The 72,089-nt window shown below is 40.7% G+C and overlaps 1 protein-coding gene across 1 annotated transcript; it reads left to right on the top strand.

Moving 5' to 3' along the window:
- The first annotated feature begins 23,688 nt into the window (after nucleotides 1-23,688).
- On the top strand, nucleotides 23,689-62,892 carry TNIP3 (TNFAIP3 interacting protein 3). The gene is given in 13 exon segments (XM_034063319.1): nucleotides 23,689-23,735; nucleotides 24,492-24,598; nucleotides 24,601-24,626; nucleotides 41,172-41,258; nucleotides 42,781-42,868; nucleotides 43,998-44,065; nucleotides 45,231-45,362; nucleotides 52,146-52,262; nucleotides 55,137-55,278; nucleotides 55,515-55,538; nucleotides 57,849-57,973; nucleotides 60,952-61,009; nucleotides 62,858-62,892. Coding segments are annotated over 13 exon segments (1,056 nt in total).
- Nucleotides 62,893-72,089: the final 9,197 nt, after the last annotated feature.

Raw genomic sequence — 72,089 nt, 5'->3', positions numbered from 1 at the left:
TCTTGTGGAGGAAACTCTCTGTACTATTTGGTAGTAGTTTAAGGTGTGTAAGTCCTCTGGACTCTGTGCCTGATCTTGTTGTTGTAGCTCAGTCAAGAGAAAGCAAAAGCAGAAAAGTGTCTGCAACTCACAGTTTTTAGCAGTCCCTGAATTTGGGTGAAAATCCTTAGCCTCATCTGAAAATACCCTTTCTCCATGCAGTAAAGGTCACATTTGTGTCAAACCATTAGATGTTGCTTTAACATTTCACTGATGTATAGAGTAGGAAACTTAACATGGCTTCAGAATTGACTTTTCTCCCTTGTTTATTGGTGAGCAGGCTAAGCTATGTATAGATAGGAAAGAAACCTTTCTAAAGCTTATGCAGATAAAGAAATCATTTTTATGGAGTATTGACACATTGCCTAAAATTAATTTAATTCCAGTTTGGACCAGATCTGGAACACTGCAGTATTTCATGAGAAAAAATAAAAGTGGTAGAAACCAATGGATGGGCAACCAGCTGGAGAGCAAGGTGACCTTATTGTCCAGAAAAAAGATTTGTAGTCACTTCTTGACACTATCTGTGTGCTTAAGATTTTGACCTTCTCAAATGTGATGGAAGTGACACGCTGCTGGAACCAGCTGCTGGCATGCTGTAAAACCTGGTTTTATGCTTGCTATAGTGTTAACTTCATTAATATCTTCAAGAAAATATAGTGAAAAATCTAGCAAGAGAATGTATTTGAGTAATAATAAGGAATTGATTGAACTACCATCTAAAGCATCATAAAGGGACTGTGGCATTTCCAATTTTTCTGTAAGGAAGGGAGAATTTGTTGTGGGTGGTCTTTAATTTGTGGCTGAGCAGTTAGCTACACAGGGAACAGCAACAAGATGGGTGGGAAATGCCTTGAGGTTTAGTATGTCTCAGGCAAACACTGAGTCCAAACTAAAATCAAAGCAGCTCATTAAAACTTAGGGTACAACTGGGTAGCAGTATTTTCTTCCCTGGGAAAGTGTCATGGGTTGAGCAGTAGCAGTCATTTTTTCTCCTTGTAGCTGGTGCAGTGCTGTGTTTTGAGTTCTGGGCTGGGAACAGTTGCTTGATAGCGAGCATGTTTGAGGGTGTTTTAGTTCAAGGCCTTTTCTGAGCACTTGCTCTGCTGGGGAGGAGGGGAGGCCGGGAGGAAGGAGAGACAGGACACCTGACCCAGGCTAGCCAATGAGGTATTCCATACCATAGCACGTGATGCCCAGTATGCAACTGGGAGAGAGAGCTGGAAGGGTGGAGCTCTGGAGGAAAATGGAGGAGGGAGCACGCGGTGCTCAGCCGGGCAGGGTGGAGTGAGTTATGGGTCGGTGGCTGGTGAGGTGTTGTATTCTTTTTGCTTGTTATTGGCTTTATCATTATTATTTGTAGTAGTAATGGCAGTAGTGATTTGTGTTATGCCTTAGCAATTAAACCGTTCTTGTCTCAAGCCGTGGGGGCCACATTCTTTGTATTCTCCTTCCTAACTCTCCGGGAGTTGGGGGAGCAAGGGGGGGAGTGAGTGAACTGGGTGGATTTTGGTTTAAACCACGACAGAAAGTCACTGCTGTGAGCACAAAAATGTATTTCAGTTCTCTATCAAATGTGAATAAGAGGTACCATCACCTTTAACTCTTTGGTTTACCCCAAAAATTTGACAGCTGTGACTGACTCTCATATTGCTATTTCTTGAGCTGGGGCATGTGAACCTGTTTAAGAAACACATTCAAAAAAGAGGATAGCAATCAACCTATTTCTGACAGAAGCAGAAAGAGAGTATTTTAGCTTGACAAAAATACAAATACGTGGGAGCAGTTCTCATTCATGCACCTAAAAGAGGGGGACAGCTGCAGACAGCTAGTCAGTAGTGCTTGTGTTGAGAACAGCAAGCCATCTTGTTTCAGGAGGATGAATTCCAAATGCCAAAGCATAGTATCAAAGTATAAACTTAAAACTAAATCTCAGTAACTTCCTGAACAGCAAATCTGTTTTCAGCTTCCTCCACAGGATACTGCAGCCCCAAAAGTTTTGAGCACTTGGAATTTGCTTTTTTTCCTGTCTCCTTTCTTCCTTGTAGATGTCTTTTCTCCCCTGAATAATACATACATGGCAATTAAGCCCTTTACAAATCACCTAGGATCTCATACTTTAAGCTGCTGTCTTTGCATTGTATTAAATTTTCTCTAACTTGTTTCCTTATTTTTCCCCTATGGCAAGCCCCTAAGCAAGCAGTTCTTCAGTGGAAAATAAAATAATTTGAATGGCAGCCATCCAATCTGAACTTTAGATAAGTGTCTTGAGTATGCATAAGAAGCAATTAAGTTTTTATTATTCAGTTATGTATGGTGTAGCCAAAGGGGTTTTCCTCTCCTGTATGGGGGGAGTGGGGAGGTCAGGTAAAAAGGCGTACATGTTGTTTCTGCTGTACCCCAAAATTTTCCACTGGAGGTAAAGAGAAAGTGTTCCCTTTTCAACTTTTCCATTGACTACTTTTCTCTACCTCCACAAAACATTTTGTCGTTACAGCTTTGCTGTGATGAAAATGTCATTACTTTCATATCACTAACATTTACAGGAGTTAAAAATGAAACAATAAAATTGTTTGAATCAAGGTGGCTGTTAAGCTGGTGTTAACAGGATAGGAAGAGCCCACATTTTCATCTTCTTCTCTGGAAGCAACAATGAAGGGTAAGTTTGAGTAAGATATAAGGAAGTTACTGTGAGGGTGGTGAGGCACTGGAACAGGTTGCCCAAAAAAGCTGTGAATGCTCCATCCCTGGCAGTGTTCAAGGCCAGGTTGGACAAAGCCTTGGGAAACATGATCTAGTGTGAGGCATCCATGCCCATGGTGATGGGGTTTGGAACTAGGTGATCTTAAGGCCCTATTCAACCCTAGCGGTTGTTGTTCTGTATTAGTATCTGCAGAAGACAGCTGTTGCTGCAGCTGACAGAACAGCTCATCCCTCCCCACATGCTTTGGACATGGCTGGTGAGAGGCACTACAAGTAGGCCAGCATGCGAGTAAACATGTGGTGCTTGGAATGACTCCAGTTAAAATGTTTGTAAACACTTTGCATTTTATTCAGGCAATGCTTCACAGAATAAATTGGCATCTTTGGTCACTTAACTCGCAGAATGGTAAGCAACCTTTCAGGTGAGAAGGCACCTTACCTTAAGGGCTTAACAGTCCTGGCTTTGCCTGGTTCTGGACAAGGAGAAACCTGATTGTTCCTGGTCTCCTAGTAGAAACCACAGGGGTTCAGTTGAACAGGTGATGGATATTAAACCCAGGAAAAGCACATATCGTAAGTTTCAATTTAGTCCCGTCATTGTCGCTGAGGTGACAGATGATGACAAAATGACAACAACCCCCTGAACTACTTTTCCAGTCCTATAGAAATTAAGCATGTTGGTCAGTTCAAAGTCAGAAGCTGTGTTTGAATGTAGTGAAAGCCAAAACCATAGAAGGCTAAATTCACCATACTCTGAGTGAATGCATTGCTGAGGAAGAAGTAATGCTATTCCTTTGTTAGTCAGTCATCCAGTGGGAAAAAAAAAAAAAAGGCATTTCACCTCAGATATGTATCTCTTGGCTTTGATTTCTTTTGATGCTTGGAAGGATTTGAGTACATGCCACTTACCTCCTGAGACAGTGCTCTAGAGGATTGCTACTGAGCTTAAACCTCCCATGTAGAGGCTGTTATGCTTTTTATAAATGCTTAAATAAAACCAAAGTAGAGATCAGAGTAAGAAAAAGAGACTGATGTGGAGCTGAATGACTAGGATACTGTTCTGAGAAGTGGAAGTGTCGATACCATTGGGTTTTGGTGGAGTTTTTAAAAATACTCTTTTTATCTACACTGGCAGACAGTAAATCTGAACTCTGTTGTTAAATGTCTGAACCATCAAACTGAATTCATTAATGTTGTGGGTTTTTTTTTCTAACAAAGGAACAGTAAATGCTTCAAATGTAGTGGAAGACTATTATCGCAAAGGACTGAAGATGTCGCCCTGCAATTCCAGCAGTTACAACATTTATTTATCCAGGAGTTCCAAAAACAGTTTAACTCCCTTCAGGGAAAGGCAGGGGAAGGAGTTGAACCTTGCTTTCTCTCACCCTGATACTCACCTGTTGTTTCCTCTGCTATAATTGCAAATGCCTCCAGAGTAGAATTGTGTTAACAAAACCGTGGTGAATTGAATGTGAATTTGCAAATTGTATGTGTGCATGTGTGGAGTGGAGTGTAAATGGTTTGACAAAAAAAGATCCACCCTGCTATACTGAGCAGGTGTGACTTTTCTGCTGGGAGGATGAAAATCTACTCAGGGAGGGCAGTTAGATCACCAGTACTTCCAACCCAAAAGGCAACAGAAGTCTCCTAAAACTGTTTCTGCTCCTTGGTACAAAACTGCACAGGTTTTGTTGTCATCAAAACTGAAAGCGATACATGAATCGGGTTTAGAGATTAACCTTTTTTCTGAACATAATTATCATGAATCTTTCACTTTGAGGTAACAGCATGACAATGTTCATTTTTATCATCTGTGAAACATTAACTCCTGCGTGCAGTGGACTACAGCCTGAAATGAGCCTTATACCCTTGTAAATGCCTCATCACTTCTTATTTGGGTAAAGGGAAAACATTTCTGTAGTCCCCACCTTTATAACGCCCTCTTCCTCAGAGAGAAAATGCAATAAGAAAATGTTTCTGTTTGGGGGCAGAGCTGAATGCCATTAAAGATGAGGAGACTGTAGCTGGTTGAAGTGAGTGCTGATTCTGCAGGGAAACCTTTAGAATAAAATATACTTAAAATGCATTCCTAGAAATGGTCTCCTGACCTATCTGCTGCTTACAGTAAATTATTCTACTTTGAGATTAATATTTGACTTCTTTACCTTTTGAGTTGATGCAACTTTTCCACCATGCTAGACCAGTGCTTTTCCCACAGAGCAGTTTTTGCTTCAGCATGGGTGTGCTATTGTGTTCCATGGTAAACTGAAGAACAAGAGGGAATCATCTGTGGTCTCTTACAAGCAGTGCTTTCAAGTACATCTGTGTAAGCTGTATTTGTTTGAGAGAGTTGAATATGTTCTCAGCATTAGAATGGTTTTAAGAAAGGGGTTTCCATAAGCCTAGGGTGTAGGTTAAACATTTAGAGAGAGAGATACATACATATACTTTTGCCTCCAAACCACTTAGTTCTCATTTGATTCAGAGAGACTTTGTTGAGACTAATACATCCTAACCCAGCATCACTGAAACGAATACCTTCCCTAAATACAGTGAGTAACTTCTGCATCAATTAGAAGCTCGTACTAGTGGGTCTCTGCCTAGCCTCAAAATGAAGTCATGTAACTCATTTTTCTTGTCATCTACCAAAAAAGACCTCAAATCTGAAATCTAATATTTTAATTTTGTTTTCTAAATGACTTCTTAATTTCTTCATAATTTTTATGTAGCTTACCTATAGCAGAGTTCTCTTCCTGCACAAAGCTGGACAGTGAAAGGAATAGGGAAGGGTTATAAACATACAAAGTATTAGGCTATGTTTGGAGTCAATTAAGTGGTTTAAGTACTGTGGTGCCGCTGAAAGGACTCAGTCAGAGATCAATATGATCAGACCAAAAGCCATTTATTGCAAAGCAATGACTCCTTACATACTATTGCTTACACACACCTACAGCAATTTGGCATATCATGATTGGATACATGTCTTGAAGACCCTTAGTAACTAACATATAATTGGTTAAGCACAGGTGTGAGAACTTGACCTCAAATGCTTGCCAACAGTCCACAGTTCTCATAACTCAGTGAATTCCAGCTTCTTCTTATCTTGCTTGCTTAAGCTTCCTCGGGCCTCTCATGGCCTTGCTGTATCTTTCAGAGTTATTCAGAGTTCATGTAACAAATATCCATTTTCTTGTGAGAACACTGTCTCCACACTGGTGTTTACCTATATTGCTTCCCTGGATAGAGCTTCTGCTAAGACCTTTGGAAGTTTTATCTGTTCTGTAGAGTTTAGGATGTTCCCTGTGCTACTGATTCTGACTGGAGCAGGCACAGGATTCCCTTAGCTGGGTCTGTCATTAGGAGATGGGCCTTTTATCCTCATCTGCTACAAATTGTTTTCTGTAATTCATGTAGCACTTAGGATGGAGTAGGATTCTGGGCTGGGAGGTGTTCTGGTTGCCTTGTTGCTATAAAATAATACAAACACTGTGTCTCAGAACAAGTTTTGAAGCATTCCAACTCTGAATAAGGAATACATGGAGCTGTTGTTGTAAATTTCAAGTAGTATGTTTTGGATTAATAAGTATAAATGAGGTGAGCTGTGAAGACTGGTGAGATGAGATTTATGTAGAGGGGAAAAGAAAAAAATGGGTGTGCTTTTTCCCGTCCTTGTTTAAATTGCTCCTTTGATAGAAACATAAAGCTGCAGTACTTCTCTCCATCACAGAAGTATTAGGATATTCCATATCATCATCCACAGAAGCAAGCCTTCTCTTTTCAGAACCGGCATTGTTTGCTGCCAGGGGGGACACATAATTGTTGTGGTAGTTCCTACCTGTAGTAGGAACACCAGACTCTACCTCCACGCTCTCAGAATGAAGCAGAAATTGTCAGTACACCTGTGTAGGTTACAAAATGCTCCCATCAAACCCTTTAGAAGCCTGGAGAAAGAGCACTTCTTAAAGGGTCCCCTTTCCTTGACTTGCTTCTGGATCCCTGGAGCACCATGGTATGTTGCTGGCAGAGTCCTGATTTCTAGCAGCAGCAGTACCACGTTTTCAGGAGCACACTGGAACTTAGAATCATAGAATAGTTAGGATTGGAAAGGACCTCAAGATCATCTAGTTCCAACCCCCCTGCCATGGGCAGGGACACCTCACACTAAACCATATCACCCAAGGCTTCATCCAAGCTGGTCTTGTGCCGCGGCCAGGTGGAGGGGAGAAAACACCGATACGATGTAGGTTCACGAAATGCTCCGTTTATTGATTACAAGGCTGCTCTTAATATACTGTCTTACACGCGATCACGCATTACTTGATTGGCTGCTTTGCTTTGCCCACGAGGGATACACGCTCCCCTTTACCTCTCCTGATTGGTTTCACACCTTCGCTTCAGCTTAGCGTTACATCATGCTTCTGCAATTACTGGCATCCTGTTATTGCATTCCTGTTTTGCTGATCTTGACACTTCTTCTTCTTTTAACCTGGGGTCATAAGTTCACTTTCTCACAGCTTGCTGTAGGCCTGTTCAAGCGTCCATGCTCGACCCCCAACATCTCCCCCTCTTTTTTCAAATAAAGCGTTAGTCATCTGCTGCATGCGTTGCATAATACATTGTAACAAACAAGGTCCAAAAAACAAAATTAACAACATAATCGTTATTGGTCCGCTAAACATCATGATTAAACGCCTTAACCAACTACTTATTCCTAATGATTTTAACGAAGAGTCTATAGAATTTGTTTCTACAGTATTTTCTTTAAGTTCAAACAATTTCTTGTGAATAGATTCAGAATGATCAGAAAGATTCATACAACACATGCCCAGAAGCATTCTAATGCAAAGGGGATGTGAAGCAGCTGCAGAAGTAAACTGTACAGTGTTAACAGTCAAGGAGTTACACTCCCCTTTTTTTTTTGATCAGACAAAAAGCCATTTATTGCAAAGCACTAATTCCTTATATACTATTGCTTACACACACCTACAGCAATTTGGCATATCATGATTGGATACTTGTCCTGAAGACCCTTAGTGACTAATGTATAATTGGTTAAGCACAGGTGTGAGAACTTGACCTCGAACGCTTGCCAACAGTCCACAGTTCTCATAACTCAGTGAATTCCAGCTTCTTCTTATCTTGCTTGCTTAGGCTTCCTCAGGCCTCTCACGGCCTTGCTGTATCCCTCAGAGTTATTCAGACTTCATGTACCAAATATTCATTTTCCTGTGAGAACACTGTCTCCACATCTCCCCCTTTTCAGTTTTAAGAAAAGTTATTGACAATTTATTGTGTCTGCTCTATCACTGCTTGACTTGTGTAACATAACAACCCACTACTCTAGGCAGCATTATTTCAGTAAGATTAGTCTGATTTGAAGTCACTTGAACCTTTATAACATGTGGCATACCAGTGAATCCTACACACCATGTAACAGGTTGGAATAGTTGGGATTACAAAGATTTTACACAGATTTCTATCACTGCTGTTTCTTTATGTTGTTCTGCAGCTTTATACTTTTCGCTGGCAGTCAATATGGTCCTGTTGATAGCTGTACACAGCTGGGCCTACCCTTTTTCTCCTGTATGGCTCTCTGATAACAGCGGAGGCCATCCCTCACATCAAGGTCTGGCATGGCATGTGTCTCCACCACTCCATGCCTGCTGGGTTGCAGCCAGCAGCGGAGCTAAAGGTTCTTCTTGGTTGCAGACACAGAGGCCAACCCAGTCTTGCCCTTGACTGTGGTAGCAGGCATTTGGTCAATCTCTGTCCTTGCACCTTGTTGTCAATGCAGAGTTTCACCTGCTTAACCCAGTAACAAGTCACTACTACAGCAAAGCACACACAGATTTACATTATCAGAGTAACTATTACAGAATGCATCAGCATGTTGAAGATGCTGATGACAGTGAGTAACTAACCAAAAAAAAAATTTTTTACAGTGGAGTTCTCCCACCCTCTTAATTTGTTCCATTACCTGCTTTATAACACTACCATCATATTAGAATCTTTCTAGCTTTTACCTTAGCATTTTCTAGCAGCTACTGCAAATCTGCATGCTCTAACATCTCTTTCACAAGTGACAATTCCATACAATACAAGGTATAGTTTCTTGTTAGCAACTGGCTAGTAAATACAGGTGGTTTTATATGCAAAATCACAACCTCTAATAATAGCTACTTTACAAGTATGCATATTCAAGCTGTTAATTTTCAGTTGCCCTCAAGTGATGGTTTTTTTTTTTGTTTTTTTTTGTTTGGTTTTTTTTTTGGATTACATATGCATATTGTCTGGAAAACAAGCTTTAAGCAATATACATCAAAACTACAGTCATTAATAACAGCTAGAATGTGTTAGCATTACCCTTTTTTTTTCTATTTTTTTTTTCTATTTTTTTCTTTTTTTTCTATCTTTTTTTTTTTTTTGTTTTTTTTGTTTTTTTTTTTTTAAAAGTCGCTCACCCTGCTTTGCACAGCTAAAACCACCAGCCTATCGGCAACTGCACTTTTGCATTAACCTTTTCTTGCCCGAAAGGTTAAACTGCTACCTGTTAAAACTTTTACATGAACCTGACAACAAAAAATACACAGAACACTGTCTGCCCTCATCACACACACACACAGACACACACACACACATATGGGATCCCACAAGCACACTCCACACAACTACAATATTTGAAACACAAAATCCAGACGATCATTGTTCCCACTGCACAGTCCCACATACAGGACGTGGCACAAGGACCCTGTAAAGACTATCAGGAAACCAGCTCTGAGAAGCATCATTGCTGTGCGAGGTGGCAGGCTCAACCTTAGCGGGCGTCCCCACAGAGGCTCTGCCTCCCTCACATCGCATGAGGCTTGGGCTTTTATACTGACCAAAATGCACACTCGTTCCGACACAGGTGGCCAGCCTATGTTGGAAGAAGTAGCCAGCAATACCTCTAAAGGTTTCCAAGGGTTGATAGAAACATGGACATACTTATATTTACCAACTTCTAGTACATGAGTATCACAGAGAGACTGTATCAAAGGAATTGTATATGGGGTCCCAACTCCACGGTCTGACACATTCTGCCCGATACCCCTGATAAGAGCATACAAGAGACCTTCCCATCTCGGGTGGGAAGCACACACACCACGGGAAACTGTGCAATACATCCACATCCCCCACCCATCTCACTTCTCCCTTTACAGCTACCCATTTATCATGAGGATATGGGGGATATAAATCAGGCTTCTTTTCCGGATGAATAGGCTCCAGGTCAAAAGCACCATCCAGGTCATCATCGGCATTATCAGGTGTCAGAATCTCAGGAGCAGCAACAGCAAACTGATGAACATGCGCAGGCTCCTTCTCGGGGTCAATAGGGCTCAGGTCGAAAGGATCGTCTTCATCCTCATCTTCAGTCTTCACAGCCATGGCAGCAACCAGCGGAGGTTTGGGGGGGAGGGGGGGCATGCTGGTCTCCATGATCTCATTTTTTTTTTTTTTTACTTTAACATCTCTAAAACAGTTCTCCAAATGACTAACAAACTTTTCACAGCTTCATTGCCTTTCGTGGCTGCATTCCACAGCTTAACTCCTGCCCCATTCCAAAAGGATATCTCAAATCCGGTAGACTCATAAATCTCTGGGTAACGTGTCTTCAACCATTTCAACATTAACTTTAGGTCTGTCTCTTTAAGGGTTGCTCCCTTCACCTTAAGAAGGACTGAAAACATCCATAAATCAGGGGCTTCTTCCTTAGTAATTTTCTCCCAAGTCTCAAGATTAAAAGCTTCACCGACTCCCACAATTCTTCCCCTATCTTACGCCATTGATCTTTGGAGAATAACTGTCCCATATTTTCTAACAACCCCCTTCGTCGGCACCAAAATAAAAAGTCCACAAGTTCCTGTCGGGGTATCGAGTACCCTGTTTTCTTCGCTACGCATAGCACTCCTTCTATCGTAGCCTTTTCTATCGCTGATACAGCGAAACCCATCCCGAACCAGACCGCAGTCTGCCTGACTCACCGGTCAGCCGTGGCCACGTAATTTGAGCTCCTTTCCTGCCTCTCTCGGGCAGCCGGGATCTCCACCTTCTCTCGTCCACAGTCTCTCTCTCTCCTGGTATCACGTCGGGGTCACCAGAATGCCGCGGCCAGGTGGAGGGGAGAAAACACCGATACGATGTAGGTTCACAAAATGCTCCGTTTATTGATTACAAGGCTGCTCTTAATATACTGTCTTACACGCGATCATGCATTACTTGATTGGCTGCTTTGCTTTGCCCACGAGGGATACACGCTCCCCTTTACCTCTCCTGATTGGTTTCACACCTTCGCTTCAGCTTAGCGTTACATCATGCTTCTGCAATTACTGGCATCCTGTTATTGCATTCTTGTTTTCCTGATCTTGACACTTCTTCTTCTTTTAACCTGGGGTCATAAGTTCACTTTCTCACAGCTTGCTGTAGGCCTGTTCAAGCGCCCATGCTCGACCCCCAACAGTCTTGAACACTGCCAAGGATGGCGCATTCACAACCTCCCTGGGCAACCCAACCCAGTACCTCACCACCCTAACAGTAAAGAATTTCTTCCTTAGATCAAGTCTAAAGCTCTGCTGTTTAAGTTTCAACCCGTTACCCCTTGTCCTATCACTACAGTCCCTAATGAAGAGTCCCTCCCCAGCAACCCTGTAGGCCCCCTTCAGATACTGGAAGGCTGCTATGAGGTCTCCACACAACCTTCTCTTCTCCAGGCTGAACAACTCCAACTTTCTCAGCCTGTCTTCATATGGGAGGACCTCCAGTCCCCTGATCATCACTGTAGCCCTCCTCTGGACTTCTTCCAACAGTTCCATGTCCTTTTTATGTTGAGGACACCAGAACTGCACACAATACTCCAAGTGAGGTCTCACAAGAGCAGAGTAGAGGGGCAGGATCACCTCCTTTGACCTGCTGGTCACGCTCCTCTTGATGCAGCCCAGGATACGGTTGGCTTTCTGGGCTGTGAGTGCACACTGCTGGCTCATCTCCATTTTCTCATTGACTAACACCCCCAAGTCCTTCTCCGCAGGACTACCATGAATTTCCTTTTTGCCCAGCCTGTAGCTGTGCCTGGGATTGCTCCCACCAATGGGTAGGGCCTTGAACTTGGCATGGTTAAACTTTATGAGGTTAGCATCAGCCCACCTCACAAGTGTGTCAAGGTCCCTCTGAATGGCATTCCTTCCCTCTAGCGTATCAACTGAATCACACAGCTTGGTGTCATCAGCAAACTTGCTGAGGGCGCACTCAATCCCACTGTCCATGTCACCAACAAAGATATTAAACAAGACCGGTCCCAACACCGACCCCTGAGGGACACCACTCGTTACTGGTCTCCAACCGGACATTGAACCGTTGACCACAACTCTTTGAGTGCGACCATCCAGCCAGTTCTTTATCCACCGAGTGTCCACCTATCAAATTGATGTCTGTCCAATTTAGAGACAAGGATGTCATGTGGGACAGTGTCGAATGCTTTGCAAAAGTCCAGGTAGATGACGTCAACTGCTCCACCCCTGTCCGTCAGTTCCGTAGCCCCGTCATAGAAGGCCACCAAATTGGTCAGGCAGGATTTTCCCCTAGTAAAGCCATGCTGGCTGTCACCAAGCATATTTCTCTTTTTCATGTGCCCTAGCATGCCTTCCAAAAGAATCTGTTCCCAGATTTTGCCAGGCACAGAGGTGAGACTGACTGCTCTGTAATTCCCCGGCTCATCCATTTTCCCCTTCTTGAAAATGGGGGTTATATTTCCCATTTTCCAGCGTTCAGGAACTTCACCTGTCTGCCATGATTTTTCAAATATGATGGCCAGTGGCTTTGCAACTTCATTCACCAGTTCCTTCAGGACCCGCGGATGGATTTCATCAGGTCCCATGGACTTGTGTACATTCAGGTTCTTAAGATGGTCTTGAACCAGATCCTCATGTACAGTGGGCCCTAGGTTTTCACAGTCCCTGCGTCCGCCTTCCAAGACTCGGGTGCTGTGGTCAGAGTCTTTGCCAGTGAAGACCGTGGCAAAGAAGCCATTCAGAACCTCAGCCTTCTCCAAGTCCTGTGTAGCCAGTTCTCGCGAAAGCTTCCGGAGGAGGCCTACATTGTCCTTAGTCTGTTTTTTAGCCGCTACATACCTATAAAATCCCTTCCTATTATCTTTAACATCCCTTGCCAAGTTTAGGTCCAATTGGGCCTTAGCTTTCCTAACTTGGTCCCTGACTACCCTGACAACATCCCTGTATTCATCCCAGGCCACCTGTCCTTGTTTCCACCTTTTATAAGCCTCTTTTTTCTTGTGAATTTTTCTCAGCAGCTCCTTATCCATCCAAGAGGGTCTCCTGGCCCTCCTGCTGCACTTCCTTCTAGTCAGGATGCAACACTCCTGAGCTTGTAGCAGGTGATCCTTGAATATTAACCAAGAGTCTTGGGCCCCCTTGCCCTCTAGGGCTATATCCCATGGAACCTTGCTAAGCTGGTTCCTGAAGAGGCCAAATTCTGCTCTCTTGAAGTCCAGGGCAGTGAGCTTACTGCACACTCTTCTCACTGTCTTGAGGACCTCAAATTCAACCATGTCATGATCACTGCATCCAAGACTTCCCTGGAGAGTCACATTTACAACAGCGTGCATTTCTAAGTTGCTTAGGAATGGTGTTCCTGCCAGCCAAACAATGCCTTGTTATGGGTTTTGCAAATGGCTCTTTTTCTCTTTTAGCCTGGGATTTTGAAGCTTGGCTAGAAAACATGAAATTTCAATAAACCAGAGCTGCATTCCTCATCTAAATCAGATCCTTGTTACCTTCTCACCATTAAACTTTTGTTCTTGTAGTAGCACAACTTTTTGTAGGTAGTAGAACTTCCTATATCTTGAATTTTTTTCTCACAGCTTTGTTTCCTTCCCAGACATGTGAGCCTTGTAGCTGAAGTGATCTGTTACTGTGCTGCCTCTTTATACTGCAGAACTCAATTCCAAAGCTATTGTACCTGACAGATCTTAAGTCTTAGCTTGGGTTGCACAAGAAAATTCCATCATTTCTTTTTCCTCTCATAAAATCACAGTTTCACTGTTATGAGATCTCCATTAAAGATTGTTCAGAAAAAAACATCTCGGGCACTATCAGTGAATATCATAGATATTAATCTTGCTTTTATCCTGCAGCATTTTTCCATTTCACTTCTGTATTTTATCTCTTGGGAAGTTTCTTGTCCATACTTTTGCAGTTACTAATAATGAAGAGCTTTTTTTGTTTGTTTTTACTGCATAATTGAAAGCTGATGAATACTGAAGTACTTTCTTCCCATCTTGCTCACCTCCAAATAATTTGTCATGCTAATTAAGGTTGGATATAGATCAGGAGCAAATACCATTTGAAAGGCTCATGCAGAGCTATTCTATGAAATATTCCTAGTTTGCAAGTGTTTTTCTGAAGATTTCTGTATATTTGACAGATCTGTGATTGCTTGATAAATGAATTTAAAACAAATCAAAGCTATTTATTGATTATATGATATTTTGCCAATATATTATACTTTTTTAACTAATTTGCATTTTATTAACACCAATTTGCTTTCACAGAAATTTTATACAATAGATATGTTCAAAGTATCATTGACTTTTCCCCCCAGATCTGTGCACACTAATTGGCTTGAGTCAAACCTAAGAATTTCCAGTGAAGAAAATATTTCTTCATTTATCAAAAGAATTATTAAGTATTAAAAATGTTGAGTATTAAAGTATTAAGAAGTATTAAAGTATAAAGAGAAGTATTAAAAATCATGAGTTTATGTGCAGTATCTGAAAATCCCTGAGAGCTGCATTTAAATATCAGAGGGGCTCAGATAACTTAAAAGGCAAAATTTGTTTCAAAATACAGAAAAATCTTGGGGTTTTCTTTAGGTGACATCTTTGGTTGTCATCATACATATTCTAGCAACTTCTCAACATGTGGTAAGCCCCCCCCCCCCAAAACAGAAAAGCTTAAATCCTCGCAACTACTGAACTCATCATCTTTTAATAATCAGATGTTGGTGGTTTTTTTTCTTTTAAATTTTGTGGCCTCTGGTGATTGGAGAGAGAGGGTGACTACAGGAATCCAGAGAAGCACTGAGGGTGTTTGGAGGTATGCTGCACATGGCTTTGATGGCTTGATGATAATTTAGAGCTTCCTCTGGTCACTTCTTATGTGACTCTTATGAGTGTTGGAAGTATAATCATCATATTTTTGACACAGAACTAATGTTTTGTAGCCTTTCAAATTACCTTGTATGCTTTAAACTCATATGTGGAATGACTGATATGGTAAGCTCAAATGCAGGTCTGTGTCACCCGAGCCCTGGGCATGACTGTGGTTATTTTTTGGTGACATTTATGCCACTAATTCCTACTTGAAGTAGTGATTTATACTCGTTGGGGAGTAATTTTCTCACTTTTAGATGATGGTTCTTGACATCTTAAATACAAATGTGTTTAGAAATTGTTAAATTGACTGATTTACAAAGAGAGAAATATACCTGAAAATTGGTTTTCTATCTGTTTCAGCTTAGTAAAAAAAAAGTGGTATATTGATTTTTAACAAAATTGTCTAGTTTAAAGAAGTGTTTTGTACCTGCTACTTCAGCCAGTTTGTGTGTGTCAACAGAAGCATTTTCACACTGCCAGTGGTACAGGTCCACTACTGATAGGACTAAAGAGCTGTAGAGCACTCTCTCTCTGTGCAAAGTCACCCTGCTACATCCAGTACAACAAAGCAAATACAGAGATGACATTGCACATTTTCTTTCCCTGGACTGACTCCAGAGAACCCCTAGTGTAGAGCTGCTCTGGAGTCACATCTGCTCTATGCAGAGAGCCAGGCATTCAGTTCTGGATAGAAATAGTGTGTAGCAGTTAACAGTTCTTTGGTCTGGTCCACTTCAAGGGTTTTCTGTTATTTTGGGTTTTAATTTACTTCAGTTGCTGCATAGTAACTCAAGGAATATAAATAGACTCCTTATGCAGCTGTGGACATCACAGGTCCATGGGAAGGCACCTGCAAATTAAGTTCTTTGGGGTAGTTGCTGTTCTGAATCTGCTGTTACCCTAACCAAGGGGATTGTACTTACTACTAAGATCAGTTTTATGTATTTGACATTAAATCTTCCTGCTTCACATAGGTCAGGTACCAGTTTCATTTTATCTGAACAAAATAGGGTAAGGCAAAACTGAGGAACCTAGCTACTCTTTATTTTTGGCAAAAATCAAGCTTTAGATTTTAAATTTTAGTTATAGACTGTCTAATATTGAAGTTTCAGCACTTCATCAGGAAATAACAGTGGAAGGAGAGAACTGGCAGATCTTGCTGTGTTTGTGGTTTTTTTCTCGTGCTACATTTACATGACTGAAGCTGCATTTTCGACAAACAGCATTGAATGCAAAAGCAGAAAGCCATGGAATGCAGTGGCTGTTTCAAGGTTGGCTCAGTAGTGCTATGAGAGTATCAAACCTGGGAATATCTAGGTAGGAGGAGGTCACAGAGATGTTACAGGTTTTATTTCTTAAGAGGAAAAAAAAATCTTCAAGGCTTTATTCCTCTTTCAGGTTAGTTTCAGTGAGTGTTGTTTAGGATCTCATTTATCAAATGTTTTTTTATTTCTTCAGTAGCTCTTCCATTTTGATCACATTTACAGTAATAATCCATTTCTTCCTCCCACTCCTCCTACACAACATCCACACACAACTAATTTATAACCTAATGGCTTGTTTATCAACAGCATTTACAATTATATACATTCCACTTTCTTTCAAGGGTATTTTGCAATATGGGTAGTACTTAAATGAGGTAAGTTTATTCAGTCTGGCTGTGACATGCCCTGGATATTTTGCAATACAAAAATGGGTATCACTGAAAGGCTAACTTGTTAATGAGTTTACTCTTTATGTATAATTTCATAGAATCATAGAATAGTTAGGGAAAGGGACCTTAAGATCATCTACTTCCAACCCCCCTGCCATGGGCAGGGACACCTCACACTAAACCATATCACTTCCATTTATTAGATGTATTAGCTGTTTTCTGCTCCCTCTGCTGTGACAGTATGTCCCTTTATGGAGCTGGCCTGTAAAATTGAATCACTGAGCTGATCTAGGTAGGAAAAAACAAGTCAAAACTTTCCTTTCTCTGCTCTGGCTGGCTTATTTCTGACACTCATTTTACACTGCATTCCAACAAAATATTGCTTTGGTACAGCTGAATAACAAGTGAATTATAGAGTGGGGCTGGGGGAAATGGGCAAAGCTTTAGGAAAATAAAATGCTCTTAAGCTAGAACTAGACTAGGAGAAAGCAAAAGAGAATGGGTCAAGAGCAGTGCAGGATTTAACATTTCCAGTATGGATGTCTGTGAAGTGCATTTTGCATAACATGCTGAAATTCCAGTGTGATGAGTGCCTCTCTGGTTCTGATTGCCTTTAAAATTAAGATTTCATTAGAATTCATGAGTCATCCTGTCATTCTTGAGCCATGTGTTTTTGTTCTTTTGAAATGTGTCTTTTATATGTGTATGACCTGATAATTTTTAGTGCAAATTAATACACTAACCAAAAAGTGCTTTTTTTTGGCCTATTTGGGTATATATGTAGGAAGTACTCAGGGCTTGTACCACTGATAAAGTTGGTGGATGAGCACCAAGGAAATCTTTTTACTGAATATTTTCAATTATTGTGAAAGCCCATAAATATATGAGCAAAACTGATCCCGTTTTGCTTCAGGTTGTTCATGTTCTTAAAACCCTTGACACAAAGCAAAAAATTTATGTAATTCTGAGCAATCCTTTACATGACCATTATAACCCCTTTCTTCTAGAGTCTTAATCTTTGAGGTAACTCAGTTTTATCCATCTTGGTTTTAATTTGTCTGATCTAATAAAAACATTCAGCATTACATTGCATATTATAGTTATAAAAACACTTCTCTTGGTAACAAACACTTGCATGTGGTATGATAACCTGGTTGAATCTCTTTCACTCGATTTCATAAGTGTAGACTTAGATTTAGCACAACCTGTGCTACCAGTACAGGTCAGACTCACTGCGGTAATTTTTTTTTGTTGTGAAGAATTAGAAATTATTAAAAAAAAAAAAAGCAAAAAAAGCTCTTCGGAACTGACATGCTTTACCAAAAAGCCCATCAGAAAGGAAAGGCAAAGATGTTACTCTCCAGTAGCTCTCCCTTGTGCGTCAACAGTTTAGGAAGCAGTGAAGGCAAATCGAAGTGAGTGACAATGCTGTTGAACTGGCATTAGCCTGGGCATACTCAGCTAGGCCAATCTTGCTGGCTTTCAGATACTTTTCACTACTTTGCCCTGTATCTTAGACTGGATAGGAGAGGGCGGATGTTCTCCCATGCTCTGAACATACAATAGCTGTGCTGGCTTGTATAGGCATGCATTAAATCAAGGTGTCCAGCACTGAGGGACACACTGCAACATCTGCATATGACTAAGAGTCAGAAGATATACAGCATACTTTGTCAAGCTGCAGGGGTGGAGGAGATGTCCCCACCCCAGCAGAAGTTAGTGAGAGGACTTCTGGAGAGCTGCTTGTTTGTGCTGGCTGGGTGTGCAGCTGGGTCACAAAGTGATTTGGGAATTGCTGAATTTAGCAGCTTCTTTCTGTGTTTTTTCCCAGCTCTGCAGAGCTGTGCCATGGAAAAATGGGAGCACCCACTACAGGTTTCCAGCAGGGGAGTGTGCAGCAATCTCCCAAATCTGGCTGACCATCCCATCACTGCAGAACAGGAACTGACATATCTGATAAATAGCTTTCTCTATATTCACTGCTTTCTTTTTTTTTTCTCCCCTTTCAGTTTTCCAGAACTTTCTTTGCTTCTTGCATGAATTTTAACAATATAGGTGTTGTTTTTTCAGTAACTGCTAACCTGTATCCCTTTCACGTGGCCTGTTTTCCAGAACATGGGCTACAATGCTGTGTGTAGCTTGTCAAATGCAGCTGAGACTGCCAAAATGTCTAAGCCCAGTGGGATGAATCAGAGGTGGGGGGCATTCTGAAATCTGAAGGATTTTTCTTGGGTTTTTTTATTCAGACAAGCATGGTCAGATTTCATTTAGTAATTTTATTTTTTGTGTTTGTCTCAGTGGCAGAAGGGGGTATTCATTCTAGGTCAATGTTTTTCAAATTTTGTTCTTCAGTTAGCTAAAATGCAAGTTTAGGCACCAAGATAAGGCTTAATTCCTATTAATACTCAGTATTTGCAGCTCCCATTGAAAGCAAATGAATACAGCTTTCCATACTTCAGTGTGGTTTTGTTATGATTAAACAGACACTCATAAAACTTAGGCAAGCTGGAGTCAAGTTTCACATGAAACTGAACTGACTTTTTTGTTAATGGGATCCTTGTAATCAGTGATTACCAGATGGATGTGAAATGTGTGAAATGCCAGCAGGAACGGGAGTTAGGAGGTGGGAATGATGCCAAACACCTCAAATCTTCTCCTGACAACCTTTCATTTTAAATTTCTGCTCTGCACATAGATAAAGCAGCATGGTTTCTATAAAATGTTCAGCTATGGTTTCACATGAAGTTGATGTTACCAATAAAGAGAGTGACTTGTAAGTGAAAACTTACTTGCTTTAAATAGCAGGTTTCACTCATGATGGCTCCCCACTTTTTTCCAGTGGTCATAATTTTAAGTATCCTTACAATAGGTCTAATGAAACCTGCCAGTCTTCTAATTCCAGCAACTATCATATGCTGTGGTTTGTAATTTTGATCTGAAGAGGAGAGTAAGACTTCTGGGCTCCTTTTCTATTGAGCTAGAGATGTCCCACATAGCCTGCAGAAACATACCCAGGGCTGTTACCCACCTGCAGCACAGGAGAGTAATGTTTCCTCTGCATGAGGTGGCATTGGCTCATTCATTGTGCCATCTGTTCTCCCACTTGTGATGGAGAGTGGGTGATACCTCATAAAATTAAGAAAAATGAAACACCAAAACATTACTGTTTTCCCTGGTTGGAGTTTTCATCCAAAAAGGAGTAAATGAATGTGGACTGTTTACTTTTCCCCCAGTGCGTGTCCTGTTCTCTGGAAGGGGTGTTTTATTTTCTTCTTTCTTTTCAGAAATGCAGTGCTAGACACTAAGTGGCCCTGACCAGAGGGGCCTCCATCAGCTACTGTACATTAAATTTCCTGGCTGCATTTCCAAATGGTGTTCATCTGTTGATTTTGCTAGCACTGTTAGTACATCACTGAAAATATCTCAGGCCTGCATGGGAGACAGACACAAATGAATCATGGACTTGCTTTCCTCCAAGGGTGCAACCCAGCTATGAGCCCAGGTTGGTAAGGTGGTGATGCATTCAGATCCTGGCTGAGGCTGAACTAGGGGGTAAATGGGCTGGGTATAGGTCTTGTTCTATTTGTGGTGATGCTCAATTCAGGAAAAGAAAGAATAGTAGTGGAAAGTCAGCCATGTAATTGCATCAAAATCATAGCTTCCTGCAGAAATTGCTATATGTAAGACCTGAATCGACTCATCATGTTCAAGCTATATCTGCAGGGCAAGCAGCTTGTCAGAAAGGGCTGTGAAAGGGGGTCTTTTCAACAAGGTGCCTACTGAAGCTAAGAAAGTGTCCTAGAAGGCATACAAGCTCTTCTGGCTATTTGACTTTATAGAAAAAGAGAAAGCACTGAGGGGAGGAAAAAAAAAAAAAAAAGAAGAATCACACACACACAAAAAGAAAACCAAACAAACCCAGATTTGTCACTGTTCTTGTTTTTTAAACTCTTAGTTTTCAGTTCTTTCAATGCTTTCCTGCCATCTCCCACCAACTTTCTGCATGTGTGCATTTCAGTGGGGGAATTAATCTGCTCAGAAAGCGCATGCTTGTTCTGCTTGTCTGAGTTTTCCATTTAATTGGTTTTCATGACAAAACTTCAGCTCCCTTTATGTTAGTGATCCACATGCAACTATGTGAGTCCTGGGTGATGAGTCTGGGTGAGGGTGCTCCATTTACTGCTTCTTTAGAGAGACACACATCTGTAACTTGCTCATGGCTCATTTAAAGCCTGAAAAAGTTGGTAAAAAAAATTTAATTGGCATTCCTGAGGTTGGAACTCAGCCCAACTGCTGTCCATCAGGAAGAAATTCAATTATGGTCGTGGTAGCATAATTAAGCAGAAGATCCCAATGAAGGGGAATGATACATTCCTGATGTTATATTCCTGATGATACAGGGTATAAGAGTGATGTGGCAGCATCGAAACCCTGTCCCAGAGGACAGGAACCTCCAGGCTCAGAGGAAAACAGCACCATGTGATAAGGAATGTGACGTTTAATGTGAACCAGTTAGTCGATGTCTTTTTACATGTTGCATATTTGTTGAGAGGAATAGTCAAAGGCTGGGAGACACTAAGTGCCTGTGTATCAGTTTACTTCTCTACTGAGATGGGATGGATTATAGATGCAGCTTCACTTAACCACTGCCCTCTCCCTCCCTCCCCACCCCTTTTTTATTTTTGCTTATTTTCAGAGAAACCAAATGTATTTCCATTAAGAACATGCACCTCTTGTGTTGTTGTGATTTGTGTAATTCCTAAAATTAAACAAAACTATTAAAGAATAATTGTTTCTGTTCACATTAACAGCACACAGCTTCTCCAGATGTGGCATTTGACAGCCAAACAGCTGCTGGCTATTAAATGTGCCTTAAATGTACCTTCATTCCTTTGTTGTAAAGGGAACAGAAGTGTAGGGATGTTTATGGGGTGATAGGCAGATATTTTGGCCACATCAGATTCCAGCAAATTTTAACTGGTTTCTCTGCTATAGTTGCAGTATGTACGTGATTTAACCCCTATCATACACCTTGCCTTATGGAGCTCTCTTCTTGGGAATGGAGTAAGATTCTTTCTAATCTCACACCTCCCAAGCAGCAGTACCAGCACTTTTTTTGCAACATCTGGGACATCTCGCTCCAAGGGCACTGCAGTTCTTTTGCTAAGAGGCTGCTGCTGCTAGTGGCTGGCTTTCCAGCTCTCTCTCCCTTTGAAATACTGGATGAATTTTTTGGTTTTGAGAAACTTACATAAAAAATTAAGTTGGAAATAATTTGAAAAGATATATTGCCACTTTTTAAAGCTTGTTTTTAAAGTATTTCTTCCTAATGGCAAAAGGCAGGCGTTCTTTTCTGTTTGTACCAACATGTTACACTTTTTGCCCAATATATTGTTTTTTAGAGTGGTACATGTGAGGTTGGACGTAGAATGAATGGAACTCAGTTTCATGAGATAGGGCTCAGATTCCTAAGCCTGAACTCTGAAGATATGCTTACTGGGTGTTGACTGTTGTAATAATACCACTGATCCTTGGGGAGCAGAACCACACTGTAACTATTCTCTATCAGCTCAGAATCTACTAAACTTGTAAGAGCTCAAGAGAATGCAACTTTTTTTCCTCTAACAAAAGTATTTTGTTTTCTTGGCAAGATTTTGTTCTTCACATTGATTGTTGGACTGGAAATTCTTTGCTATTTAGTCTTAACTGGATAAGATAATAATGTAAAAATCCTAATGTATTTACTTGAAGAAAATCTAGGAATCCTACAAAAGTGGATTAAAAGAGACTGTAAATCCTGTAAAATAATATAGAACATAAAAGAATAAACTTGTCCTACAGATCTGTTAAGATTTATATGCCTAATTTTATTCTTAATTTAACTCTTTCTAGTACAAATTAGATGAAATATTATGTAATCCAGGTCTCATTCTCTCTCATATTCTAAAGTCTTTATTTCCGCAATGGAATGCATTGTTATAAAGAAGGGGCATACCACCTGAAACAGTTTGCCTTGAAATTTGCCATGTTTTTTAATCTATCTGAACTAGCTCATCCTCCATAATTCAAATGCAGAAACTAATTTCTTTCTCTAGATCTGCTCCTTAGGCTTAGCCAAGCAGGAATCTGATGTCACAAATGCCCCCTCACAGAGCTGAAGCATGTGCTTAACCCCTAGACTCTGGAATTAATTTCCTGTCAAAACCTGACTCTCTGGTATTGGCATCTGGCTGTAAATCTTGGTTTAAAACTTTTTTTTTCCCCAATTGTTTATGGTGTGTATTTGTGCTTTCACTAAACACAGGAGAGTGACCCCAGCACACCAATGTTGAAATTATTTCAAATAAGATTGTATGTCTTCGGTATTAATATTTTGCAATAAATGCCTTGGGACAAGTTGTTGGTACATCCATTGTTGTCACATAACTGCTGTTAGAAAATAATAATACCAGTTCCCAAGGAAAACCAGGGAGAGCCAAGGTCTCACAAGTGGTACCAGCTGCAGACCTGGGACTCTTCATGGAGCTTTTTAGTTCCTGGCTATTTGATAAACATGAAACAAGTGTGTATTAGTGGAAGCTGATCTGTCTTCTGCTGCTTCTCCTGAGAAAAAAGACAGACTGCAAGGATGCTTTTGACTGTTTCAGAAGCCACTGGTGTCCACACCTCACGCTTTCTTTCTGGTGCCATCATACTCTGGCTCTAGTTTTGGACCAAATATAGTTTTTTGAATCAGTTACATGCATTATTTAATAAAATTCCCTCTGCATGTGCAACTAGAACTTCACTGCCTAACCCTGTGAGGACAGCATGGTTTATTTAGCTGGGTGGCATTGACCTCTGTAGGAATTTAAGTCCCATTCACATACAAAGCACATGCTAGGCACAATTATTCTTTTGAGTCCCAGCTGAAACACTGATTTTCTGTAAAAACTATGCAGCCATTGATAAATAATTAATTACAAAAAGCCGATAGAACCTAGAAATCAAAATGGTGCAAAGATGTACCAGAGAACAAAATGTGAAAACAATTTTAAAGTCTGCTAAGTGAAAACGTGGGAGAAACTAAAAATATCTTTGACGTGGTATGCAGTTAACCTCTAGCAGTGAAATCCTGCATGGATATGGCAACTTGTAAGCCAAAGAGAACTGCCCTGTTCTCTTTGAATAATATAAGAGAATAATAAGAAAATTCTTGGAGGATGTGCCTAGAAGGATATTGGCTACTACTTTTCAGATATGACATGAAATTATGAGTAAGGTTGGGTGCTCTCCTTTTCCTCCAAGCTGCTAAAAGTTATGCTGAGAGACCATCTTCCTTCATTATAGCTGTAGGTTCTGCTTTCCTGTGAAATGTCTTAATTTTCCCAAAAATGAAATTTAGCAACCAACCCAAAGTTTACAAAAATGAATATTCTAATCTTTTATTGGCTTCTACATTAATCATATCATGCTATGTAAGCAGGATGAGTTGTGCATCTACCTTCATATACTTTAGAAAGCTTTTGCATGTAGAAAGCGTATACTTTCTCCCGTATGATCACATGAAAATGCTTTTAGCATTCTCTGAGGATTGATTTTACAAAACAAATTAACTCCCACATTTGAATGGATGTAATTTTTCTGATTGTTTTTAAAGATTACCTATTTGCATAATTTAATTATTAAAATCCAAAACATCTAAGTTTAGAAGATGCTGGCAACAGCACAAAGGTGTAATGGTATTAATGATGCAGAAATGTACCTGTGAATCTCACAAAACCAAAAGCAGTTTTGAAAAAAATGCTTTCTGCAGAAGCTTAATACTGTGTGCCCTCTAGAGCTGATCAATTTACCTTCCCTGTGCTTCTAGTTTCCATGTGAGGTTTAACACTTCTATTTCTTTCTAAGCAGGTGTGAAAGCCAAGAGCTTGATGTTGAAATAAGGAGTCTGATACAGAAGAGTAACACTTGCCAGTCTGGTGAGGACCCCAAACCTATTGCCCAAGAGAGTCAAAACCTCAGAGAGCTTCATGTTCCCTTAAGGTAAACACAGGCTGCTTTTGCAGTGTTTATCTGCCAGGAAAGGACATCCAGGGCATATTCCCTGGGTGACTTGATTTAGATTTTTGAAATGATGCAATGAACTTGCTATACTTTTATTTTTTTTCTGATACAGCTTCTATCTGTTATGAAGAAGACTGAGGGAGAAGATATGTTTTATAGTGCTTTAAAAAGTCACCTAAACCCACTGATGATCTGAAGTGCCAGTCCCTGTAGCCAGCTGTGCTTTTTGGATTGTGCTTTTTGTCTCTAAATTGGAGAGACATCAATTTGATAGATGAACCACTTGGTGGATAAAAAGCTGGCTGGATGGTCGCACTCAAAGAGTTGTGGTCAACGGCTCAATGTCCAGTTGGAGATCAGTAATATATAGTATCCCTCAGGAATCAGTGTTGAGTCAGGTCTTGTTCAACATCTTTGTCACTGACATGGACAGGGGGACTGAGTGCGCCCTCAGCAAGTTTACTGATGACACCAAGCTGTGTGGTTCGGTTGATACACTGGAGGGAAGGAATGCCATTCAGAGGGACCTTGACATGCTTGTGAGGTGGGCTGATGCCAACCTTATGAAATTTAACCATGCCAAGTACAAGGTCCTACACCTGTATCAGAACAATCCCAGGCACAGCTACAGGTTGGGCAGAGAAGTGATTCAGAGCAGCCCTGCAGAGAAGGACTTGGGGGTGTTGGTTGATGAGAAACTGAATGTGAGCTGGCTGAAACTGAATGTGTGCGTGCGCAGCCCAGAAAGCCAACTGTATCCTGGGCTGCATCAAAGGAGGGTGACCAGCAGGTCAAAGGAGGTGATCCTGCCCCTCAGCTCTGCTCTTGTGAGACCTCACTTGGAGCATTGTGTGCCGTTCTGGTGTCCTCAACATAAAAAGGACATGGAACTGTTGGAACAAGTCGAGAGGAATCCACAGTAATGATTAGGGGACTGGAGCACCTCCTGTATGAAGACAGGCTGAGAAAGTTGGGGCTGTTCAGCCTGGAGAAGAGAAGGCTGCGTGGAGACCTCATAGCAGCCCTCCAGTATCTGAAGAAGGCCTACAAGGATGCTGGAAAGGCACTCTTCATTAGCGACTGTAGTGATAGGACAAGGGGTAATGAGTTTGTTAGAAGAGGGTGAAATTTTATGTTAAAAATAATTATATTTGAAAGTTTGTAAATCAGTAGAAGGCCTATATATATTAACAGGTTGTAACTTTGCTGTTCTGTACCTTAGGTGTAACTTTGCTGTTCTGTACCTTAGTTGTAATTTCGCAGTTCTGTACTTTAGTTAATCTATAACTAAGCATCACAATGGTAGTCTTAGCAGTAGAAATTAACACAGTCATATATGAAGAATGGTGCATGGGTGGATTTAAGAAAGTATTGTAAAACCGTATCCAAGCAGAACATACAGATTGACCAGAGGCAGCCAAGTGAAAACAAGAGAATGCTGGCATCCACATAATGGTTGGGGCCTGTCCAAAGAACAGACAGGTGAAAAGGTGTCATGGTTTGAGCATGTTTTGAGGGTGTTTTTTGTTCAAGGTTTTTTCCAGCCAGGTGGAGGAGGGGAGGCCGGGAGGAAGGAGAGACAGGACACCTGACCCAGGCTAGGCAAGGAGGTATTCCATACCATAGCACGTGATGCCCAGGATGCATACTGGGAAAGAGAAAGCTGGAGGGGAGAGCTGGAGAGGAAAATGGAGGAGGGAGCACATGGTGCTCGGCCAGGAAGGGTGGAGTGAGTTATGGGTCGGTGGCTGGTGGGGTGTTGTATTCTTTTCACTTGCTGTTTGCTGTATCATTATTATTTGTAGTAGTGAATGGCAGTAGGGGTTTTGTGTTATGCCTTAGCAATTAAACCGTTCTTATCTCAATCCGTGGGGGCTACATTCTTTGGATTCTCCTTCCTAACTCTCCGGGAGTTGGGGGACTTGGTTTAAACCACGACAAAAGGACAAAGCAAAGAATTCTTACTTCATCTGAGGAAGACTCCTTACTTCATCAGGATGACCACCAGAGGGGGGCTGCGCAAGTGCAGAAGAGGCTGATGCCGTAATACACTGATGAGGCAATCCCTGATGCATATGTATTAGTTAAGGTAGCAATTTAGGTTTAATATGCATTAACTGCGAAACTTTGATGTATAAATTGCGAACGCGATGCGATGAGGTCAAAGCCAGATTTGGGCGAGTGCCCCTGGTTTCCCAGCGCTGCAATAAAGCACCTCATATAACCATTCCGGTGGTTATGTGTGCATTCTTACGCTAACAGGTTCAAACAAACAGGGGAAGTTCAGGTTAGATATAAGGAAAAAGCTCTTTACTGTGAGAGAGTTGAGGCACTGGAATGGGTTGCCCAAGGAAGTTGTTAATGCTCCATCCCTGGCAGTGTTCAAGGCCAGGCTGGACAGAGCCTTGGGTGACATGGTTTAGTTGTCCTTACTCATGGCAGGGGGTTTTGAACTTCATGATCTTAAGGTCCCTTCCAACCCATAGAATACTTATTCTATGATTCTATAACACAGATCCACAAAACTGTATATCCTAAGAGTACTGACATTTCTTTAGATTGCTGTGATTGGTAGTTCTGACTTAACTGAGCAGGGATAGGCAGAACAAAGATCTTTGGGAGTTTCAGAAAGTTTGTTGGATAAAGAGTAAGAGAGAAGAAAAAAAATTATTCAGACCCACACTTGTGTGGGTACTACAAACAGAAAATTGTGAGCCACCTGCTAAGAATGGTAGGTAGTCTTTGCTTGCAGTGAAGCAGCGGTTAATAAGCACAAGAGAAACTTCTTCAAGGTTTCTGTCTCAGTTTCCCTCTTCTCTGAAATAGCAAGCTGGGTTTTATCATGCAGTAGAAAGTCAAAAGGAAATTCCCATTTTCTGCAAACTGGGAAAAGGAGGAGAGAGAGGGATGGAGGAGTGGTTAAGCCATGAATGCCATGTACCTGCAAGAGATGACACTTACTTGCCTATGTGACTCCGCTATGGGGTGGGAGTAAGGAAACCTCAGAAGACTGCACCCTGGGGCAAGATGGGGGAAATTAATGCGGAGGTAAAGGAGAGATAACTCTCTTCTATGAAATCCAAAATTACATGTAACATCTTTCACATGTAAACCGCCATCTCCAAAGTGACTCATGACTTTAGGGCATGCAGGTCAGCTGAACCTTAGGAGATGCCCCAGAGTCAGGTTAATGGGATTAGAAACTGTGAGAGAGAAGCCACAGAAACGAATGGGGATTCCTGGCTGCAGAGGAAGAATAAGCATGGTGAAACATAAGTCAGCACAGAATCAAACAGCATTGAGCTATGAAATTTCAGGGCAGAACAGCAAGCCACAAATGGCCTGTGGTGTTGCCTGGTTCCCCATGTTAGCTTCCCACCAATAGGAGATATGTAGGAAAGTATTTGGGGCATGTGGGGAGGAAAAAGGATGTGCTCACCTCAACTGTTTCTGTGGAGTGCTTCAGCAGTTTGAACACAACACCATGGCAGTGCTTAAATCTGTAGAGCTTTTGTGCTTTTTGCATTTATAGTACTTGTTTGCTTGTGAAAGGTCTGTGTATTGTTTTCATAGCTTAAAGGAGGAAGGTTTATTATATTCCTGCACTAGAAACATGCTTGCCATTTTTTTTATATACTTTTAAGTCGAACAGCTTTTCACTTGGCTGGTTATTGAATTGGATTGTGATAAACTGTGATAAGCTCCAACAGCCTCAGTATAAGATGGTAGTTAGTACCTGTGTCAGACTGTGTTGTTTGAAAAAGGAGCTAATGTTTTTCATACTTGTTATACTTTCAGTTATGAGGGCTATAAATTAGTATTTAAAGCAAACAAACAAAATGCAGAAAATCTCAGTTCCTGAAATTAGATGCTGATTTAGACTTAAAAGAGAAAAATCTGTATTTAGGAACAAGGAAAAAGTTAATAATGAAACAAAAGTGTACCCTCCTCTGTAGTGCTGTCACTCATCAGGAAGTTGTTTGTCAGAGCCAGCAAGTAATATCTATTCTGTACCTTTTTTCTGGAGTGAAGAGTATAAATTGAATGCTGCAAAATGGCATTTCCTTCTGAGCTTACAGAATCACAGAATCCCAAGGGTTGGAAGGGACCTCAAAAGATCATCTAGTCCAACCCCCCTGCAAGAGCAGGGAAACCTAGAGTTCATCACACAGGAACTTGTCCAGGCAGGCCTTGAATATCTCCAATGTAGGAGACTCCACAACACCCCTGGGCAACCTGTTGTAGTGCTCTGTCACTCTTACAGTAAATAAGTTCTTCCTCATGTTAACATGGAACCTCCTATGCTCCAGCTTACACCCATTGCCCCTTGTCCTACCACTGGATATCACTGAAAAAAGCCTAGCTCCATCATCCTGACACCCACCCTTTACATATTTGTAAACACTGATGAGGTCACCCCTCAGTCTCCTCTTCTCCAAGCTAAAGAGACCCAGCTCCCTCAGCCTCTCCTCATAAGGGAGATGCTCCACTCCCTTCATCATCTTTGTGGCTCTGCGCTGGACTCTTTCAAGCAATTCCCTGTCCTTCTTGAACTGGGGGGCCCAGAACTGGATGCAATATTCCAGATGCAGCCTCACCAAGGAGAGTAGAGGGGGAGGAGAACCTCTCTTGACCTACTAACCGCACCCTTTCTAATGCACCCTAGGATGCCATTTGCCTTCTTGGCCACAAGGGCACATTGCTGGCTCATGGTCATCCTCCTGTCCACCAGGACCCCCAGGTCCCTTTCCCCTTCACTCCTTTCCAGCAGGTCAACCCCCAACCTGTACTGGTACATAGGGTTGTTCTTCCCCAGATGCAAGACTCTACACTTGCCCTTGTTGAATTTCATCAAGTTTCTCCCCACCCAACTCTCCAGCCTGTCCAGGTCTCACTGAATGGCAACACAGCCTTCTGGTGTGTCAGCCACTCCTCCCAGTTTAGTGTCATCAGCGAACTTGCTGAGGGTACACTCAGTTCCCTCATCCAGGTCGTTGATGAAAATATTAAACAGCACTGGTCCCAGCACCGACCCCTGAAGGCCTCCACTAGTCACAGACCTCCAGTTAGATTAGGCCTGCCTGGACAAGCTCCTGTGTGATGTACTCTAGGTTACCCTGCTCTTGCAGGCGGGTTGGACTAGATGATCTTTCGAGGTCCCTTCCAACCCTTGGGATTCTGTGATTCTGCCCCATTGACCACAACTCTCTGCCTTCTTCCTTTCAACCAGTTCTTGATCCACCTCACTACCTGATCATCAAGCAACCACTTCCTTAGCTTATCTATGAGAATGCTGTGGGAGACAGTATCAAATGCCTTACTGAAATCAAGAAAAACCACATCTACTGCTCTACCATCATCCCTCCACCTAGTCACTTCCTCATAGAAGGCTATAAGGTTGGTCAAACATGACTTCCCCCTCATAAAAGTATGTTGGCTGTTCTTAATAACCCCCTCATCCTTGATATGCTTAGAGATGGAGTCAAGAATAAGTTGTTCCATCACCTTTCCAGGGACGGAGGTAAGGCTGACCGGTCTATAATTACCTGGGTCCTCCTTCTTGCCCTTCTTATAGACTGGTGTGACATTTGCCATCTTCCAATCCTCAGGCACCTCTCCCGTTTCCCACAATTTACCAAAGATGATGGAGAATGGCCTAGCAATGACCTCCACCAGCTCCCTCAGCACCCGTGGGTGCATTCCATCCAGACCCATCGATTTATAGATGTCCAGATTGCATAGCTGATCCCTAACCCAATACTCATCTACCAAAGCAAACTCCTCCTTTGTCCTGACTCTCTGGGGCTATAGGAATCTGGGGCCCCTGGGGAGAGTCTGCAGGAGTAAAGACAGAGGCAAAGAAAGCATTGAGCACCTCTGCCTTCTTTATATCCTCTGTCTCCAGGGCACCCACCTCATTCAACAGTGGGCCTATATTGCCTCTTATGTTAGTTTTATTTGCTATGTATTTGAAGAAGCCCTTTTTATTGTCCTTAACCCGACTAGCAAGATTAAGTTCCAAAGAGGCCTTAGCTGTCCTAATTGCCTCCCTACATCCTCTAACAACTGTCCTATATTCCTCCCAGGTGGCCAGCCCCTCTTTCCATAATCCATAGATTCTCCTTTTCCACATGGGTTTGCCCAGCAGCTCCTTGTTTAACTACGCTGGTCTCCTAGATCCCTTACTTGATTTCCTACCCATTGGGATGCTCTGATCCTGAGCTTGGAAGAAGTGGTCCTTGAATGCTGACCAACTATCTTGAGCCCCTTTACCACCTAGTACCCTTTCCCATGAGATTTCCCTTAGCAGTTGATTGAAGAGGCCAAAGTTGGCCCTTCGGAAATCCAGAACTGTGGCCTTGCTAAGTATTCTATTCCTCCCACACAAGATCCTAAACTCCACCATCTCATGGTCACTGCAGACAAGGCTGCCATTGACAATCACCACTTCAACTAAACCCTCCTTGTTGGTGAGTACTAAATCTAGCAGCGCTCCTCTCCTATTTGGTTTGTCCACCATTTACATTAAGAAGTTATCATCAATGCACTGGAGGAACCTCCTAGACTGTGAATGATTGGCTGTGTGAGTCTTCCAGCAAATATCAGGGTAGTTAAAATTCCCCATGAGGACTAAGGCATGTAGTTGCGAGGCTACTTCCAGTTGCCTATAGAAAGCCTCATTAACTCCTTCGTCCTGATCAGGAGGTCTATAATAGACCTCCACGACTGTATCACCTGTACCAGTCTGTCCCTTAATTCATACCCACAGACATTCCACTTTCTCCTCATCTGCCCCTGGACAGAACTCAATACATTCTAGTTGCTCTCTCACATAAAGAGCAACTCCACCACCTCGCTTTGCTGACCTATCTTTCCTAAAAAGGACATAGCCATCCATGAGCACATTCCAGTCATGTGAGCTGTCCCACCATGTCTCTGTAATTGCCACTAGATCACAGCCTTTAGACTGCACACAGATTTCTAACTCCTCTTGTTTATTCCCCATTCTGTGTGCGTTGGTGTACAGGCATTTCAGGAAGCGAGCAGAGCACGCTGATGGCACTCTCGGGAGGCAGGAGGCCTTCTGGTCTTCATTAATAGTAGAACAATGCCCCACTAGTTCAGCCACGACCCCCTTGCACTTTGAATCTAACCTGAAGCTCTGTGAGTGAGCTCTGCTAACTCTTGTCCTAGTACCCTTTTTATCCTGCAGGACAGGGTCTAAACTATCCTTTCCCACAAATGAAACAATAGATTGATAGTCCTCCCTAGTCCACCATCCTTCAAGCCCTAGCATGTTTCTCTTGGGCTTGTCCCTAACAGGCCCAGTTAAATCCCCTCCCCCCTTTATATCTAGTTTAAAGCCCTGTCAATAAGCCCTGCTAACCCCTGCCCCAAAACCATTTTCCCCCTCTGGGCCTGGTGTATCCCACCTGCCACCAGCAAACCAGGTGTCTCATATAGCAGCCCATGATTGAAAAACCCAAAACCCTGCCTTTGGCACCAGTCACGTAGCCATACATTAATCTGCAGACTCTTCCTATTTATCTCTTCACCCTTGCTTGTAACATGTATGGAGGCAAACACCACTTGCACTCCAGACCCTTTAACCAGCCGTCCCAGGGCCCTGAAGTCTCTCTTCATTGCCCTTGCCCTCCTTGTAATAATTTTATCACTGCCAACCTGAAAAACCAGCAGCGGATAGTAGTCAGAGGGCTGCACCAGATCAGAGAGTTTCTTTTTAACATCTCTAATACGAGCCCCAGGTAAGCAGCAGACTTCCCTGTGGGATGGATCTGGTCGACAAATGGGCCCTTCTGTTCCTCTCAGAAGGGAGTCACCCACCACAATTACTCTTCTTTTCTTCTTGGCTGGGGAAGTTCTAAGGCATGGGGGTGAGTGACAAGCCCTAGGTGACTCACTAGACAGATGTACCTCTCCATCTCCATTTACCTGGCCCTCTAGTTCCAAGACCTCATACCTGTTATTCAAGGGCAACTGGGAGGGAGGAAGGGATTGCAAGGGTTTTCGCTTACGTCTCCAAGGAGAGACCTCCCTCCATACATCCTTGTCCCTTAAGTTCTCTTCTTCTGTCTGACGGTAGGAGGGAAGGGGATCCATCACTTGTTCAACCACTTCCCTCTGCCCCTGCCTTAGGGTATGGCTCCACCAATCTATTTCACTTTCGTGTACTCTGATGGCTCTCAACCTTTTTACCTCCTCCCTCAGTTCAACCACCTGCCTGAGCAGATCATTTATTTGCTCACAGCGAACACAAGCAGTGTCACTGGCTGCCTCCAATACAAGTGCTGTTCTCAGGCATTCGCTGCAGCCAGAGACCTACACAGCCGCATGTCTGCAGGAACGCTCAGTCTGAATACCCACATTATTACTCACTACCGTTTTTGAACGTGTTGTAACCATGATCTATCTGGTCAATCAATCTGTCTACGTCTCTCCACACAAACAAGCACTCCTTCTCCTCCTGTGCTCCAGGCGAGTCCTCGTGATGAGGCAGTTAGCCCTCTTGCCAGCCTGCTCGCCTGCCCGCACAAACTGCCTCGACCTGCTCTGCTTTGCCTGCTCTGGTCGCCGTGCTCCTGGTCACTGCGCTCCCTGGGCAGGTTTTAACCACTCACAGTTGGTGCCACTCCTCCTGGCTCCGCCCCGGTGAGTCAGCCCCTCGTGTAGGCTGAGCAGCTGGCTCCTGGGCAAGTCCTGTTGAGGACTTGGGGCTCCCTCCTCAGTGGCTCTTGTCGCTCAGAGGTGAGGCTCCTGGAAGTTGATCTCTCCCTGCTCCGCTCCGGTGTTGCAGGTGTCCTCTCTCAAGCTACTCACCTCAGCAACTGACCTCAGCAACTTACATTACTTTTGAGACTGTTATCCAAAAATGGCTGTAAACAAGTTCCCTTTTTCATCAGGATTTTTTTCTATATAACTATACAACGTTATTGTGACTCCAAAGGCAAATAATCTGAGAGAGAGAAATTGCAGGTCTGCAGAACGAACTAATTCTTAGCATATATTTCAGCCTATGATTCCTTTATCTATAGTACTCCAATTGTAGCTTGTTGTGATGCTATTTTTCCCACTCTGGGAGAGGGAAATGAGAGATATTACAAAGAAACATCCTTGCAGGCCACAGCCTGTTGGTGTATTTGTGTCCCTGACACCCACATATGTCTAGTGTAAGGGACTTGAGTGTCTATGTCCTTATATGTAGTTTGTCTAAGTGGTAAACTGGTTTTCAAATGTTAAGCTGAAATGAAAGGTGAGACTTGGAGTAGCTTCATTATTTTACACTGATTAAAGCTCTTCTCAGTTCAATGAAATGTGTGTTTACTTTTGTTAAAGCCATGGACCAAAAAAAGGGAAGCATATGATGAAATAATCTACTGATTAGAGCAATTCACATCTACTTACCTATTCCCCCTGTTTTATGCAACATCACTTATTGCTGCAGTGTGCAGTAGGAATGTATGTGAATGAGGATTGCAATCTCCAGTCTTGCAGAAGCCATAGGCTGTGAAAATGCCTGCTCTCAAAACATTCTGTTTTCTGTAGAGGGGGAAGCTGAAGGCCAAAAGGATCAAGCGATTTTCTATTTTAATATAAGAAATCAAAGAAACACATTTCTTATCACAAAAAAAATGCAGCTTCCTCTTCCAAATGTAAGTATATAAAGCTGATTACATTCCTGGAAAAAGCTAGGGTCAATATTATGCATAAAAATCCAAATATTGCTAAAAAGTATTCCTGCAGAGTGTTTTCATTATATTTAGAGCTTCATCAAGATTTTACATACAAGAAGGATGTTTTTTGGGGGAGGTGAGGGTGGATAAAAGCGTCAAATAGAAAGGGAAGAATAACAACTAAAATAATTAGCAGTGTGTCAACATAAAGTAAGGGTAATAATATATTTAATGGGATGAGCTGGTTAAAAACCCCCAACCAACCAATGAAATTTCCATCACCTGAAAGGTTCTGGCGTGAAGTGAGAGCTAAACCAAAAATCATTTAAGTGCTATCTGTACTTGTAACAAGTCTTGTAAAACTCAAAATAGCCTGTTTGCTACAGTTACAAACTATTATCCAATCATTGTTCTATGAAACTGGGATTTCATCATCAGACCTGAGTTTGCAAATGCTCAGGTACTTGAGTAGCTGTGCCCTAATGGTTTCTTTCGTTGGTGATGGTGGAAAACAGTGGGTAAAGGAAATCCTGAAGCAGAAGCCTGTCCTGTTTTACTTACTGTGAAATGACATCTCATTCCAATTGTATTTGGTTCCCACATATTGAGGCACACATCTACATCTGCACATTTCTCTGTCAGAGCAGGTGCCTAACTGAACAGCACAAAAGCCTGAATCTGGCCTACTGAAGGGAAAATCCCTTTTGTTTCTCTGGGTGAAGTATGTGGACTACATTTAGACAGGAAGAAGTAGATTGTTATGGTTTAGGAGCTGCTTTCATTCTTCAGCTAAAATCTCAGGTTTTATCATTTCACCGTGTGCACCAGAATGGTGAAGGGGTGGGAAGGATAATGTAGCAAGTACTACTGGCAGCATAAGGGCTTCAGGCATAAAGCCAAATGCAAAGCTCAAGCAAAATGTAAGCCAACAGAAGGCTCCCTGTGGCATATGAGGCATGGACTCCAGATGTGTTGCAACCAGAGATGTTTATTGAGTGAGCTTATGGGCTTTTATAGTACTCTGCCTAGCCATCATCAGCCAATGGCTTTACTGATCATGTGCCTTTTCAACCAATCACATTATTGTTCATGTGCCTTTGCTTAAGCAACGGTTTTTCCAAATAAGGCAAGTGCTTGCCCAAACATTTTCTACATAAGGCAAGTGCTTCCCCCCACATGTTCCCCCTGCTGCTACAAACATTATAAGTGCTTGCTCAAACATGTTCTAAGGCAAGTACTTGCACAAGCATGTTTTTTCTGCTGCTGCATTGTTGTTTCCCATTCTCCCATTCTCACACATTCTGTGCCCCCTTAGCCCACAGCTCCCCAGAAGCCACTGAATTTTAACCCAAGTAACCTCAGAGTAAATCTAGCTTCTACAGCTCTGCAACTGAACAGGGCAATAAATAGGCAAACCCCAACAAATCTCACAGCAGATACCTACTAGGAAAAAAAACCCAAAACAACCAAACAACAACAACAAAAAATACCATTTTGTCATAATCAAGGAAAGATTCACTTTTACTTGAATTAAGCCTTTTAATGCTTCTTGGTTTCACTGCAGTTACTGAACAGATGGAATTTTCAGAAGTGATAAGTGGCTTTCATTTTCTTGTGAGTGCCTTTTTTTTAATACTGTAACAGAAGCTTTTCCCATAATAATGATTCAGCACTCTGAAAACGTGAACTTTTATCTTCTTGTGGTACGAATGCTTGCAAGAGGATTCAGTGTTGACCACAGCTTCAAGGCTTTGATTTTTCTCCTATCGCAAGCTTCCCAAAAATGACTAAAATGTTTTTATACTCAGAAGGGTTTGACTTCCTAGGATAGAAACTAAGACAATTTTCATTTTTAAACAGGGAAATAAAACCCAACCTCAAAGCAGCTACTAATAGAAATTAAAGAATATCATAGAAGTAGAACAGTAATGAATAAAAATTACCTTTAAGTAGGTCAGTCCACTTTGTCCTTGCAGGCAGGGTTGTATGGTGCCCCTTGTGAATTAACCTCCGGAGCTTGAGGGGCAGCAAATCCTGCCTGGTCCCATTTGCTTCCTGGGAAGTTTTTTCCATTGCTTTTTCCTGGACTGGCTTATTCCTGCTCCTCACAGCAGTCTCTTCCCAGGAGCTTCTGGCATCCAGCTCCCTGGCAGGCAGCTGCGCTCAGAAGTATCTGAAACCTTCTTCCCTGAGTGTATTCAAACTGATTGCCAAAAAGAGGATGCTTCCCCATTCTCCCCACTCTTTAAAGTAATACAAGGCAATCTGTTCTCTTCTGTCACCGCTGCCTGCAGCATTGGCAGCAATCATAAATGCTTCACAGGCCAAGTATGTGAGTATGAAAGGGGAGAAAAAGAGGAGTGTGAACAGTGGGAGAAAGTTGGGTAAAGGTCTTACTAAGAATTTATGCTGATTAAGAAAATTAAAATTATTTAAATTATGATTCATAGACATTACAGAAGATTTCAGACAATTAGTCAAACTTGCAGGTGCAGGTTTGATCACTATAGTATTTTCTTCATATATTTAATAGTGATTGATCAGTCACTGTCATAAAGAACAGTGGAAGCTAAGGAACAGAAGGGCTCAAGGGGACATTAAGGAAGCATTTTTATAATAAACATAGGTGAGAAGTTATGAACCGCTTTTCTAGAAGAAGCCAGATCTGACCAGCTCTAAGGCAGAAAGCTATCATTCTTCTTGTATTAACTTCAGTTTCTTACACTACTGAACTTCACTTGCTCATCTGGACATCTCTGCTCCATTTCTCTGCTTTGTTTTCCATGTTTACTCAAACTGTGCTAAAATGTAAAGAAAAGTTCATTTACATTCTATAATTCTATATTCAGTGGTGGCTGATGCTACAGTTGCATGTCACAGCACAGCAGCAGGAATCATGTGGTTTTGTTTTGGATGGACAGAAGGAATATGTGAAGGAAGTGTCTGTCTGGAGAGAGTGGGAGGAGAAGTAAAGGATTAAAAATAGGTGAAAGAGAATGTGAGTTACTTATGCTCTTGCTCTAAAATGTATGATGAACTCCAGCTAGAGGCCTGTATAGATGTGTATTTAAAGGTGGCTATAGAAAGTAACACAACTCTGTCCACAGCAGACTACGATGTAATTTTACATGCGTTTCTGGAGAAGCTGGAAGCAGCTGCAGTGTAAGAGCTTGCAAAGTTTGTATTTCTGCACTCACAGATTGCCTTGAAGTCTGACTTTCATGATTTTATTTTTCTGATAAACAGTGAATGCCATGACACAGGCTGACCTGTTCATTTAAAGAGAAAGAGATGAAATAATCAGGGAAATTAAGGTTTATGGGATTTATAAAACTTGCTGACCAGCTTGTCATAGCTGAATCATCACATTTAGCAAATCTTGACTTTGCATGGTAACAGGTGTGATTTCACCACAGTAAAATCTGATTTTTAGTTGTCTGTGGCAAAAGAGTGTTCTCTGCTATTTCTTACTTGTTGACATTTCTTCCACTGAACAGCACTGTTCTTGAACAGCACATTGTTGCCCTGTGGATGGTATTTCCTACAAAGTCTCTTAAAAGGCATTTGACTTCAGGCACTGTGCAAAGGGGCATTTGTGTTATCCACATGAATGCTAAGCTTGCCTAGGTAGACAAAGAAAAGTACCTCATGTTGGTTGTATTCTACCATATTTTGTAAAAAAAACATTTGCAGTGAAGAGTAACAGTTAAGATGGTGCAAGAAAATTTAGCATTTTTAGTATGTAAACATAGAGTAAGAGGCCAGTAACAAAGCAAATAGCTTCTACAGAGGCATGCCTGGCTCAGAGCTTATTGATTGTTAGCAGGGAGAAATACATTTTTCAAAACAAGATGGTAATATTATGCAAACTAATGAGGCCAGTATAAATTGCATTCACTGGTAGTGCCAAACTGCATGCAAACAAGCTATTTCAGCAAACAGCAACACAACTCAAAACTCTCATTCATATCTCTGTTGTGAGAAAGGATGATGTCTTTTGCTGCTCAGTGACTGTGGTAGGCTCACAAAGAGTGAAAATGGACAAATGTGCAGGTCATTTTGCCATGGAAAGGGGGAAATGTGGAGGTGCTTTTGCTGTTCTAGCCTCTTCTATTCCAATAGCTTCACCTCTTACCCCAGGTCTCCCCAGCTCTCTCACAGCATCATGGGGTGAGTGGAAAGGAGCATGTTGCAACTTGTCAAAATCACTATAAGTGGCACCTTCAGATCCTCCAGTATAAGAGAATCGTTCACTTTCAATAGTTGTTATTACAGTCATTAAGATACCAGTAACAAAGGACTTTTTATCTAAATGCCCATCTAGCTTTCCAGGAAACTACTCAGCTTTCCAGGAGACCATTTTGAACTAAATAACAGTAACTGTGTTCACTCCAGAATCTTAGCCTCATGCTCTCTTTAAAGTAATTTGAGCACTACTGTCTTTAATGTGGGAGCTGTGATTTGCAGGTAGGGCTGTGCCCTGGCTCTGTCCTTCTGTGCCTGCCTTGGGGATAGCTCAGCACCTCATGCAGCATATCGCAATATGCTGTTATGGGTAAATCAGAAACTGGGGCTGGTTTACCTTATCAGGACGGACCATAATGTACAGGTGTTCAACCTAAGCCTTCTCTTAGAGCTTGGCTGCAGCTGGAATGGGAATGGGCCTGCTGAGCTGGGGTAAAGGAACATGTCTGTGCTTGCGAATCATTGCCCTCGTGAGCAGAAGTGCAGTGTGGAGTTTTTCTGATTGGTTGTATATTTATGAATCAGATACTCAGTGCTGGTGCTTTATAAACAGAAACAGACTGTTTTCATGAGCCTACAATCTATAGGACTGTAGCAGGGCAGCACAAGGGACATTGTGAGAAGACACAGATAATTGCTGTTCATGTCATTTGTGCCTAGTTGCAGTATCCTCTCCTTCAGCAGTTGACTCTTGACTCTTCATGTGCCCTAAGTTTAGTACAGTCTGAACACAAAATTACGCAGTGACAGCCTGCTAATGGACGCTGCAGATGTGGCTGTGATAGGCAGAGAGATGGTCAGACTGTAGGTCAAAGGAGACCGTCATTATCTGATCTGACACTAGTATCTTGGTGACCTTTAGCATTCAGTTGGTCTGTTTCCCTATGTGTATGATAAGGTTATTGCCTACTTCTGCAAAGAGCTTTGAGGTCATTAGGTGTAAGATTTGATTTGACATTAACTTTTACTAACATAGTACTCAGTCTCATTTTTAAAATGCATGGTGTTTCCTCTTCCTTCTCCACTATGGGGATTTTAAAGTTTAACTATTAGTACATTTTCTCAGATAGTGCAGTATGTTTATTCATTTTAGAAGTTGGCCTTCTTGGATGTCTGCTTCCTGGAGGATGGCCTTCCTGTTTCACTCAGACTTTCTTTTGTGGTAGAGAGCCTTACTGCGCTTCATTTCCTGGCAATACTGGTCATATTTCTTAATATATATTAATCACTACAGAAACATCAAGAAATGCAATTGTGGAAATTGCTGTGTCATCAGCCAGTAGCTGTCTTCCTTCTTTAAACCAGTGCTGTACCTGGCAGGGATATGGTCAAAGACTAGTTTTGGTATAGTTACAGATTAAATTCTTTTAATTTTTTGATGGGTAGGATAACTCCTGTGTAGAATTTAAAATGTCTTTATTAAAGTATAATTTATTTTTTAATTTCTCTTTTTATACACTGCGAGTTTTTCAGCTGTTCCATAAACCAGGAAAAAATAAAAAACCCCATCAGACCAAGGAGGATATATTTCATATGCATATACTGTAAAATAATAACTTTCCTCCAGAGGGGGTTCGGTATCTTGCAAAAGAGGAGCTGCTTCATCACACATTATGAACTGGAATGTGGCTGTTGAATCCCAGCATTTCACAGGTTTACTTTATCTAAATCCTTTTTTTGGAAATTAAAAGAACTCCCAATGGTTTATATTATTTTATTTCAAATTTCAAAGGCTATCTTCCATTCCTTGTTAAGGAAATAAGCAACCTCTGCCCCCACTGAAAAAGCTTCAGATCCAGGGATCTTTCCACCATAAGGATTTTTTTTTTTTTTCACACTTCCTTCTCAAATCCATCGTTATGCACAATTCCAAGAGTGAAGATGACAGTAGTTGGCACTTTTCTATTTCGTTCTTTGTATGTGCTGTCTATGGACATACCTTCTTCATTAATGTTTCCAATTAGCCTAAGGTTAACCCTATTCCCAAATGGGAAAGTAAGACTCAAGTTTGAAGTGTTGGGTGCCTTGAGTATTTAAGCAAAGACTTGAAGAGCTTGAAGCTAGATCCATGCTTAGATAAGGTAAGTACTAGAACAGTAAATGTCTTTCAGAGAAGAACAATTCCACCTGTCATTCTTCATCTTTGCACAGCTTTTCATCAGGGAAAGTAAATACATTTTCCAATTATAGTTTTCCAGCTTTTTTTTTTTTTTTTTTTTTTTACAGCTGGGAACAGAGAAAGGAAGCCATGTTTTCTTATTTACAGAAAAAACATACCCTTCCTTCCCTTATACACACAACTCCTCTGTCCTCTTGGGGTGAACTAGTCAGTTGATTGTGATTTACATGCACACAAATCAGAGTACTGCCTTGCTTGACATATTAGTCACAGGCAGTTGTCATGGTTCAACTGTTCTGGGAAGCCCCAGCCTGGAAGGAGGAAAATGCTAAAATCAAAATTCCACCACTTATTTCTGAACCATGGCTGCTTCCACAGGCAGCACTAGTGGATCTTCAGGGTCTTAATGTAATTGTCCTGCTCATTTAGCCAACATAAAATATCTGTTTCATTGCTTTTCTTCCAAAGATCCATAGTGAAGCAAATGTACAAGGCCATCTTGGATGCACATGGGCAGGTGTGAGTGACATGGAAGTCACAGCAAACCCACTAGAAGTGAGTGACTGTTTTGATTGTTCTATGAAATGCCATTAATAAGAACAGCTTGAGCAGATATCATACTTGTCACTTTGTAAACTGACAATTATGGGCTCAGGTTTTGTTCCAGTCGATTTGTCTGGATGATTTATGTTGTTTAAGAGTAGAAGGAAATGTTAGAAATATTTTTGTATATAGCATTATTAGGAAGAAAGCCTTCCCTAGCAGTTCCCTTCTCCCCCCAAAAAGTATCTATTTGGTCACTCTAATTTGTTGTTATGCAAAGGCTAGAAAGTGATTCATTTTAGTGACCTAACAACTTCTGTGACCAGTATCTGGTCCATTTGGCGCCAAGTGTACATAGAGCCGTTAGACTTGTGAGTTGTCCTATTCACTTTAATAGAACTTTTAAACATGCACTTAAATATGTGCATAAGGCCCAGATTCTGAAAAGAATTCAATCATTAATAACTCCATTTGCTGCCAGGTAATTGCTTCAGATATTTAAATTAAACATGTTGATGAACTTCTACAGGAAGAGGGCTTGAGTGTTTTCTGTGGAGTCAACTGCTCCACATTAGAGCTTAGGAGTACTTGGCTGTGGAGCAGATACATAATCAGGATTTGTGCCTATGAGAAAACACGGCAAAACTGTTACTTTATAATTTTTTTTTTGCATTAAATTGTCCAGCCGAAGAAAATAAATGTGCTCATGCTTTTTTTCTAGTTTCTTATCTATTTGCTGAAAATTAAGGGAGGAAAAAAAAATCCCTGAGCACGTGCCTGAACAAATTATGTTTTATTTTCATGAGGGTTTATCTTTTTTCCAGTACAGCCCTCTTGATATATATATGCATACACATGCATGCCTAATAGATCGTGTGTTTGTTTTCATGACAAGCCATTGAAACTTTTTGGAAATTATGATATGCTACATTGATATTACGAAAATGAGGGTTTAACAGCCATTATCCTAGATGGGCAAAACTCCATGCTTTAAAAATGAAACAGTTGCGGACTTATTTCCTAATTTCTCCGAATGGCCTGTTCATTTTCTGTATTGCTTGTTTTGAACCCATTGTGATAAAATTTATTCCCTTGGGACTGCAAGCACTTATCAGGAGCAATACTATTAATTATTCAAGTTCTTGTAAATGAAGGGAATTACTTAAGCCCACTTCAATTGATGCTCAACTTTTGTGGTTTGTACTACTTGTTTATATCACCATCTGTAAGATAATTAAAATCCTATTTTGTGTTCTATGTCTCAGATGGTAAAAATAGATATAATTTTGTTTATTTCAGTGCCATTTGCATAATACTTCAGTTAAAACACAGACTAAGCAGGATTAAAGCAGAGGTACATTTCAGAATCTGCTGTCAGCAGGTGTAAAGGGACAAAAATACAAACACAATGTAATAAAATACTGCTGTTTCTTACATGCTCATCTCAGGGTGGATGGGAGTTTTGTATGATAATCTTGGCTTGAAGAGAGGATGATGAAAGCATTAATTTTTTGAACATTTTTTTTTTCTCCAGTCAAGGCACACATTACTGACCAAAAAGAAGACTGTACCAGCCACTACTCTGGAATAACAGATCCTCTCACTAGAAAGACAGAGACAAGAGGTAATCTCAAGTATACCCTTAACTTTTACACAGATACCCTTAAGACAGACATCACAGTACCAGTAACATGTCCTGGACAGGAAATCACTAATTGTGCTATGACTGTTACTTACACGGTGTTTATGTTGCAGTTGGTTTTACCCAGCAGTTCAGCAGTGCCTATGTTTCTTCCTGTGGGAATCTTATCCCGTGCTCTCGTGAGACAACTTTTTTGTGGGGACTTTCTGCTTTACATTTCTTCATAGCCCTAAGTATGCAAGCACTGAAAATTATGTTTCAGCTAGTTTCTATAGTCCTACTTCTCTCTATCAAACTAGGCAGAGTTATATTTGGAGAACTGTTCCTAAAACCAAATGATGTCTTATTGTAACACAGCTATTAATGGAGAAAAGCAGATACTTATATGGAACAAAGGGCATTTTTTCTTAATTATCACTATTGTGAAGGCTAAGTAACCACTGTGACTAGCAGCCACTTTTATCTTGGTCATAGGTAGCAGCTAGCTGTAAGCTGTTTTTTTTTTTTTGCTGAGCACTCTAAAGAGTGATCCTAAATCCTACAAAGCATAATGCTTCAAAGGGAGCTATATGGCTTTCTCTGATGAAAATGCAGACAAACTGACTTCACTCCTGCCACTTCCATGGCTGGTGTTACCTGGTCTTCCCATCTTGCATTGCTTTAGTGGTACTGAGAAAGGCAAGAGGGGTTTGCACTCAGTACTAATTGCAGTCAGTAGGAATCTTCAGTTCACTTGTTTGAAATCAGAGAACTTTTAATTGGAAATATGTTTATAGAGTTTAGAGCAAACTAACAAGAAAGTCCTTGGCTGTTTACGAGTTGCATCCTGGAATTTGTACAGCATTTCAAATGATTCACCTGTAGCTTATTGGGTATTTGTATGTTTCCTGAATGTTACTTCTTGAATATTCATGTGCTTTAACTGAAATACCAATGCACTGGCAGATGGCCATAATGCTTGCCAAACGTTAAACTTGCTTTTTTGAAATGAACTGGGCCAATAGTGAGGAGGTTGTGACACATAGCTGGAGGATTAGAATGCCAGTCTATTTTTTATTTATTGACAGTGCTGAAATGAGGGTTGTTTACTGTGACTTCCTGATAATTGCAACTTCTGGAGGTGAAGAAGCAATGGGATTATCAATTTAGAAGTATAAAACAACTTTATGAAAAACAGGTAATGATGTTGATTACTTCTATTGGAATAGGTATGCCAGATAGAGATAGTTAAGTCTCTGCTTAAATATCAACCAGCCATAGATAGAGTAAATATCTTAGGGGGAAAGGCATCATATTTATTTTGTCTTTTAGCTCACAAATTAAAAAGGTTTCATCACATAAAAGTGAAGCTAACATGTGCACAATATTCAGTAGGACAAAGCAGACAGAGAATTAGGGCTTCCCTAAAATAATCAAGACTAGGGCGGACATGAAAACAGAAATCTCCATGCCTTCCATGATTTTTTTAATCATTGATCCACATCATCACAGATCTGTTCATTCTTGTCCCATCACTTGTAGCTGGTTTATGAATCCTGGAAGTTCACTGGGGCTCCCTGTAATGAGGGAGAGCTCAGATAAATCTTTCATGAATGCTGCCTTCTATAGGCAGAGAAACTATTACTTTTTTTTTTTTTTTTTTTTTTTGCTTTGTGGCTGTGTGGTATCTTCACTTTTTTTTTGCAGTTGCATGGTGAAGCTAGCCACTTAGAATTTTGCCAAAAATCAGCTTTTCAGAATACCAAATCATTGACTGACTCTTCCCATCTCCTGTTTCTTTCTACGAAAAGGAAGTTTGCAGAATGACATCATGTGCTTATCAGGAAATTTTTTTCTCTTAATATTTTCCAGTAAGCTTTAAGGAGATCTGGATCTCCTTGGATTTATTGGATTTTTTTTTTTCCCAAAGAGAAGAGGAATTTAAATGGCTCTTCCTTCTTTAATATAAGACCATATATGCCTCTGTCTAGATCATTTGGATGTGTACCACTGCAGAGGGAATCCAAACTGCACAAGGGAAAATAAAAACATTAAAATGGAAAATTCATTCAGATGGACAGACCCATGGTAGCTGTCCTTTGGCAACCAAACTGTGAGAGACCCAACTGGGTTAGCACTAATAGATAGTTTGCCCAGGACCATTAAGAGTTTCCACTGCAGTCAGAGCAGTGAAGCTTGGAGGTGGGAAGGGGTAAGTCAGTTGTGGGAGACTTTACATGCAACCAGGATCCACTCCTTTATGATCATCTGCTGAGAGCTGAAAGCATTTGAAGGCAACTTCAAGGTGCTGTACCTTTTGGGATCCTTTCTTGGCCCGCCATGGTCTGTCACTTGCTTTTCACCTAGCAGAAACGAAAGCAAGACTGGATGTGTCAGAGAAGAAAGTCAGTGAACTGGAGGAAAAGAGGCACCGACAGCATCCAGAAGATGAGAGGTTGCGAGCCCTGGGCAGAGAGCAGCCATTGCAGGAAATGGTAGGAGGGTGCAGTCTGTCACCCTGTTTATGCACAGTGTTGAAATCTGTCTTGCCTTTCCTCTTTCTCATGAGTGACAGGACATGGGTTGTCACACAGCTGCGATGATGAGATTGTAGTATTGTGTGTTCTTCAGTATTGTACCCAAGACGGTGGCTGATCTGTCTGATCAGCGAGATATGTTTAGAGTCATTTCCGTAGAAACTGTCAGATAGGACAGCTGTGGGCAGGGAGGGAAGAGGAATAAAGAGCATATTTTTATGAATACTCTAGAGACTTTCTTCCTAGCTGCATAGTTTGGGGTGAATATCTTTGTGAATGAAAACTACAGTGACTTCAAATGGAACAGGAGCACCATTACAGATGTTACACCAAGTGCTTGGTAATAAATATTTGAAGGAATGAATTCAGCTCCAGACAACCACATTTTGGTATTACAATATACATTTTTATATATGTGCTAGTTATCTCAGCTCCCTGTAAATATTACTGAGGTAGTTAATGCCATTATTAGAGCTGAAAGTGCCTTAGCTGATCTGCTGCTCTAGAATGGCATTCACCTCACCCTGAGTGTTTGGGCAGCTCTCTCAGGACTCCTTTGGCATTGGCTTTTGTGTAGGAATTCATGTCTAAATTAGATCCCTAGACTGGACTCCCCACCACAGTAAAACCACCAACCTGAGTGATTGGAATATATGTGCCAACACATATGCAAAAATTTATGGCATGTTTTACAAACACCAAAGAGTGGTGTTTCCTAATCTCATTCTCCTTCGTGGTATCACACACGTATAACCTTTTGTAAAGGCTTCTAGATGGTACTCTGACAGCTGAAGTCATGTTTCTCTATTCACTTGATAATATGAAGCAAATTTGAAAAGAAGTGGCAATCATGTCGCTTCTAAACTCAGATAAGATGCAAGCTAGCTAATGTAGGAAAGCAAATGCAAAGCTCTTAGCTTTTATCTTCATAAGCAGGACAATCATACAATCAGAGAATCATAGAATAGTTAGGGTTGGAAAGGACCTCAAGATCACCTAGTTCCAATCCCACTGCCATGGGGACGGACACCTCACACTAAACCATATCATCCAAGGCTTCATCCAAGCTGGTCTTGAACACTGCCAGGAATGGAGCATTCACAACCTCCCTGGGCAACACATTCCAGTACCTCATCACCCTAACAGTAAAGAATTTCTTCCTTAGATCCAGTCTAAACCCCTGCTGTTTAAGTTTCAACCTGTTACCTCTTGTCCTGTCACTACAGTCCCTAATGGAGAGTCCCTCCCCAGCATCTCTGTAGGCCCCCTTCAGATACTGGAAGGCTGCTATGAGGTCTCCACGCAGCCTTCTCTTCTCCAGGCTGAACAGCCCCAACTTTCTCAGCCTGTCTTCATACAGGAGGTGCTCCAGTCCCCTAATCATTACTGTGGATTCCTCTTGACTGGTTCTAACAGCACCACGTCCTTTTTATGTTGAGGACACCAGAACTGAACACAATACTCCAAGTGAGGTCTCACGAGAGCAGAGTAGAGGGGCAGGATCACCTCCTTTGACCTGCTGGTCACGCTCCTTTTGATGCAGCCCAGGATACGGTTGGCTTTCTGGGCTGCAAGCACACAGTGAAGCCAGCTCATGTTCATTTTCTCATTGACCAACACCCCCAAGTCCTTCTCTGCAGGGCTGCTCTGAATCTCTTCTCTGCCCAACCTGTAGCTGTGCCTGGGATTGGTCTGACCCAGATGTAGGACCTTGCACTTGGCATGGTTAAACTTCATGAGGCTGGCATCAGCCCACCTCACAAGCGTGTCAAGGTCCCTCTGAATGGCATTCCTTCCCTCCAGCGTATCAACCGAACCACACAGCTTGGTGTCATCGGCAAACTTGCTGAGGGCGCACTTAATACCACCGTCCATGTCAGCAACAAAGATGTTAAACAAGACTGGTCCCAACACCGATCCCTGAGGGACACCACTTGTTACTGATCTCCAGCCAGACATTGAGCTGTTGACCTCAACTCTTTGCGTGTGGACATCCAGCCAGTTCTTTATCCACCAAGTGGTCCACCTATCAAATTGATGTCTCTCCAATTTAGAGACAAGGATGTTGTGTGGGACAGTGTCGAACGCTTTGCACAAGTCCAGGTAGATTACATCAACTGCTCCACCCCTGTCCATCAGTTCTGTAGCCTCGTCATAGAAGGCCACCAAATTCTTCAGGCAGCCATGCTGGCTGTCACCAAGCACCTTGTTGTTTTTCATGTGCCTTAGCATGCCTTCCAGGAGAATCTTCATCTTACTTGCTTATTGCGTATGGTATGGTCTTAGCTAAGCACTTGATTTCCAACCAGTTGGACTGTTTACATGTTTTAAAGAAAACTATGCTGGTTTGCACTTACTGAATCACTGTCTGTATTTGCTCAGTGTGTGAATTCAGGGAGAGACAATCCATCTTCCTGTTCTTATTACTACATTTTTTACTGCCTTTATGAAAAGGAGGAGCAGTACTCCCCCAAGTTTTTTACCACATAATGAACTAAATGACAATATAATTAAAAAATCTCTTACAGGGACAGATTTACTTGCATGGATCTTCAGCCACAGATTAACAATTTCTTTAAAAAATTATATACTCAGCCAGTAATTGCTTCTATTTGTTCTGAATTTCTTTACTTTTTGATTGTCGTGCAGGAGATATACACCTTTGCAAAGGTAGGTGCAAAAAGCAGAGATTGTTGAATGAGCAGCAACTAACATTCTTCATACCTGCATTTGATTTTTTACATATATATGCATGTATATATATATATATTTTTTTTAATTTTATTTTCTTGAGAGGTAATAACCCTTTCTTTTTCAAAGAGCTGTAGCCACAGAGTTGGAATGGGCTGTACAGGGCAATTGCCAGAGCAAAGTAACGTTCGTTCTCTGCTTGCTTATCTATTCAAGCAGCCTGACAGTACCTTTTAGATCTGTTTACTCAGTGGCAGTTCTCTGGATGCTCTGCTGAGCCATTTAGGAAAAACAGCAGCACCAAACAACCCTGAGATGTATTATATGGTGCTCTCTTACAGAGCTATCTTGTGTTTTAGACTGATAATATGAATTTTGTCTGTCCTCATGTCCTCAATGGCCCACAGAGGAAAACTGACTTTTCTGGAGATCTAATTTATTTTTTCCCCTTCCCTGAGCATGACTAACTACCCATAGAGAAGAATCAGACCAACCTAATCACTGAAAAGTCTGAGTGCCATAACCCCTAAGATTCAGTGTCAGCTAAGAAGCAATAGGATGTAAGAATTCCGATGGTGCAAAAACCTGACCAAACTGGAAATCTTGAGTTATAAAAGAGGCCATGCTCCTGGAGGTGTCAGCCTCTGAGAAGGAAAATATGTGCTAGGAGCTAGGAAAAGAGCAAGGCAAAACTGAAGAGAAGAACATAGCTAAAAGCCTGTATGGATTTTAGTGTTTTGCTTTTCTTTATTATCTTAAAACGCACATGCACATGCCAGTTTGAGCTAGCTCTTGGATGAGTTCCTGTACTTAAAGCAGAGATACCCTGCTAATCTTGACCAGTTTTTGGAGAAAATTAAGTGTTCCAAGTAACTTAGATCAAACGAAAACAAAGGTACCTTATGTGCGAGCAGCAGAGTCTTTTCACTTACTAAATTAACACATGGTGATGCACTTCTCATGAGCTCATGTGCATGTGATTTTTGGATCTCTTTTTGTTTGTTTTTTTTCTTATTGTCGTGGTTTAAACCAAGTCCGCACAGCTCGTTCACTCACTCCCTCCCCTTGCTCCCACAACTCCCAGAGAGTTAGGAAGGAGAATCCAAAGAATGTAGCCCCCACGGGTTGAGATAAGAACAGTTTAATAGCTAAGGTATAACACAAATCACTACGCTACTACTACTGCAAATAATAATGATAAAGCAAATAACAAGTGAAGAGAATACAACACCTCACCAGCCACTGACCCATAACTCACCCCACCCTGCCCGACCGAGCACCGACCAATACGTCCTCCATCCCCCAGAGCTCCAGCCCTTCTGGGTCTCTCCCGGTTACATCCTGGGTATGACGTGCTATGGTATGGAATACCTCATTGGCTAGCCTGGGTCAGGTGTCCTGCCTCTCCTTCCTCCCGGCCTCCCTCCTCCCTGGCAGATCATGAGCTCAGAAAAGGCCTTGGACAAACCAAACATTTGAGCAGTAACTCAAAACATACTTGCTATCAGCAACTGTTCTCAGCCCAAAAGTCAGAACACAGCACTGCACCAGCTACCAAGAAGGAGAAAAATGACTGCTACTGATCAAACCAGGACATTATCCATCATATAAAGCTGCTGCAGAAGAATACGTCAAATACTTTCTTATTTTGTAGAAAATGCCATTCTGTTTCATATGTCTGAACAGCTTTTGTCTAAGACAGTCTGGCTAAAGTGGGCTAATGAGGAATGCATTACCCTGTGAGAGAAGCTTGTACAATGCTGTTTGCTTCAGGGTCTGATTCAGATCATAGCTCCCTTCAATGTAAAATAAAAATAGCCATGCTGAAAGTGATAGAAGAGAATCAAGAGAATCAAAGTCTGGCAAATCTGTCCTAATAACTCCTATAAATTTCTATAATACCATCTTGAAAGACGAGTGTATAAGTTCTGCTGCACCTGTACTTTGCTGGGGTGGCAACAGTGTAGGAACAAACACCAAGAAGGGTCAACAACAACTGTGATGGGGTCAAATAAAATGGATTTCGAAGTCTTCCTTGGTAATTCTTGAGTGAACTGAGATCTGCCTCAATTTCTTGTGTAGTGGAAAAACCCCTCGGGTTATGTGATTCTGAGGTCTGGTTTCATCTTCAGCGTTGTATAACAGTGGGAACTGCTGGGACTTTACCAGTGCTTAGGCCTGGCCTTAACACTTTAAGTAAATAAGAAAATACAGGTCTAGGATAATCATCCCAAACTGGTACTGATCTGGTTGGTGTGCCAGCTTTCTCATGCCTTTGTGTAACAGCAGACTGCTGAAAGCAGAGATTTAGTCTGGTGTGCTATCTGTGTTCTTCTTCTAAGGTGAGTGGTCAAAACAACTGTAACAAACTGTACCATTGCAAAAGTTTACATACACATGCAGAGCGTTTCTCAATTTTCTTATAACCTTTCCTTAAAGATTTTGCTCTGAGTTTAGTATGACCCTAAACCAGTTCAGCTTTATTCATGCTGCAGTTTTACATTTTATTTGAAATGATAAAATAGGGTCTTGCAATACTGCTTCCAAATGTAGGTTTAAAAAAGTCCTCACCTTATTTTTTGCTACTGTTAACTTTTAGAAGATCAAATATTCTGTGAGTTTTTGTTGTTTTTTTTCCCCCTTCCATTATTCTGAGATGTAGAATCTCCTAAAAAAAAAAAAGAAACTAACAAATCCTGAAGAATTGCCCAAGCACCTAATACATCTATATGATGGTATGACTCTACAAAATGAGTTGCAAGAAAAGTAGCCAATATAGTGACAACATATTGAACAGTAGGGCAAAAGAAGAATTAATCAGTAAGCTACCTGTATCTTCATCCTCCCATGTTTATGTTCAACACATGTATTGACATGGCATAAAAACTTGGCCACTACTAGGCCAATTTCTCTTTTGCACAATTCATAGGGACAGTAGCTCATCAGATAAAAGGCCTCCATTTTCTGCACTCTCCATGGAAAATGCTAATGTTTTTGGGTTGTTTTTTTTTAATACATTATTTTTTTGTTGGCCTTAGGATAATACTAATCCTTTGTTTACTTTGGATACTGGTTCTCCTGCTTGGCCACTGTCCCCACTGCCTATTCCCATTCCAAATTATCTTTCCTCCTTCCCTTATGGCATGAATGGAATGTGGCCAACAAGAGAGAGCTGGGGATCATCAGTAGGAGTTGAATTTTCAAAGGTGTATGAAGTTAGCTGAGTCCACATTTTATGCAAGAGACAGTGAGCAGTACTGAATGGTGAGTATTTGTCCTAGAGTAAAAAAAATATGCGTGTATATGTGGTTATAGGTGGAGAGGGGTAAGAGCAATTTACAAACAATTCCAGATCGAGGGAGATCTAGGTAATAATGCTGAAATTAAAGAAGATCTGCGAAGAACTATGTCAGAATTTGAGTGAAAAAATAAGAGTGTTACCAGTGTAGTGTGTGTATTCATAACACCATCTAGTGACAAGCTATAGAGACTACATAACTTCATCTCAGTCAGTGGGTTTCCTTTGGTTCCAGTTGAAGATTTATATTCTTAGTGAAAAAAATGTTTCAGTCAGACATCACTGTAGTTACATTTTAAGGCATCTTTGAACGTTGCTTTAATCTTCTTGGGGTTTTTGTTTGCTTGTTTTTTGGCCTCAGCTGAATTTAGAAACCTGCCTTTGTTTTCCTAAATTCTGACTTGCACAGGAAGATGGTGTTTACAAGTGACATTTGCAGCTATGATTTTCCTAGGTAAATGTTGGTTACAGTTAAAAGTAAAAAGAGCAGTCCTTTAAACTGTCTCAAATTCACAGATGTAATCTATGTGCTTTGAGATTCGACTTAGCCATTCAAATATGTTATTCATTGTTTATATTCAGTGTATATAGTTGAAGCAACTGTAAGTGAAGGGAAAAACCCCAGAAGTTTGTAACTCACTGTAATGTGTTTATTTAGAGAGCATTCTAATAATTTAAAAGGAATGTTTTTGTTTTCTTTTTTTTTAATGTAGTGAATCTCTGATTAGCAATTTTGCTGTTTGACGTTTCAGGCCCTTCTGGATGTGTTGAAAAAGCAGCACACACCTGTACTTGGGACTCCTTCTGAGATGGGTGGCAGAAACAGCCTTGAGGGCACAAGAACCCAAACTGAAGTTCTCAGACACCAGGTGAGGATGGCTGGAAGTAAGCCTAGACATATTTAATACAGCATATTTTTGTCTTTTCTCCCAAGAGCTGTGCCTGGTGGACTTAGTAGGTAGAGCTTTGAAAGGAGGAACCACTTTAGCCATAGTGTTTTCTAAGATACTGTTGCCACAGCATGTCTACAAAGTGCACCTAAATTCTTGCAAAAGACTGGAACAAGGACTTGTGCAGGATTAAAGCAGCAGAATGATTCTTCTGAATCTCAGAGACTTCCTGCCAGCTCTCTGTTAGGGGCTGAATTTCATTTAGAGGGAATGCTAAACTTCATGAATTACTGATTCTGGGGTTGGTTTTTTTTCAGAAGTTAGAAGTTTACTGAATTATCTAAGAATCCTGGTCTGGTAAAACTAGAGCGTTGGCATTGCAGTTTTTCAAAGTGTAAGGCAAAACATTTTCATCTGTAGCCTGCATACCAATCATTATAGAGAAGTATATTTTTTTAATCTTTGTTTGGAGGAATTCAAGTGCTTTATGCACTCTTTTTGTTTCTGTATTAAAGAATCTGTTTAAAAACATGAGATTTTTCAGATAATTTTACTTTTTAGGTCTGTTATCCTGGACAGTGTTAGGGTTAACATTATTGACACACAAATGGATGCGATGAGAATGGGAATTTTTTTCAGTGGGAATAAAATACTTGTTTCTGTCACGTTTGACAGCAGAGCCAGATTTTGCTAATGTAATGCTTGCCACATGCTGGAGGATAAAATCCTGCACTTGATTGTACAGTAATGAGTTATTTCATTCTGCACAATAAAATAGAGTAAATAATATTCTTTTTCAGAATTCTCAAGGGGCATCCATTTTATGAATGTATTTTTCTAGTTGTGTAAACCATTATAGTGATGGCAGACTTCCTCCTACACAAAATGGAGCAGGATGCTCTAGCTGTACAAAGGAGGGACTCTTGGCACAAACAGTGACGTGACAGAGCATTGCTATACCTTGGTTGTCATCAGCCTATCCCTGACTACAACAGAAGAGATGAAGGCATTCATTCCTTGGGAGGTGTCCTCCTCTTTCTCAGGGCAACAGCATATATGGCGAAACTGTGACAAAGTGGTTCCCTTGCAGCTTCAGCAGGTCATAAACCTGGGGAGCAGGAGGGAGGTGGGATGGCAGGGAGGGAAATAGGGAGAGAATAAATTAAATACTGAAGAGAGAAGCATGTAGATAACAAGGAATCCAAGAGACCTAGATGTCTGCAAATGACAGCTTTGCCTCTGCTTCTGAGGGCCAGGGGCATGCACACCTCCTCCAGGCACAGGCTGTGGAGCTGAGTCCCCACACAGCCACACAAAAAGCTTTCATTCCCTTCATGCAGTGTTATTCAAGGAGGGAGTTGTATCTAGTGGGGGACCATTGAGTCCCATTAGAACCCTGCAAAAATTAGCTGCAACAGGCAAGTTGTGAAAATAATTTATAGAGCCCGTGAAGACTTTTTTCTTTCCATGAGTTAACATTTCTTTAGTCCTCCCATGAAATCATAGTGCTGCTGCTAGCAAAAACAAAACTGGGCATGAGCCACAGCAAACAAATTCTTTGGAAACAGACTGTCAGCAGGCTTTAGTCATCAACCAAGAGGACATGAAAGGACTTTTGAAAGTTTTGGTGGTGATCCTCACCCAAATGTGCTTTTGCTATTATTTTTCAGTAGAAGTGCCACTAGCCTTCAGCTTCTTACCAGGTTGATGTCTTCCCATTAGCTGAAGATTAAGCCAGTCAGTTTAATATAAATTGATTTAGGGATTTGTGTTTTGTTTCTGAATCTGTACACCCATTACCTGTGCCTGGGGTGGTCAGATATTTTAGAATGGGATGAAGGGCTGTGACTCCTGGTGACAGAAAAAGAGCTAAACTTTCAGTCTGTGAAAGTTTATTGTCTATTAACAGAGTCAAACCTCCATTTTTCCATACTGAATTCTCCATAACATTCCCCTCTTCTTCTGCACTGGATTGAGCAGGTTCTTTGGGCTGAACTTTGAGGAGTTGAATTAGAAGCCTTATATTGCAGACAAAAGGTACATGGAGCAATAATTTTTTCCACGTACGTTTTTTAACATCTGGGATGCGACAGTCTTCTCTAGTTCTTGGTTTTTTTTTCCCCACAGTGCTCCAGCCAAGGTCTAAATTCCTTGACAGTCCTGAGTAGTCCAAGTCCTCTGGTCATTAATATGTGACCACCACCATAAATGCTACCACTTGTGCTGTACTGATTAATCCTATAAGCCACTTTTGCATATTTATTTGGCTAAAAAAAAAAAAAGGCAGGATGTAATTTAGTGATTGTGGCTTATTGTTAGGTTGGACGAGGTGGTGATATTCTGTCAGAATGCATGCTAGAAGTCAGGTTTTTGTGCTGTGCCAGTACTTCCCATGTCCACTAGGATGCTGACTTCTTGCATCTGAGGTATAGGGAAGAGTTAAAAGTGCTCATAATTGAAGACAAAACTGGAAAGATGTTGGTAAAATGTTTGTCCCGCTACTGTTTATCCCCTTAAAAAGATTGATGTCTTTAGTATTTGCTCTCTTATTTATAATATTTAAAACTGATATGTGCCAGACAGCCTTTTAAATGACAAGGGTCTATGAATACTGAAGTTGAGAACTGCTCTGATTGATGGGTGCCATTGGAGAATAGCCACTACTTGTCATTTTTTATTCGTTATAAAAAAAGACAAAAGAAACTTTTGGTTGCAGGATTTAAAGAAGAGGCATCCCTTTGGAATGCACTCTGCTGCTTGGCCAGTGTTTAAAAAAGCAAATAGACAACAAAGTGGATGAAAGCTTCTATTGTGGCTGTGCTGAAATTCACATGTTGGTCATAATGATTGCAGGTTCAAATATATGAAGAAAAGTTCAGAAAGGAGACATCTGACAGAGAAAGACTTAATGAGGAGAAAGAAGCATTGCAGAAAATTTACAAGAGATTACAGTCTCAGCTGAACAAACTAAACTCTCAGATATGAGTCAAAGAAAGTTACTATTGCCAGCACATGTGTATTTTATTTTTATTTTCTCACTTTCCACACAACCCAATGCTTTCCGGCTTCCATTAATTGACACTAGATTTTATGAGGTCACCACCTGGGATGAAATCATTCTGAAGAATGCAGTTAAGAAGACAAGGAATGATCAGTGATTACTTCCAAATTAAGTAGATGAAGAGAGTATTTATTGCAAAAACTATTCAAACATGTCTTAAAATGGGGAAGAGCCAAAAATAAACCCAGAGAACTGTTGACTGTTTCACTGACACTAGATATAAGAGCTGTAACATCAAACCAGCTTTTGAAACAAAAAGCTGCTGTAATTAATCCTGACCTCTGCAGTAGAATTAGAGTGATGTTAATGTCACTAAGAGGAAAAAAAGGAAAAACCTGTCTCCGTCAAATTAGCTGAGCAGGCACTGCAATAATTTTTTGTTGCAACATCCTTTTTATTTCTTCACAATAGTGTCACTGTTCTATTCACAGATATCCAGGAAGCTGTAGTAACATCATGGCATACAAAACTCAGAGCTTTCCTATTCCCCCTTTAAAAAATTATGAAATTTTGAGGTTTCCTGTCTTGACAAAATTGTGCAATGTTTTAAAAGAATGTCCGATTATCAAAATGTTCTGTGATGACTTATTGTCCTCCCAACACTGTTGTGAAACAGAAACTTCAGTATTGGCTTGTTCTCAACCAACCCATGCATCAGTATTAGTAGGGTCTTGAAATAGTATCAGAGGCAAGGTGCTGTCAAGCACCACTTCCTCCTGTTGGGATGGAGAGCAGGCTGGGCATCCTGACTGATGCTGTGCACTGCTGCAGTATGGACCCCGAGTTGTCAGTGCTTTTATAAGTTCTTGGAAGCATTTCATGTGAGTGTAAAAATAGCAATACCAGAGGGAATGTAATGATCTGCCACTCAGGGCATCCCAGGATATGGAAATACCTTGGACAAATTTGTGAGCTTTTATGCAATAACTTTAAGGTATATTTCCCCCGCTGGCCAGCCACTCCTGGGTAGTTCATCGAACTGTAGAATAGTTAGGGTTGGATAGGACCTTAAGAACATCTAGTTCCAACCCCTTTGCCATGGGCAGGGACATCTCACACTAGACCGTGTTGTCCGAGGCTCTGTCTAAACTGACTTTGAACACTGCCAGGGATGGAGCATTCATCACTTCTTTGGGCAACCTGTACCAGTGTACCTTATCATGGTGAAGAATTTCTTCTTATATCTGACCTGAACTTCCCCTGTTTCAATTTAAGTTTTAACCCATTACCCCTTGTCCTATCACTACAGTCCCTAATAAAGAGTCCCACTCCAGAATCCTTGTAAGCCCTTTTAGATACTGGAAGGCTGCTATGAGGTCTCCCTGAAGTCTTCTCCAGGCTGAACAGCCCCAACTTTCTCAGCGTATCTTCATATGGAAGGTGCTCCAGCCCCCTGATCATCCTCGTGGCCTCCTCTGCACTTGCTCCAACAGCTCCATGTCCTTATGTTGAGGACACCAGCAGTGCACGCAGTGCTCCAAGTGGGGTCTCACAAGAGCAGAGTAGAGGGGCAGGATCACTTTCTTTGACCTGCAAGTTGAAGTAAGATAAAAAAAAGTTTTGTAGGAGAGAGTAATCAGACACCTTTCTATGTATTTTTGCATTATCTAGAGACTGTAAAAGGTTAAATTTCTTCCACAACCCCAGTCAATCAGTGGACTCACAGCAGTGACAGTGAAGAGGGGGTCTACAGGTGGCACTGAAAGGCCTTTCCCACTCCTTCCTGGCCACTCTGGAAGAAGGAAAATGCCAACAGAACTGCATGTGTACAGCATATCAGAAGGGCTGTACAAGTGCTGTGTAACGTGTGTGTACAACATGACTGCCCCTGCATTGCATCAACAGTTTACATTAGAGATCATCTTGTTTGTCTCTTCCTGTCTTGGGATTTAATTAAGCAGACCTTGTGAAGGATTTAAAGCATGAGAGGAACCATATAGCATATTTATTAATTTGTTTTCTCAAGTCAAATTATTTAGTTGTGACTGGTAGAATTATAGAATAGAATCATAGAATGTTAAATCATGTTTTACTCCTCCTTGATCTGTCCTTAAGGCATATTCCTAGTGATACTGCTGTGACACAGTGAACCTGAGAAAAGGCAGAGAGATCTAAATCTCAAAGCCATCAGTTTTGGTCCTTTACCAAAATTATTTTTTCTTGCTATGCAAATGCATGTGTATGTAGTTCTGCTTCAAACTGTTGAAAGCTAGTATGTGTAATGAAAACACTTCTTGAATATAGAAAACACCCAGAAATGTGCTTGCCATATTTTGAAGCCAAATACTTTCTCACATAAAAAGTGTTGTGTGGAACAAGTCAGCTTTCTTAAAGGATTTTTTGCATGATGAAGTCTAAAGGGTCTAAACTAGCAGTGTTGCCACCTATGCTAAGAGAGGATTTTTTTTTCCATTGCTTTTGATGAATTTATTTGTGAATATTGTGCTGGCCATCATATCCTGCTGCTAATGCATTTCTTTTTTGCTTGTCTTATTTTTTGTCAGACAAAAGACCTCCACTCTTCCTCTCACCATGTATTAGTTACAGAAGTTGTGGTCTGATTCTTCACTATCAAGATCCTTGAGTCCATCCAGCATCTCACAGAGCACATGAGCAGCAACAGCATTCAGTAAGATTCCCACCATACCCCATTTCACAAGGGCACCGATTGGCTCACAGTGTGGGTGATCACAGGAGAATAACCTGCTGCAATTACAGTGCCATCTTCACCAGTAATTAGTAACCAGTTCTACCAGTTCAACCAGTAACCAGTTCTAGATCAAGATTTTATACTGGTTTATTAGTGCTATGTCTGGAACAGCCTTGGTGATCTCTGTACAGTCTCTTCCCTTACTATCTGTAAGGGAAGAAATGCTGGTTCTTTTCTTCCTTGCTGCTCCAGTTTCTTTGGTACTGAATTTCAGAGTAAAAATTCTCTGGAGCCCAGTTCAACATGATGACAGTGACAAAAATGAGAATGTAGCTGCGGTCAGCATTATTCTGATCTTTCCCTCTATTCAGCCTAAGACAGCTTGTTGACTGCACTGGAATGTTTCTTTCTCTGGCACTGTCTTTGGAAAAAGACTTTTCTTTTTCACTCACTGCTTCTGTATTCATAGGTAAATACAATTGCCCTGCCATCAGGTGATATCCCTATAGCCAGACTTCACAAGCCCATGTTCCCTGTAACAGTCTGGGGCGAGCAGGCAAGCTGTCAGCAGGTTTCACAATGTTACTATTAAACTGGGAGGGAAAATCATAGGTGTTGTGGCTTGTACCCAGTAGTATCTTCCCTGTGGTATTCTGCTGCGAAACAGGATTACCTGAGGAATAAGCTTCTGCTGAGGGTGAAGCACTGTGAATATGAATGTTTTAGGAATGCAATTTTCCCAAGCAACCCTGTATATTGAAAAAAAAACAAACCCCAAACTGCAAATTAAAAAAAATAAATCAGAAGTGAAAGTTATGTCTTTGTGGGGCTAACACAATGGGAAATGTGTCCGTTTTCCTGGCACACAACAGGGTCCTGTCTTCCTCAGCATGAAGAATAGGTTTGCACTAGGACAGGTTGCATAAGGGAGATTTATCTATTTCAGGGAAAATCGTGCTTCAAAGTATGATGCTTTTTAGGTGCTTTGAGTTATCTAAGTGGACTGCATTTGTTCAAATGTAGTGAGAAGGCATTTAAACATGGTGAATGTCATTTTAAATACACAGGATCTGGTTCTGGCAATAAAGCTGTCATATATGGAAAGACGCTCATTATTTGAGAAATTATAGCTGAATTTTTGCAACACATAATAAGACTTTCAGACTGGAGGAATCCAGCAGAAAAGCTGTGGTCAAACAAGTCATAGCTATGCTTCAGGAGTGTGCTTATCGCCCTGTTTATCAGAGTCGGAAGTATTGCAGGATATTTTTCACTGCAATTTGGACACTGTCCCAAATTATTTTGGCTCTTCTCTGTGCATTTTCATCATCTGGGTTTCTAATTCTTCAAGGGATCACTGGGTTTACAACTTCGCCATTCCTGCTGGAGCTCTGGGGTCAGTTTGACTGGTTGCTTTGTAACTCCCAGTTTCATTCTGGGTTTTCTTTGAGGTTCTTTGTGTGACTGCAGCTCTGCTGCTCTGGGCTCTCGATACCTCCCTTAGCAATTTGTTAGCAATGAAGAAAGGTGTTAGAGTTTAATGTGTCCTGGGTTAACATATGTAACATGTAATCCTGTGTGTTTAGCCTGTGCTTTTGCTTTTTCTTTCTTTTCATATCTTGCAACTTTTGCTTTTTTTTCATATTGTTAGTAGAAGTATTTTGTTTAGTCTGACGTGAAATATCTCTTGTTTCTGAAACTCATTCAAGTTTGTGTAGTGTAAATAGTTATGAAGGAGATGAATAGATCAGAAAACAGAAAATTCGACAAAAACTCAAAAAAAGCAATGCAAGTAAGTGTATTTTGAGCAATTAGTGGAAAAACTATCTGTGCTTAAAGAAAAACTATTTTGCTTTGTATCAAAGCCTATTTTGGTAGTCAACAAGCACAGAATTAGTTAATAATTCCCATGGATGGTATAATTTAAGTGAAAATAAGATAGCTCCCTTTTTCCTGATAGAGGAGAAGTATGAGAGCAATTACTGCTGTGTAACTACGAGTGACAGCATATGGAAAAGGGAAAACCTGTTTTCTGTAGCTAGAGCTTCATCCTGCCATCTTAATTTAGGCAAAACTTCTTTAGAGGTCTATGAGATTTCCTCCCTGTAAGTTGAAATCTGTAAGTCTCCTTGGGATCACTCAGGATTTTATCTGGGCAATTTCTGCAAAACAGGGCTTGTTTTCCCAGTTTAACTAATTTCAAGCAGTAATTATGTAAAATTTGACAAGTTTGCATATACTACTTAAACTAGATAGCTTAATACAGCTTCAACTGAAATGTCTGGTCCCAAAATTGTTTTCGCTAGTTATTTGCTACTCATTTACCATGGTGTGTGGTATGAACTACAATGCAGTAATTCTTTTTTCCAGGATTTCCCTGGACAAAACTATGTTTGCCTGTATATAACCTTCCCAATATTTCCTTTTATAAGACAGGAATGTTTCCCACCCCACAATATTTTCAAGAAGTTATTTGATAACAGCCAATGTTATAGTTATTTCTGTCACACTGAAACATGTTACAGATGTTGCACATATTCAGACTAGAACAGCTTCACCTGTCAGGTAGATGTGTACCAGGTTTCTCCAGGGGTTCGTACAGAGAATGTGATGCTTACTAGTATTTTCTGGTGCACTTTATTCTTTAGCACTTCTAAAATCTGATTTGGTTCTGTTAACATTTCTTTTGATTTGTGGGATCTAGAAAAGTTTGCACCAATATTTCAAATGAGTGCAGCATCTAAACCACATGTCATAAAAAAACCAAGCAAGCTGAAAAACTCAGAGCAGTGGAAATATAAAACTAAATATAAGATTCCTTTTTTGTAAACTAGTTTTGTATGACTAACAAAAAAAAACTTCACAGCACAATTATATTTTTATCATGTCACTATTATTTTGTTCGAAGTGTCTATGAATTCCATATTCCTGTAAAAATGTTTTATTGTTCTGTGCAGCCAGACTATCAGTATGTTACTGACCAGTTTCTGCCAGATGCACAGCGCAAGGCAAATGGTAAGACAACAGCTGTACAGAACATACTTATAACTACTTTTTTAAAATTGGGGTCTTTGAGGGATGTAGAGTAAATTTTCTTATTAATCTATTGAGTGTATATGTGACAGCTTTGCATTAGAGAGCTGAGGTATGTGGAACACAGGCGAGGTTTATAATGTAATACCATCTACATGACTGCTTTCAGCTTTGTTGTGATTTATAATATGTCTCTATTACACATTACAGGATCACACATTTGCCTTATTAGACACCCTGTAATAGTCCTAAAGAAAAGATATCCTCAAAGTTGTCCGTAGAGCTTCCGTTGCTCCAGATTAGATAAAATGTGCTGAAACTGGGGGGCCATGATGGGGCAGATTTTAGAAGTCCTTGCTCATAAAGTTCAGGCTTTAGGATGTTGTTTCACCTTAAAGGCAAAATGCCCATTTGTATTCTTGATCTGATCTGGTAGTTCAAGGTGCTGAGTCTGAAAGCTAAAAGCATGTAAGTGGAAAAAGTTAATTAGCTCTCAAGGTGCCGGTGAAAACTACCTTTTGGAAACCAGGAGTATTTAGTATTTGTACCTGGACTTAAAATCATGCCAAGTTCCTGGGTGTTTCGAAGTACTTGTTGTAGACTACTCAGAAGATGGATGCCAGAGAGTACTAGGAAGAAGTGACATTGCTCTGTCTGTGAATCTGCCCCTCAAGATCTTCTTCAGAAACTGCCTTAAAAGGCTCCTTTTCTCTCAAAAGTGATTGAGAATTGTGGCACCTAAGGATTCATGGCTAGCTCTGTTCTCAGTTCTGGACCTTTTGTAGAGATACCATCTCAGATGATCATCCTGTGCTGCAGGAGGATCAGTCAAGTTTTCTGGTGTGCACTGCAGGAACGTGTGTTTCATGTGTGTAAACACAGGAACATGTGTTTACAGTGTGAGTGGGTACCATACGGGATAGCAGGGACTCATCACCAACAGCTTTTTTGTAACATCTAGAAGAAGATGATCGCTACAGAAGAACTATTACATTATTTATTGTTCACATTTGCACTGAAAAGAGGGTAGCGTGGAAACATAACTTGCTGAAATGGAGAATGAGCCATAATTACACCCATAATTACATGGTGACTGGATGGTTCTGTTGTGGTTGTAGGAAAAGTAGTGCTGTGACTGTGAGACAGGAGAGGAGATTAATTTTATAGTTCCTTCTGCTTAAAGAGATTTATTGCACCAGAGAATACAGGGAGGATGTTTATAACACTGAATGAAACAAGTCCGGCCCCCAGCTGCAGCTGTGGTCCAGGGCAGTACACACATTTGGGATCTGAAGAGAGTTCTTTTACCCTGCTTGATTATATGACTTTTTTTTTCCCCTTCAAATTCTGCTCTTTCTATTGCTGTTCCTTGTCTAGAACACCTAAACACCTTCTCTCAATGGGACAGTGGGTAGGACACTTGGAGTCTTTCCTTACCTTTTTATTTCAGTCCCCATAAAGAATTCTCAATGAGTCCATCACAGCACTGTGTAGGTTGTCTGCTTTAACATCTTCAAGTCTCTTTCCTGATAAAACAAAGATTATTTTATTAGCCATTGGTCACAAAGAATTCCAAATTCCACCATCAATTAAAAGGCACTAGCCTGGGTTTTTATATTTTATATAGTCACATATATTAAATCCACATTGAAGTATTTTGAGAAAGGTTTCAAAGATAGAAACTCCAGAACATATGATAAAAATATTCTTGATGTTCCAATTTCTTTGTTCTGTTTTGTGCAAGTGCTAATTAAATTGGTGGGTTTAAATGAGCTACTATGTGCAGCAGTGTTCCAGAGTATCATTTCTCATCTTTCATTTCCTCTTTAGGTGATAAACTGGCCAATAAATCTTATCACTTCTGAGACAGGCCTTCATTATAGAAAAACAAAACAGCAGTGCAGCAACTTTTAAGCATGAGGCAGTTTCCTGTAGGAATGCTGTTTCAGTAGATTGATTTTCCTAAGGAAAACCCTAAAGTTTTCCTTAGCAAATTTTCCTTTGACACTGGTTATTTTTTCTTGAAGAATAATTACAAAATACAGATGGTAACTTAAGGGCTGAGCACAAGTGAAATGAAGTAGGAAACTGATATTTTTTACAGTATACCATCAAAAAAAACACTGTTCTAAAGATATCTGAAACCTATGTGAGCCTCTAACTAATCTGTTATAATGTCATTGGGACTGCAGAGGCATATTGACTCCAAGGAGGAATTACTATTTTATTTTTTTCTGTATTTTTGTGTAGATATATCTAGATTGTGTTTTCTTTCTTCTCTGCCCTCCTTTTTTAGGAAGTTATTTGAACCCAGATACCAAAGTACCATTTGATTTAAGTTCACCAGGTCCTTCTGTAACCAGGTATTTCTGTAATCTCATGCTTTCTACTGCTTGTGTAACTTTATCTGTATGGTGTCTTGTGAGTGACACCACTTTTTTTAGCTGCACCTGTGATCTGAAAAACACCATCTTAAAGGACTACTGTCTCTGTGAAACCTGGTTTGTCTATTTTCTGTAAGAAACATCTCTTTGCCTGTAGAATAATCCCTGATTTTTTAATTTTTTTTTTTTAGCTGCTACAGAAATTTTATGTATCCTGTTTTCTAAAGTTTCTACTCCAGTCTACTGTTTTCCCCACAGCTCTGTGTTTTGGTAGTTGACAGACGATCGCTTATGCTCAAGTCTGAGGAGCAAACTGTGGTGGTTAGGTTCTGGCACTTCTTGATTTGAGCCCTTTCCAATTAGCCTAGAAGTAGCTTCATCAGAATACAAGAAGGATGAGAGGAATAGGCGGGGGCAAAATGAGAAAAAAAAGGCACCTAAAAAAAACTCGCTTCTTTTGTCCATTTAGCCTTTCTTTCCAAAATCCGAAAGGCCAAGAGATGTTCCACAGTAGCAAGACAGTGGAAATTAGGTAAATGAAATCCTTGCAATTTAGCTTTATTGAGAGTGAAGCTGAGGGGGGCTGCCAGGATTACAGCTATGAAGTATGGCTTTATGCAAAAACCTCACCCTTCTGTGTCTCTTTAGAGTTTGGAGTAGTGAATGCCACTCATTACTTAATCAGTATAACTCAGCTCCCTCTTTCCCAAGAAATTGGTCAGTTAAGTGAAGTTCAGCGATGTGCTGGACAGTCCTTGGTTGTTTGACTAAAACACCTCAGAGCTACCCTATGCTTCTTACTGGTGAAGTAATCTGTGGGTCTCTGTATTTTGCAGCTAGAGTATCTAGGGATCATTTAAGGATTTAATACTGTTGAAAAGAGCACAACTATTTGATTTCAGTGATCTACCTTTCTGATTGAGTACTCAAGATTTGAATTATTTTGTCAATGTATTTTTTAATTATTATTTGTTCACAGTTGCCCACAGTCATTGAATTGCCTTCTTTAACCGTAAGTTGATGATTCCCCCCAAGCCCAAGCCACTCAACTTGTTTTTAAAAGCATGTCTCTGGCTTTAGAGAGTTTACTTAAAAGTTAACAAAGAGTCATTTAAGCCCCTCTGGCTTTGGTACCCTAGAAATGGTTTCAGTAGATGTCATAGGTTAAAAACCTCAGCCTGGAGTGGACTCCATCAGTAAGCATGGAGACCACTTTGACCTGCCATTGGTTGCATGGGACAGTGAAGAATTACTTACCATGTAAAATACAATTCTCCAATTGTATTTTGGATGGGGAAGAAAAAAATTCTGTCCTTGATAATGTGTTTAGTGAGTTGGTCTATTCCCCACCCTGGTCTATTCACAGTGCAGAAGCTACTAGAGGCATGCCCAAAATTTGGGGTGGCTTTCACACCAGCCAGCATGTAGTTGCCAGTATGTCTGCATGGCCACGGGAAGATAAGGGTTTAACTCAGTTCCTGTCCTGCTTTTCATGCTGTAGTCCCATTAAGAGCTCAGTTTTCCACACCGCCACTGGTTGCTGAACTGAATAAAAACATATTGAGCAGGCGGTTTGTGAACAGGAGGGTGTGGGCCATGTTCAGGTTTATTGGTCTGACTTTACTAGCATTTCCTTCCCATTTGTTTCCAGAAAGTTTCATGTTACGCCTCTTGTTAAGCTGCTTAAAAACTCAGATAAATCATACCAGAATTCAACTTGTCTGTCAAGTATTTCTTCATATTTTCCCAAACATGAAACCCTCCAGCTGAAAGCAGCAGGATGAAGAGGTGGGTGGGAACATTTTTTGTCCAGCCATGCTCTGTAAGTGGGCTGCAATGGAGATCAGGCTGCCAGGGAAAGACCACTATGGGAGTCGTCAAAGGGCAATCTCCCATCTGCAAAGCATGACTAGAGGAATTCAGGAGGCTTCCAAAAACAGAAAAGGTGTTCCCTTGAAGATCACAATAGAGAGAGGCAATGTGGAAAGGTAAGCTATAGGAGACAGGTAGAGGTTAAGGAAGAAGATGATGAGGTGAGAGGCTGTATTACTGTAGCAAGATACTTCTTCCTTCCAGCCTCTAGGCTGGTCTCTCCTCAGGTACTTTGCTGTGCAAAAAGCCTAGTACTAAACTCTGTTTAAATTCCTCCAGCTTAGCCTTATTTGACCAGCAACACTGCCTTCAGAGGGACATTAGCTCCTAAGTCTCTTCATGCCCTGTCATTCAACATTCCTGGAACCGGTTTCTGATCTTTTTGTTCTTGGTTGGGGGGGTATTGGTGATATTGTTGCTTGGTTTGATTTGTACTTTTTCTGTTTCTTGTTTTCTTTTTGAGAAGCAAGGCAGATAGATTTCCAGAAAATGTGCTTAATGTCACTTTATTTGGCAAGCAGTGTTGACTTCCTTCTTTATCCAACTGTGCATAATTGAAAAGACAATTGAAAAAAAGATTCATTTTGGAGATTTTCCTTGAACCCAGGTTTTTAATAAAAAATTCTCTGCAAAAGGGGTTTATTGCTCAAAGCCTACTCGGAGCAAGAAGCCTTCTGCATGCCTCAACTGGTGGCATGTGTTGCCTTTTTCACTGCCAAAATGAAATTTTAGTGTATTTGTTTTCTTGGCAGAGAGATTCTTGGTATATGTATTTAAGAACTCCAGTTACTCCGTCAGAACTACCAGATTTTCTTGATCTAAATGGTATGGTTTTATTTTGGATCCAGTTATGCCAGGCTGGCACATGTTTGAAAGGCATATGCTTAAGAGGCACAAGGAGAAGCTAAAATGCAGCCTTTCCCCTACCTCTCAGTTCAAGGGGTATCTCTGGAGGGGGTAGGCAAGAGCAGATGGTCACCACCCTTCTTGGCATGCCTTAGGGAAAACCTGCAAAGCCCTAAGGATGCCCAGATGAGCACATAAAACAGCAGGATGTGTCCACTTGCTTTCATTATAACAGCATCTCTTGTTCTTTTCCACACTCTGCTGCTTTCCAGATTTTTGCCCTCAAGGTATCTACTTTCCTACTTTGCTGCTAATGTTGCTACAATTACAGCTAATTGGAAGAAGAGGAGGGAGAAGTGTGGGGTTTTCCACTGAAAATAATGACATGGGGAGGGGGGGGGGAGGATGTGAAATGAAAAACTGAAAAATGGATTTGTGGAGGTCCTCAATGCAAACCAGACAGGAAAAAAAAAAAAAAAAACAAAAAAAAAAACAAAAAAAAAAACCAAGAAAAATAAATTATTTTCCTGGAAAACTCCCAGGCTTTAAACAATTTTGATATTAGCCTGTCCTCAGTGCATACATTACATTAGAAATTATCAGTGCTCCCAACTAGTCAAGCCAGACTTAATTAGCAGCTTGCCATCCCCACTGGGAATGAAAATGTGATTATTTTCAGGTTTATTACTGATACAACTTTATTTCTGCAGCTGCCATGTAACAAAAGGGCCATTAGCACACCTTTAATTTTTGAATCCAGAAATGAGAAGTTGCCTTTGTAAAAAAGGTGTTGCTTTTAAAAGTCAACCTAAGCTAAAGATCACAGAATGTGTTGTCATTTTTCAGAGTACCAGGCAGAAAAGTCTCATGTGAAGAGGAATATTAAAAATAATTTAAACAGATGCATGGTTTGATAATTGTATTTCTATGAAACAACATTTCAGGTTTTGTCATTCAGTACCTGTTAGATTTTAAACAGCTTCATGTACACTGTCATTTTTTTTCCTTTGGGCATGAAACATAGGAAGAATCAAGGCATTTAAGAGAGCTTGCTTGAAAGGGGTTGTCAGTGGTGGTCTTCTGGTGATAGGTGATGTGGTAGCTGTTTTCATTAAATCATCCTCTTTCCTGGTGACTTGATGAAACATCCATCTGCTAGCTGGCAATATCCTTAGCTCCTCATTGATCATTTAGGGAAGTGATGTAAAAATTCATGCCATGTCATTTCCACCTTCCTCTATGTGGTTTTTTTTTTGTGTTTTAAGGGTAAAAGTATTCTGTGCTGGATTCTGAAGCCTGATGATGGTGCAAAATATCCAAGTTTTCTGAATGGTTAACGCTGTTCTACGCAAGAGAAACTCTTTGGTTTTGGGAGCTGTGTGTTCTGTGATGTTTGCCTTTCTTCTCTGGCAGATGGTGCCTGCAGTGCTGCAGTATCTGCAAATTTGTACCAGCTGGGCAAGAACTTTAGGAGCCAAAAGCATCTTGGCATAAGCACGGTGACCTCGGTGTGTCCCACTGAGACTTGAGAGAAACAAAACCCATTGAATGAAACCCACACTGTGTAGCTGCCTGAGGTGTTTGCGTACCAAAGTCCTCTCTTTTCCAAATTGCATATTTATATAAATACCAACATTTGATATGAAGCTTGGAATCACATTTCTTGCAGGAGAAGAGTTGATGTTCCATAATCTTTTTTGTTACAGAGGCAAATAGCATGCAGTGGAATGAACACACATATCTGTATTTATCTACTTTGCACAAAGAACCAATCTACTAATTGTTGCTCTTCTTGGCTTTTTGAACAAATAACACCAATGCTGTTAATGCCAGCAAGGAAAAAGTGTCATCAAAATCAATGATCCTCAATACAAATGTGGACCTTTTGGATCAAGTTTTCTTTCACATGCATTTGGGTATCATCAGCACTGTGGTTTGGAAGTGAATGATGGGGTTGCTCTGTAGTAGCTGCAGAGCAAATCTCCTTGGCGAATTCAAAACCCTGCTGGAAATATTTCACTCTTAATTTTTCTCTTGTAAGTGAAATACTGTGTGAACTTGCATGTGTGCTACTAGGGATGTTACAGAATTTTTAGAATCTTTCAAAATTTCAGGAAGTATGTGTTACACTAGCAAAAAAACATTTCCTTCTAGATCAAGTTACTATCAAATACATCTTTGAACCACAGAAACCCACTTAGCCATAGATACTGCCACCTAATTGTTCCCTCTGTTATACTTACCTACTCTCTTGTGCACACATAGTGCTAATGTATACCTATAAGCACTGCTGAAGGTCAGCTTCTCTTTTTAGAAGTCTAGAAAGATTTTACATGGGTACTTCAGGTTGTTAAACCCTGCTGTTTGATCTTTAAAAACAGTCAGGACTAGACGGAAGTTGCCAGACAGACACTGTGTGATATCCATACTCTTTTGTTTCTTCACACTGCCATTTGTATTGGATTGATTACAGACTTGTAATAATGTACAGTATTGGCTCTGGGGAAGGGGGAGGGGAGTGTATGCATGAGGAATAGAGGGAAATTAATCATAAGAGAGTTGTGTTTCTCCATGTCAAAATAATTTGCATTGTTTTACTTGTGCAGATTCATCATTGGAGAAGGGAGGCAATCAGTCACCTGGAGAAGTGTAGACCAAAGGCTGCGAGCTAGTCTTGCAGCTTAATTATTCTGTTTTGTTCTGGGTTTTTTGCCCCTAGCTCCTTATCTCTTCAGTGCATGTTATTTATGCCAAGTGAAATCCCTGCAAGGACAATAGAAAAGCAGATCATAAAGGCTTGTGATATTCAGGATCCAGTTATCCTCTGCTGGGAAATGTTATTGCCCTTTGTTCTGAAGATGCTGTTTGTGCTGTCTATGAGAATCTGTTAAAAACTCTTTATGAGAAAAGATGTGGCTGTTGCTGGGGATTCAGAGACTGTCACATCTGGTTTGAATTCAAGAGCTTATAAGCCAAATAATAGTGTTGTGATACTTTTTTGTTTGTGAATTAGTCTTTTTTTATTTGATTCCAGGGAATGATTTGTTGACATACCATCTTGAATTCTGTGTCCTTTTCTTTAGTTGTTTGGTAAAAAGGAAATCTATTTCACTGTTTTAACATGTTTTTGTGATTATCAGCAAGGTAGCACAGATGGCAGGCCAGGTGGAAGGTGCCTGCTCCCCTTTTTCAGTTAAGCCCAGCTCTGCTCTTGTTTTGGATCCAGAATGACATGAAAAATGTTGTTCAGGTTGGGGTTTGTTGTTTTTTTTTTTTTTTGTGTGTGTGTACTTATTTATATCAGAAGAATTTTAGTAGAAATATTTAATGGGTTTATCCTCTCAGTGAAAGTGGCTTTATGTTTCTAAATGATTCTTGTAATAAATCTGAACATTGCTGTGTAACCTCTAACCTGAGAATAAAACCTGGCTTTTAAAACTAAATTGTATTTAGGCAATGAAACTCTTCCGGAAAATTGTGGTGAGTGAGTGTTCAGCAAACATTAGTTTATAATCTACTTGCAAGATTATCTCTTCCCTTCAGACATTTATGAGGTCAACTGTTGCAAGACAGGTACCTGAACCTGCTGGAATCCCCTCTGAAAGAAGGAACTGAGATTTTTGCACCATAAGGCTACATGAGATGTTCTGTGTACTTTCCTTATCACTCAGAAGTAGTTAATATGAGTTGAAGTTCCCACAAAAACCTCTATTGGAGCTGTGCAAAGATGGAGTCATCAGTTAAGAGACTGTCTGCATGTGTCATTTTTGCTTTTAGAACAGGTATTTCCATTCCCATCAATATACAAAGGCCTACAAATGAAAATAAAAACCTTACAGGATTAAATACATTCAGCATTTTATTTGGACATGATGGGGAACAGTCCATGGGAAAGGATTTTTCTGTTATATTTTACAGCAGTGCTGCTTTTGCCTACATTGATCACTTTATAATATGGACTAAGAAAGAACACAAGCAAAGCGGTGAGTGAAGCAGCCCCTGGAGAGAGTTTGTTTTTTCATGAACTACTGAAAATTAGAGTCTGACTGCAACATCAGCTGCAGAATAGACTTCTAAGTCTCTATTAGAGAGAGAGGAATTTTTATCTCTGCATGAATTCAGAGCTGGCTTGCAGATGCTATAGCAGCAGATAGTTTAACCAGCAGACAATGTAACTGTGCTATTCCTGATTAGTGATTTGGCTAATAAGGATGGGATCATGGAAAATGCTAATGTGGTGCCTTTGGAAAATCCAATTATAATGTAACCTAATTCAGTGCCAGCTCTCAGCAGGTGATCAACACCATGGGCAGAGCACCCTGCACTCAAATATGTCATGAACCCTCAAAACAGATGAGCCTCTGTGTGGTTGGTGTGGGAGGCAACAAATCCCCATCTCATTCATTTCCACTGTCTTTCACAACTGGCTGCAAAGGTTGGCACCTTCCATTTGTGGTGCTTAGCTCATTATCTGTCAACTTGTGCAAGCATTATTTGGCCCAAGCGAATGATTTAACATGGATCTTTCACAGTAAGAAAATAGAGCTTACGGGTTTATCTTTCTTTCCCTCTTTTAGTCACAGGCTTTTAATGTTTGGCTGGTTTAGGCACAGGACCATAAACTTGACACACACAAATCCTAATCATGCCAAGTGTGGGGTATGCTTTGTATTATATGATAGAGAATTTTTATCTTTTATAATGCATATAAAACAGTAAATTTTCCTCTTGATTTTCTTGTAATGATGTATGTTTCCCAAATGCAGGTGCTGTCATCTATTTGAATTAACATTGTCAGACTTAAACACCCCCAAAGGATACACCCTTTGCAATGACCCAGACAAGTTTGAGGGGCTGAGTTATTTTAGTTAAAATTAAGCAGAGTACTCATAACAGGCATTTTTCCTTCCTTGAGCTTAGCCAAAACTGGTTATTTGCACTACCTTCCTCTGACCTTTTAAAGAAGCGTTCTGGCATTTCTTTGCTGCATATTTTATTTTCCAAACAGATTCTTTCTATGTAGCTTTTTCTGATATTTTTTTGTATCACTGGTGAGCGGACCAATTTGACTGTAAGGGCTAATGTGTTTGTGAAAGGCCTTCTCTTTTTTTCTTTCTTTTGTGGTAGGAACCAGTCAGGGTTTGGGAATACTGGAATTCATATGAACATTATAAGAGGAGCAATTAATACACAGAGAGTAAATTTCTTTTCATACAAGACCATGAGTTTATTTGAATACCCAAACTTGTAACAGCAGTAGTGAGCTGCACCCATGGTTTGTGTCTGCTATTTCGTCACTCACAGTGGTCTGGGGAAACAAGGCAAGCATAAAGTGTTTCTGTGTCAAAACTTTTCAGCAGTCTAAACGGGTGTTTTCACTTATCTAGCAGAAAGACTTACATGTCCTCTGTGCTGGCCAGTCTGCCATCTAGTGAGATGTATGAGTGCTTGACTTGTACCCCTATGTGACCATCCTCTAAGGACTTGACTGTCATAGTAAAAATGCTTGCAAGTTGACAGACTTTTAGGAATGTGATAAGGAACTGGCCAATAATGAAGATGATTACTCAGTGTGTTAAAATCGTGGGGGTCCAGGTGTGGCTTGCAATCAGCCCTTGGAAAACCTTTTATTATTTCTAGTGGGAGCACACATGTTGATACAAGTTTGTGCATATTCTAAATTTTGAGTTGTGAAATCTGATAAACAGACAAAATGATATTAAATAACAGATTCTAGAGAACTTAGGTATGTTTTGGCTTGTGTTTCTCTTTCTGTAGACTTTTCTTCTGAACTGAACTTTTTCCATTTGATTGCAGTGTTACATACTAAACACGCCGTGGAGAAATGTTCATTTCTGTGAAGGAGCGCTAGTTTTCGTCAAGGTAAATTATCTGCTTACAATATTATTTTACATCATTTTCAACACACTGTGCTTGGTTGACTAAATGATGTTTGGATT

Source organism: Melopsittacus undulatus, chromosome 5 (genome assembly GCF_012275295.1).
Source record: "Melopsittacus undulatus isolate bMelUnd1 chromosome 5, bMelUnd1.mat.Z, whole genome shotgun sequence".
Lineage (NCBI taxonomy): Eukaryota > Metazoa > Chordata > Aves > Psittaciformes > Psittaculidae > Melopsittacus > Melopsittacus undulatus.
Note: the sequence above shows the minus strand (reverse complement) of the source record. Positions and strands in the feature narration are given on the sequence as shown.